This window comes from Molothrus ater, chromosome 10, assembly GCF_012460135.2.
Source record: "Molothrus ater isolate BHLD 08-10-18 breed brown headed cowbird chromosome 10, BPBGC_Mater_1.1, whole genome shotgun sequence".
Lineage (NCBI taxonomy): Eukaryota > Metazoa > Chordata > Aves > Passeriformes > Icteridae > Molothrus > Molothrus ater.
Window position 1 is genome coordinate 18,535,094 of NC_050487.2, and position 72,089 is coordinate 18,607,182.

At 40.5% G+C, this 72,089-nt stretch overlaps 2 protein-coding genes across 4 annotated transcripts; one reads left to right on the plus strand and one right to left on the minus strand.

The window, feature by feature from the left end:
• The first annotated feature begins 3,763 nt into the window (after window positions 1-3,763).
• On the plus strand, window positions 3,764-7,695 carry DNAJC19 (DnaJ heat shock protein family (Hsp40) member C19). Of its 2 annotated transcripts, XM_036388386.1 has the most exons (6): window positions 3,764-3,857; window positions 4,212-4,263; window positions 4,544-4,617; window positions 4,915-4,994; window positions 5,674-5,744; window positions 6,990-7,695. In XM_036388386.1, exons 1-6 carry the CDS (start codon window positions 3,855-3,857, stop codon window positions 7,058-7,060), a joined length of 351 nt encoding a protein of 116 aa, XP_036244279.1. In that variant the 5' UTR covers window positions 3,764-3,854; the 3' UTR covers window positions 7,061-7,695. The 2 variants fall into 2 exon arrangements, with proteins under 2 accessions (XP_036244279.1, XP_036244278.1); XM_036388385.2 differs by lacking the exon at window positions 3,764-3,857 and having other exon boundaries at window positions 3,868-4,263.
• A 1,206-nt stretch (window positions 7,696-8,901) lies between these two features.
• Window positions 8,902-40,896, minus strand: FXR1 (FMR1 autosomal homolog 1). Of its 2 annotated transcripts, XM_036388382.2 has the most exons (17): window positions 40,787-40,896; window positions 31,365-31,417; window positions 27,241-27,334; window positions 26,961-27,032; window positions 24,677-24,825; window positions 24,159-24,252; window positions 23,192-23,308; window positions 22,921-23,091; window positions 19,655-19,733; window positions 18,390-18,499; window positions 17,667-17,753; window positions 16,704-16,911; window positions 14,930-15,133; window positions 14,059-14,259; window positions 13,231-13,311; window positions 10,791-10,882; window positions 8,902-9,926 (listed from the first exon to the last, which is right to left on the minus strand). In XM_036388382.2, the coding sequence occupies exons 1-17, from the start codon at window positions 40,835-40,837 to the stop codon at window positions 9,756-9,758; spliced, it is 2,034 nt and encodes a 677-aa protein (XP_036244275.1). In that variant the 5' UTR covers window positions 40,838-40,896; the 3' UTR covers window positions 8,902-9,755. The 2 variants fall into 2 exon arrangements, with proteins under 2 accessions (XP_036244275.1, XP_036244276.1); XM_036388383.2 differs by lacking the exon at window positions 13,231-13,311 and having other exon boundaries at window positions 40,787-40,895.
• Between the last annotated feature and the right edge of the window lie 31,193 nt (window positions 40,897-72,089).

The window sequence follows — 72,089 nt, forward strand, 5'->3', positions numbered from 1 at the left end:
TTAGTGTCATCCACACTATGCTCTAATAGTTATGATTACCAGTGTAATGACAGAGTGATGCTACATACACCAAGGTCATTTAGCCACAGGTAAGAGAGTGTGGCAATGTACTCTGGTACAGATGCTGGGCACACAGAAAGAGAGCAGAATTTGAAAAGGGATGAATGAAAAGAAAAAGGAAAGAGATATGAAGATTATAAATGGCAGACTGACATAGCCAAAGGTGGAGTAGGAGGAAAAAACAGGAACAAATTTCACAGGGAAAAAGAAATCCCCAAGATATCCTATCTAAATTAAATTTTTATTATAAGTATCTTAAAATATTTTAAAAAATGTGTTAAAATGTCTTAGAAATCCTGTGTCTTGGTGCCCCAAGTAGAAGTTCTGCAAGTCTTTAACAGCTTGGTAGTCCAGTCACTGCACACAGAGGCACAAGCAGTGTAAGCTTTGGCCAGTTGTGCATTTGCCAACACAGAACTGGGATTTTGACTTAAACAAATGTTTAACAGCCTTGAAGGCATTTGACAGCTACACCACAAACCTCTGAGAGCACGGCTATCTATTTCACCTTCTGTTCAATTTGTGGAAGACACAGCTGAGATTTCTGCAGAAAGAGTCTGTTAAACAGTAAAGTTTCTTTATATATCATGTACCAGCTGCTTTGGATCATCCTGTAAGATAAAGCTTCCAATACCAATCTTCTATCATGAGGCATTTTAACCCCAGAGTGGAAACCTGAAGAAAGCAGTACAGTAAAACACTTGACAGAAGAAACTGCAAAAGCTTCAGGGTTTCTCTGGCTAATAGAAAGGGAACAGTTTAGGAACACAGGCAAAGTAAAAGGCTGTATACTCCAACTGAGAGTGTATTTCTCAAACACTGAATAATTCTGCCTCCCTCCTGATTTCAAATACAGACACTCTTCGGAGTGGATAAGAACTGTAGTGCACCTGTTTCACTTAAGCCCATTAGAAGTTATTAATTTTCCCCTGGGAATGACCTTCCCTACCCCACCACAAGGCTGAGCAATAGAAGATGCAGAGGAATAAAGTGCTGTAAAATGAACTCACCAGGCAAAGCAAAGAGAACTTTGATTTCACTCTCCATGATGTCCAAGCTGGGACACATCTAGCTCTCCTTTAGCTCTGAGAGGGAGGCACAACTGAGGGAAGAAACAAAGCTTGAGTTGTCTAAGTGTAAAAATATATACAGCATGCTTTAAAGGAATTATGGCATTTCATCTTGATATCTTGTATTGTTTCACCTAATAATAAAACTCAAATTATTCCACCCCTAGGCTGAGTCTTGTCCAGTTGCTGGTATATTACATGTACCAATAATGCAAATTCCTCCATCCCACCTCCACTCTTGCCAGCTCTTCCCACTAATTTTCCTTTCTCCTTAATAAAGACGAAATCTCTTAAGCAAGCACAGGCTTGCTTAAGATCCCAAGATCTCTCTTCTGGATTTTCTTTAAAGGGCTTTTACAGGAAAAGAATAAGGTATATTATCAGCCTCCTTCCCAGCACAGTTTGCACATTTCATTACATTTGTCCTTTCCCTCTAAAAATGAGAAATTTCACTACAGAAAGAACTCTACAGTACAGAAAGAACATCTTCAGAAAGAACATTGAAGTATAAATTTGCAAAAGCCCCTTTACCAGCAGAGCTACCAGTTCCTCTGAACAGGGACTGGGAAAAGAGAGAAAGGAAATAAAATAAAATTCCCTTTCAGATAATTTTCTCCTGAAGGTCACCAAGATTTGGATCTAGCAGGTTCTTTCAAGATGGAAGAATTAAACCTCATGCAAAAACCTTATTTGTTCAGATGATATGAAAAATTAAATCCTAGTCATACCCTAGTAAAGTCATTACCCTCTTTCTTCATTCTGGTGGTTTTGGGGTTTTTTGAATGGCCTTTTTTTTTAGAAAAGGGACAAAGAAGAAACCATCTTAAAACCAAATCCTCTTCTACATATTAGACCTGTACACCTTTACTTTAATTTAAGGGGCCTTTTTTTTCCCCAGAAAATCATCTAGTTGTTTTCTGCTTGCTGGCTCCCCTTTCCATATTTGAATATGTCTTACAGGCTGTCAGGGGCCTAGTGCTCTGCCATGAATGGATTCAAATAATTTTTCAAATACAAAAGTTTTCTTTAACTTCCACCTCAGGAAACACTTGTACAACAGGACAAGTACCTTGACCAAAACCTTTCTTCCATCCCTTTTAAAGCAGGTTATTTCCTTGCAGTGTTACTAGAATGACAGGGAAGGAAAGAGGCAGGGGGCACTGGCAAACATTACCTTAGGAGATATAAAATCAGGCACTTGAAGTTTTAGTGAGAAAAATAATTCAAAGTAAAATTAGGACACGTTCAAAGCGAACTCATTACTCACAGAAAAATAAACACCAAGGAAGGAAAATTCTGCCTTCCAATGCAAGAGCCAGCAAAATTACAAGTTTCTTAGCCAATGATCAGCTGTGACACCATACTGCTTGTGTGAGGGCTTGTGAATCCTGGACCTTAAGCAGCTGGCTTTGGCCACTGGGTCCTCTGGGAGTCCCCGAGGTCAGTGACAAGTCCTACAAGCACAAGGGATGGCAGAAAATCTTTCACTAAGGGTCAGGGGCTAGAGGTTGGCATGGTCTCCCTGCTGAGTTACTCAGTTTCCAAAACTGCACCTTCCAACCAGAGCCACAGACAGACACACAGACACGCGACTGCTGTGCCGCGTGCGACACTGTGCTGTTAACAGACCACACTATGTTGTTAATAACATTCAAACACGAGTGCCATGCCTGCAATGGCAGGCTGCTCATTCCGTGGCAATCCTCAGCAATGGCAGCCCGTGCCCAACCGTGCAGAGCCGTGCCAGCCAGGCCAGGCACCGTGGGCAGTGCATCAGCAGGGAGGAACGGGGACATGGGGCGGTCATCCCTGGCATAAAAAACGGGGAAAATGGGAGAACTACAGAATTGTCTCTGGAGATGATCCAGTCCAACCCCCCTAGCAAGGCAGGGTCACCTGGAGCAGGTGGTACAGGAACGTGTCCAGGTGAGAGGGAGAGCCATGACCTCCCAGGGCAGCCTGTCCCGCACTGTGCATCAGCTTTTCCTTGTGTCGAGGTGAAACTCCTTGTGTTTTAGCTTATGGCCATCGCTGGGAAACACTGAAAAGGCCTGGCACCATCCTCTTGGAGACATTTATATGAATTGATGAGATCCCCTGTCAGTCTTCTCCTGACTAACCAGGCCCAGTCCTGCAGTCTCTCCTCACAAGAGATGCTCCAGACCCCAAACCACCTTTGTGCCTCCGCTGGACCCTCTCCAATAACTCCTTATCTTTCTTGTACCGAGGAGCCCTGAACTGGCCACCAATATTCACCTCAGGAGGGACTGAAAACTACTTTTAGTTCAAGAAAAAGCGAAAAAGAGAATCTGGCGTGCGAGAAGCCTCTGGATCAGGGTCGAAATCGCTTGATTTCATTAACAGTGAGGTCTGTACTGTCACTTTTACAACGCCGTGACTCTGAGCTCTGAGCAGCCACCTCGTCCCCATCCTCTGTCCCTGTCCCCGCCCCTCAGGCTCTGTTCCCGCCCCTCAGACCGTGTCCCCGCCCCTCAGACCGTGTCCCCGCCCCTCAGACCGTGTCGCCGCCCCTCAGGCTCTGTCCCCGCCCCTCAGACCGTGCCCCGCCCCTCAGACCGTGTCCCCGCCCCGTTCCCTCAGGCCCCGCCCTTTACCGGGGCGGTTCCCGGCGCCGTTCCCGCCCCGCGCTTTACGGCAGCGGCCGCGGTTTGCGGCGGGCGGTCGGTGCGGGCCGGGCCGGGCTGCGCCGCGCTCGGGGGGGATATGGTGAGTGAGGGCTGCCCGTGCCCGGCCCGGCGGCTCCCGGGGGCCCGCGGGCTCGGCTCGGCTCGGCTCGGCTCGGTCGCGGAGCGAGGGCCCCGCAGAGCCCGCTGGCTCCGCTGTCGGCCCCGCGGTGAACGCGGCGCCGCCGGGCCGGGATACCCTCGTCCTGCACAGCTCGGGGGTCTCGCCCCGCTGCCCTCGCCGTGTCCCCGCGGGCGCCGTGCCCGCAGCTGGGCGTGTCACGCCCGCTGGGCCGTGCCGGGCTGGCGGCGGCGTGTCCGCCCCGCTGTGCCGGGGGCTGCTGCCCTGCCCTCCGGTAAACAAACGCCGTGTGTGTGTGTGTTCGTTCCCATGCAGGCCAGCACGATGGTGGCGGTCGGCCTGGCCATAGCGGCAGCCGGATTCGCAGGTGTGTGGGGGACGGGCGGGCACCGAGCGCCCAGCTGTGCCCGCACAGCCCGGGGTACCCAGCCGGGCCTCAGGGCTGCTCTCGAGGTAGTTTAATAGCTGCTCTTTTGGGAGAGCCTGTATTAATGGCTGTAATGACACAAAAGATTAAAGTTCTTACTATTGCATGTCCCTAAAATGTTTATTCCACACTCTACTCCACAAGTTCCCAGTTGCACTGAATTGGTGAATGTTTGTTCAAGGAGCTATATTTAACCTCAGTCAACGCTGATCTCTTTAAGGTCGCTATGCAGTAAAAGCTTTGAAGCACATGGAGCCACAGGTAAAACAAGCCCTTCACAACCTACCAAAGCCTGTAAGTTTTTTTATTTAAACATTACTTGGCGAAATAACTACAGACTGTTGTCTCTCTATAGCATTGGTGTATTTTCTCCTGTGTTTTGTCAGTAACAACAATTAATTGCAGCAATTCTGGTGGTGACTGGCTAATAGAGAACTTGTTTGGGCAAGGTTAAGTAATTTAAATAATGACGCTCTAATTCAACTGAATTTCCTATAACAAGTGAAGTTTTGCCATTTTTACAGACTAAAAGCTCAGTAGCTACTAAAGCAATAATGAGTTGTTCTTAAACTAATACATTTTCTCTTTCAGGCCTTCAGTGGTGGTTATTACAGAGGCGGATTTGAACCCAAAATGACTAAACGAGAAGCAGCTTTAATACTAGGAGTAAGGTAAAGGAAATTGATCAGAAGTGAAAGGTGAACAGAATTCCAAAGCCACTTGTGGTCCAAATAAGCCATTTCAGGGAGCCTTGGGTCTCACTTGGTGTGAGGATCACAATTCTGATGTAACCTTGTGGTTTCTGTCAGTGCTGAAGAGTTCCAGGTGGATGCAGTGTGAAGGTGCTGCAAACCCAAATTCTTGGATCTGGAATAAATTCATCACTTCTGGAACGTTGTAGATCTGTCCATGGTGGCAATCCCTGCTGAAGCACTTAAGGCCAAATACACAAATTATCAAATAACAACTTTCAACTGTGAATTTTTTTGGGGTTCTGGAGGTTTTTTTACCTTAATAAATCTAGCAAGTTTTTTTGTCTTACAGCCTTTAAGAAGTTTTCAAAAAAAAAAAAGTTACAGCATAATTCTGTTTCTTTTTAACTGTGTGGATGACCCCCACCCCATTAGACTGCTGTAGCATGTCTTTGTCAGCAAACAGTGCTTTGGAAAAGCCTTAGAAAGCCTCTCCAGGATTTAGACACTACAGATCAGTAGTAGGAAAAGATAAACGTACATGTTAGCTAGAGAATTTATGGGTAAGACAGAGTGCTCACTTGTTCTCAGACACCTTCTGATGATCTGGGGAATTTCATGAGGATCCCTTAAGTCCGTTTTTCTCTCTCGTTCAAAGCCCTACAGCCAACAGAAATAAAATCAGAGAGGCTCATAGACGGATCATGCTTCTGAATCATCCAGATAAAGGTAAGGAAATTGAGCCACTTTGATGAGTTAATACATGTTTTTAACACAGGAGAATAGAATTGTGTAGGGAGGAAGTCAGTGATACATAACCACGTCAACTACTAAAAAACCCACAGAAAACTGAGTGAAAACAAATCTTAGGGTGCCTTAATCCACGTGGGTCTAGAGCATATTTTGTGTGTGGATGTTCTAGAGCCAAGCAGACAGGTTCAGCAGGTCAGTTTGTTAGCTGCTCTATCTGTGAATACCACAGTAGAATATGATTTGTTAAAATTAGACTTAAAATCACCTTAAGTTTAGATGAAAACCCAGAGTACCCTTGTGTGTTTTATATGCCACTTGAAAGTTTGAGTTCATGGGAATGCCTCAGGGTTTCTCCATAAATGGCAAATACTGAGTCTTCCACAGCTGCTGGAGACATTAAATTATGAAATATTCCTGTTAGTGGTTCTCTGAAGGCTCAGAATCTACTTATGCTCAAAGCTAGTAACTCAGGGCATCTATACCTGTTCTCAGTTCTGTTCAGTGAGTCAGAATCATGTGTTGGTGTTTGACATTCAACTTCTTAATCATTGCTTAAAAGTAAAATGGCTTCCTTTAAAGTGACTGTTAAATTCCTTACTTCTATGCACCAAAATAATCCATGGGGATATGCCTTTCATAGGTATTATCAAGTGAAAGTTACCTTAAAAATTAACCTTACTGAACATATGCAGAGCCAAAAATAGCATTTGGTGTTGTACGTGACCTAAACACACTAATCTTCAAGTAAAACATTACAGTGTAATTAATGGTATATATGCTACCAACACAGTCATTGTCCCTTATGGCTTTACAGTGTTGGATTTCACTGTGGCTTCTGTCTTAGTCTCCCTGAGTAATTTTTTGCCTTGTTTGAAAACTGAGCTGGTCCCTTGGTACAGCAGCACTTTAGCTGGGCAGGGTTATCTGCAGACCTGTTCTGTGCCTCTGTACTCACCATAACTGTGCTAAGTCAGTGGTGACCAATTCATTCATGACTGCTAAAACTGGAGGGGAAAAACACTCCAGGAAAATAAAAGCAGCCTATCAGGAGTGAGTGGTCTGACACTGAACTCAGGTGCCTTCAGTCATCTCCAGTTTGTTCTACAACTGCCAGAAAACAGAAGACCACACTCTTTCTTCCTGTATCCTATGGCATTATTGGCAACACAGGAGACAAATGTTGGGTTTTTTTAATCTAATTTGAGGTTCTTTTTCTTCTAGGTGGATCTCCATATGTAGCAGCCAAAATCAATGAAGCTAAGGATCTACTAGAAGACCAAGCTAAAAAATGAATGAGAAAGAAAATCACTCATTCAGAGGGTTTGTCCCTGCAAATGATTATTTTTGATAAATGGCTTAAGAAAAGTTCTAATGTCAGTCTTTGACTTAATATACATGAAGCTGGAAATACAAATCCAGGGAGGTACTCCCCACTTGGTCACTTTTTTTTGGAAATATGTGAGGGAGTGAAGCTTAAAAATTTTTTTCATAGCTGTTCTTTATTAAACAGCAAAATCTGCCACTCAAATGTTTTCAGTGCTTGAGAGCAGTAACTTGGTGTGGCCAGTGTGTGTTACCAGGCACAGGTAGACTCATGTGCTGTCAGCTAATTTCTGATGAACTGGCCCTGCTTAAAGTTCACGCTGCTGCTCTTCCATCTGCTAAAATTAGCACACTGAACCTGTTTGGGAAGGGGGTGGAAAAACCAAGAGCATTTATTGGACAGGAGGAACTGGGCGAGATCTGTGGTTGTCTCTGCCTGGAGAAATAAAAGTACAGGAAACAATGTACTCCCTTGTCCTTGCCTTGTGAAAAACAAGGTTGGTTAAGTGTTACTGATGGATCTGGAACACCCCAGATTTTTTTAGTAACTTTTAGTTTTGACAGGTATTAATAGCATTTAATAAATTTCATATTTGTAATAGGAGTCCTGTAGTTTTATACATTATTGTACACTACAATAGAGCTCACACGGAGGTTTGTATTTATGATTATTAGGAAACAGGAACTCTTTACATCAGTTGTTGATACCTGAGCTGGATTTATGCTCTGTGGAGCTTTTCACACCCAACGGCTTGTGAGGATCTCATCTGGGGCCAGGGAGCTCTGTCATACTCCAAGAATCATCCCAGTGCTTCTCCCACTACAGCAAAACTCTGCACAGCAGCTCTGGGAGTTAATGCCCACCTGGGCATAAGCACAGTGGGCTGAAAGCTTCCACTGCCAGAACCTGGACTTGGGAGTGCTGCCTGCTGTGCCACAGCATTGCTGTGGATGAGTTCTGGGCTGTTCAGGAAGGATTACCACAGTAATCCTTAATATTACAACCTTCCCAGAAAGGCAGTAATTTTGCTCTGCTACAGAATTTAGAGCAGGGTGAAGGACAGCTGGAGCTCTGGAGTCAGCACAGGCCAAGCCATATGCAGAATGTTCTTGTACTTAAGTATTTCCCAGCCAAACACTACTGACTTATTACATAACTCCGTTTTTTTAATTTTCTCCACTCCTGTGCCTGCCCCATCAGCTGAGACTGTGCACACTTCAGTTACAGCTTTTAACTGGGTGTGTTGTCTCAGAGGGAATGCTGTTGCTGAGTGTCCAACACTGGAGTCCTATGACAAAGTGCACACACAGATCAGTGCTTGGGACAGCTTGGCTGTAGCTCTGTCAGGTAGAGCAGCTGGTTTAGAACTCTTGGTTTTGTCCTTCTGATGAAATCAGGCAAGACAATTTTTTCATTCAGTCAGTACAACTTAAACACTGCCCTTTGCTCTCACTTCTTACACCTCCTTGCTACCCAGATGCTTTTCCACAGCTGTTTTGTGCTTCCTTGCTCTGGCTCATGTACCTGAAAGATGTGGGGGCGTGCCATGCTTCAACTGATCAAACAGTACATCTGCATTAATAGCTATATATGTTAGTCAGGTTATGCAATTCTCCAAGGTAAGGAGTCTGATTTTAGACTTGTTAACTGGTGTTTGACACCACTGCCTTAACAAAAGATCAGCAGATTAGAAACTTATGAAAAAGAGGTCAAGGTTCAAGCTGCCTCACAAGTAGGTTTCCATTGTTAGTTAACAGCTTGAAAACTTTAAAAGTCAATAGTAATTTAAATTTCTGATAGAAACAGTCAACAGATGGAAGATCAAAGTTTATTTTCTTTTACTACCAGCATACAAAAAAAACATATTGCACATCAAACAACCAAAAACAAAAATAAAAATACTCTACTAAGGACTAACATATGTAGTTTATACAGAATAAACTTTCTGGAAATTGATCTTTTCAGTAGTTCAGGTTATGTCTTAATGGACATGACTAATTCAGCTTAGTGTTAACTAAAGCTATGTTTGATTTTTAAATACTGTACAGTTTAATAAATAAACCAAACAAAGCCTCAATGTAGAACAGTCACTGCCAATGTCACCCAGTATCCCTGCAGATTATGAGAATTTAACAAATGCATTCCAGTGGTCTGCAGATTTTTCCTCTACATACAGCATTTAAAAAACATGTATTAAAACAGACCAGTTTCCAGACTAAACTAATGGAGAAATTACATTTCAGTGCAAAATATTTTAGACTGCATTTCTTTCTAGTATTCCTCAGGTGAAGAAGTGGTTGCATATTATTAAAAATGTAACAAAAGCAGCTAATGCTTTCATAAAGAGTATTATGTTAGGGATCCCCCTCACATCTTTGCCGTATTTTGAAAACAAAATAACATTTCCTATAGCCAGCAATTTTGTTTATTTAAATGTTACATATACTATCTCAAGGCACATCTGATGATATATTTATAACACAGTAGGTGTCAAAGTATGTTTAACATATGATTTCTCCAGGATCCCTCCCCTTTCTGTATTCCAAAATGGAGGAACTGAAAGTGCGGTGTCAAGACTGGCGATCCATATTCTATCTTTGGCAAGCTTATACAAGCACTATTTTAAATGTAATGTAAAAGAACTGTAAACTAGGAACTTCAGTTTATGAAACACCATTCAGCACTGCTTCTTCCTGATTATTTCCATCCTCCTGAACAGTGACTTTCTTTTCATCAGGGCTGTGCTGTAGTTTAGAAGGCTCATCCCCAGAGGTGGTGGCAGGACCATTCACTGCCTTTTCAGAAGGGCTGTTCTCATCAATCGCATCTTTTGCCTGCAAAAACAAGAAGAGGGGAGTATTAAAAACATAACAGTGCAGAGTGTAATCTCAGTTTCCCTCTGGCTCACACAGCAGCTCTGCAAGAGGGAACATCTCTGTCTGTCTGTGCCTGTATCCTGTCACTTAAAGCATCTGATCACTCACCGTGTGGTTTATAGTGTATTTCTGCATCTGCCACTTTGAGGAAAACATGCCAATGTAACCCCAGCACTGCACACCCCCAGCACACCCAGAATGCTTATTTATTTCTATTTGTCTAAGCCCACGAAGGAGTTTACTGAAAAACTGAGCTTTACACCCCTTTTGAAGTCTATAGCAAGATGACATTTTGCTAATGGATCTTTCTTACATAACTTGTGGCAATACATTGGCATTTCAGAGGTAAAGAAATTCTGCTTTATTCAGTTCTGATTATTTTTCAGGATAATGTAATGCCACTCTGATCCTTTAAGGAAAAAGGATCAATACAATACAATCTTTGTAAAATTAATTCCTTCTAAAATAGTTTATACAAGTCACTAAAAATGCCACATGGTATCCTCTATCCCTAATGTGTTTTAAGGAATAGTTCTCAAGACTTACCATGGGCAATTTTCACATTTTATTACATAATGCAACATTGCTAAATATAATATTTTAAATGTGTACAGACTTAATTTGGTCCCTAAAATCTGCAACAACAGACAACAAATCATTGTCAGTTCTGTTTGCTCTGGGCCGTTTTTGCTTTTAATGATTTGTTCTTGAAATCAAATGCACTTGTAGTCAAATGAGGGTGAGCTAACTGAACCCTTCATGCCTTTACTGTTCTGCTGCAAGGGAGGAGAAAAAAGGAAATGCATATTAAAAAAATCTTACCGTTTCTTTCTTGGTTTTGGCTACTGTCTCCTTTGGAGGGTTTCTCTGTCTACTTTGAGATTCAGCTCGTGATATATAATCAGCTACTGTTACTGTTCAAGGAAAAAAATCACAGTGATGCTCACATCAGCAGTCAATTCAGCATGAACCTTCATATCTTTTCTGCACAAGTTATGCTCTAACTGGGAGACATCTCACAAAAGGCCTTCACACTTACAGGTTATCAACCATACAGCAAGGATCAATTTGTTTCTGTTTTTAAAAACAATTTTCACTAAAATCGGTGGTAACAATGATCTGAAGGTGGACTCTTAATAAAACCAATTTTGGTCCAATTCAGAATTTATTGGAGAAGGGCTTTCTCTACTAAGTTTGAAGAGATTTGGCTGCAGCTCTTTGAACTACAGACTGTGTGTGTGTCACTGGGGTTTTAATAGCTGAGTAGTGAAGAATTTCACTAATTAAATGAAATGAAGACACTGGGGTGGGTCAGAGCCTGAAATCACTTAAGATGATGTGGCATCAAATCTCTGGTACATCACAAAGTGACTGAGGAGGGAACTGGCCATACTAATAGTGCCACCAGCACTGTGCCATCAGCTCTGTGCCACCAGCTCTGTCCCTGGCTCGGGTGTGGCTGCTGTGGGGTGTGTGGACACAGGCAGTGCTGCCGGAGCCAGCCCAGCTGTGCCTGTGCCAGTACAGCTGCACTCACTGGGACAGCCAGGGCTTCTCTGACCTCTCCTCACCACCTCAACACACGTTCTGTAGCCTGGCTTTGTCTGATCCTGCCCTCCTGTAACCACACCAAGACTCAGTTCTACCCTTAGAATAAAGAGTACTGCAACTTTAAACATACACCTGCATCTCTGATGAGCTACAGCACATTAGGGTTGGCAAGCATTACCTATTGAACTGCACAGTCATTTGTATTTAGTGTAACAGGTATTTAGGTGAGCTATTTTTCTGGATTTAGGAATGACTGTGCACGAAATCCAAATTAGACTGGGAACTACAACAGATGAACTTTCTGTTACAGTAACTGGACTTCTTACAACTGGGTCCTTCCTGAACTGTGAAGGCCGAGATACTGCACAAGTACTTTTTCTTTAAAATGAGGTTTTGAACCCAATGCCTCTAATATTAGTAAACAGGAAGTGTGTTTCATGCACACAGTGCATTCTTAATATTCCTCTATGAATAAGGCACCATAACATACAGCAATGTAAATTAAATGATACAGCTAAGTGACTGAAATACAGTAGTTGGCATTGGGGGGGAAGGAGGGAAAAGTTCCTTCTGTCTAATTTCACTCACACTTACTCAGTATTTATGAAGACTTTAAATTATTAGAGCATTTTACCAAAGATATCAGAGAAATCTTGTTTGGGAATTTTTGTTATGTACTTAGAATACTTAAGATTTAAAAGAATTCCCATGGTTTTCTAGAAATGACTAACATTCCTTCAACACTGCTGGCTGAGATAAGTTTCTTAGAAGTAAAAGCTGAAATCCTTTTCACTTTTTCTGCCCCTTTACAAATCACTGCTATGAAAACTGGAATGTTGAGAAGAAATGTGTGGGTTTGAAATTTTTTAGGAGGGTGGGGTGTTTGATCTTTTCCTTCCCCCAAGTTTTAGCACAATAGAACAACTTTTTTCTTCTTAATCAAATGTTGCATGAGCACCACAGATACAAGTAGAAGACAAATATGGGTGAAATTTTGAACCTGTCAATCTAGAAGACCTTCTGTTACTACCCTGCGCCATGTATGTACAAGCATTTTCTAAACAGGGCATTGTATTCATCATTAGCCAGTTCACCTTTAACATTTCAAGTGTTAGTACACACAAAGGAAATGCAACAAGCCACAACAACAAAAAATTGGAAACATGCAATTTCACTTAAATTCCTCCTCCTTCCCACCCTCAATTTGCAGATGACTTAAACTATTCCCAACAGCCAAGGACTGAGAGCAGCAGTGTGATGCAGGTGTGGGGCTGGCAAACCCCACCTGAGTTCCCTCACTGAGCTCTGCCAGGACCCACATCCTGCCCCTCCAACACTGCTGCTCAGCCAGTGCTGAAAAGGTTGTGTCCCAGTCAGTGCAAGCGCACAGATGCAGTGAGTGCAGACCATGAACCTTCATGTTTGTCGTGATCCTGGACCACAGAACTCAACAGCCCTTTGGCCATTGACTTCAGTGAGAACTGGATCAGAAGCGTAACTCGTATGTCCAAGCAAAAAGTTAGACATCAATTAGTGTCATTAGACAGATTTTAGAAGTTTTCCTAGTAGAAGAAATGTCTTTCATCTTTATCTAGTAGTCTTATTAGTTATTGAGTAACCTTTTGATATTATGCAGCTCTATGTAAAACAGCAGACACAACATTCTCTCATGCTTTTGACCTGAGATTACCCACAGCTCCACTCGAATTACCTGGCTGTCTATCTTCTGCCTGACCCCTGAAGCGACGCCTGCGGCTACGATTGCGTCGCTGGGGTTTTTTGTCACTATCATCTGCAATTGCAAAGTTTATAATGAACTATTTCTGATCATGAAATAAATAAATTCTTCAGCAGTTTCAGCATGGGGCAATTAAAATGGCTTCTGTTAAAGACAGAGACTAAGTAAGACAGAAAAGCTAAAAGAAAATTTTATACTGAAAGCATACACAGTAACACAAAAGCTAGATTTTACTTTTTGTTCTTGGTTCATTAAAACATTTAGGCACGGGCTTAATGACCTCAGATTTCATTTATTAAGTAACCATATGTCAAATTTTAGCAACATAACCCAGAATTTTTTTTTCTACATTAAGCAACAATTGTATTCTCGTCCCAGTGAGTATCAAGAGAATTTACTGAAGGAAAGTTCTTAAGTAGAAGCTGGGTAGGGACAAATTAACAGCTACTTAAGGAGCTTTCCCACACCAAGACTGAGGTTACCAAGGACAAAACAGAACGTTGATCTGACAGTACTGTTTCTATCAAAGCAGCAGTGCAATGGGAAACAACAAGTCAAGTCTTTGGTGTCTCCATCAGACAGTTTTTACAAAAAAAGGCACATGAAAAGGCTAGTGGAGCTCAGTAAACAGAAGATTCCATGGCACTGCCACGGAGGGAGTCTTTCTTTAATCAGACAGCAACCTTGAACAGAACAACGATTTGTCACTTACAAAAACAAACAAGGGCTTCACTACACTTACAGGGACAACACATTTATTTCTTAGCTTGCTCTGGGACTACCATCCAACCATTTACATACCTAAACCATTCTCATTAACAGAAGCTGTATCAGACTCTGTCATCCCATCCATAAGAACAGCATCTTCATCCGTCCTTCGCCGGCGGGACCTCCTGCGGCGGTTGCTGCTGTGGTGGGACTCGCTGGCGTCCGTGTCCACGGTCTGGTCTGACTCCGTGTTATCCAGCAGGCTGTAGGGGTTGCTGTCCGGGTCTTTAAGCACTAAACAAACAGAAAGCGTCCACCTAAGATATTGTAGACATGTGTAACCATTTTCAGGCTGACTTACAGCTGTGGCTGAAAGTTTCGAACTACAAAGCAGCCTTAAGGCAAGGTGTAACACACAGAGCTGAAGTATTTGATCTCAAACTGGATCCTCTGACTCTAACCCAACAGTAACTGTTTGGGGCACAACAGCCCAATCTGCCCTTGCACTATTTAACCACAAAGGTGACATTTAGAGACCTTTTACTCAAAACTGCTAAGTACATAAAACACACCTTACACTTTGTGGTTGTGTGGTACTTCTGACACAGTGTTGTATTAGCACAGATTCTGATAAAACCTAATTTCCAATCATTGATTTCTTCTTTCATTCTGTATCTAAACATGAGCTTACCTCAGAAGGCAGCCATAGGCAACATGCCAAAGATTTACTGACTTTGCTAATAACATTATTATGTGTGAGCAGTAATGGAAGGAAATTAAGACCACTGTGAACTGTGAAAATAAGCAAAAATCTAAAACACTCTATGATACAGCTACCACACAACTGCATTGAAATCCCAAGGTGTTAAGATCGTAATGTAAAAATGGAGTATTTTAAAAGAGTATAAGGTTATACAGAAAATTGCCAGGAAGAAAATCTCAAAACCCATCTGGAACACGGTACCAGAGCTAATGGATGACTTTCCACCACGAGGTCCCCCGCGCCCACGACCTCCAGACACGCTACGTCCTCGTCCCCCAGGACGTCGCCTGTTGTCACGTTGGTGCCTGCTCTCCCTGTCATCTTCTCCTGCCAAGGACCAGTCACTAAGTTCATCTTTTCTCTCAGATTCTGTTTCAGAGGGATTAGAGAGCTCAGAGTTTGTACCTTGTATGAGAAGGAAAAGAAAACAGGAAATTAATATGAATTTGGGGATTATATTCTGGTTTCATGTCCTCACAGAACTATTCCAAGCCAGCATGGCTGGTTATATATGTATGTTATTTTAACAAACAATATAATGCATAAACACATATATATTAAAGTATGAATACACACACAGGTATACAATCATAGATATATTTTAGTATTTATATATACAATCATATATAAAAAGATATGAACACATAAAATATAGATCAGAAGTTACTTAAGGACGATTCTCAGTTTAAGTTTGTTTGTACTAACATGTGAAATAATGGCTGAAATTTCTGTAATTTCTGTACACAGATAAACCAAGGATTTAGCAGTGTTTCTCTCTTTGTCTACACACTGCAGGCATTTGGTGCAGTTTCTAGGCAACTTCTCTGAAATTCCCAAGGACAACTTTGCCACCTTATAGCCGATGGCTGTTGCTAAGCAACCCCTTCTGGATGCTGTAATGCTGCTTGAACAATTTCACTGTTTATATCACACAGCATCTCTAACACCATCGGTGTAGTACCAAGTACCCAAACCCAGATTTTTACTACCTGAAAACCCAACACCTACTCTTCGTTTTAGGTATCCAGGAAATCCCCCAACTACCCAGTCTAGAATATAAAGTTTTAGACCCATATGGCTTAAATGTGATTCTTGCCATTTTGGGAGGAAAAAAAATACTTTAAGTTTTCCAAATCACAGTGTGTGATCTGGAGTTCACAAAGTGAATAATTTTCCTTACAGTTCAGTTAGCTCACTGGGAAATAATAAAAAAATGAAGTTACAAACATCATCATCAGAAACAGCACAACTAACAATTGGCACGATCCAGGAAGGTATAGCCAGGGACAGACTGTAAAACTCAAAATGTGTCTAACTTTTTTAACAGAAATGAGCTACATGTAGATATCCAGAGTAATTTACTGTATTGAAAAAATAACATTGCTCTTCTTTGTGAAACATGTCTATATAGAAATGCAGTGTCTCCATTTGGACAAGCTGGGGATGTGCACACCTGTCAGGAACTGAACAGTGCTTTTTAATTGAGAAATGCATCAGAATACCTCACCTTAAAAGAAATCCAGTAAGTTCCTGACCAAATTAAAAAACCAACAGGATTTTGTGCTGTCTCCATTTTACATTATTTTGGTTCACTTTTCAGAAATATGCTGCTAAGATGGCCATGATCACAGACAAGCACTTTTTCTCCTTCTCAATCAAAACAGCTAATGCTTATTTCAGATTTTTAAAAAAAAATTTGTGTCTCCTGAAAAGCATCTCTAGCTCTCTTCCCAGCTTTTGTGATGTCACTTACTAAGTAACTAGCACACTAGGACAAGGTGTTTCCAGCACTCAGTTTGGTAATTTCTTCAGTTTTAAACTTAGCTTCAAGACTACAATACTAACGAGGAGTTTTGAGCTATGAACAAAATAAAACAGCAATTCTGAATTTCCAACCCTATCTTCACCCAAGTACACTGAACACAAAGAAATCCAGAGACAGTTCTGGGTTCCAAGGTTGCCCAAGGGCACTCACCGTAGCCAGAGGTGTAATTGGGGCCCCTGCGGCCCCGGCCCCGGCCGCTGTAGGACCTGGAGCCTTGCACAGAGGAGAGGGTGCTCTCGTCAGTGGTGTAACCCTTCTCCTTCTCGGGAACCCGAGCAGAGGAGGGCCTGAAGCCCATCCCGATCTGCCGCAGCTGTTCATCGATCTGGAGCCTTTCCAGTCTTAGTTGTTCTACCTCCTACGTACAAGGAAACAAAAACCATGGAAAGGAGTGCTGACAAATGTCCCTCACAAAACACCATCCCCACCCAGTCATATTGAAAATAATCATTCCTGTGAGAATTAATATTCCCGGGAGAATTAACACCACCTGGTGTGACTACATCTGGGAGGTGACTACAAATAATGAAATTGAAGATGAGTTATCTCTGAGTTTTGGAAGAGATCTAAAAACTTTCACCACTATGCAGGAAACTTGGCTTTAAGACTATTACTACCTTTCTCAATTGCAGTTCAGCACATTTTTCCAGTAAAATTTAGGAAAAATAAATAAGCAAACTGATGAGGGAACACAATTCACACTCATAAGCTCTATTAACATCACAAAGCAACTCAACCTAAATAGATAATTGTTCTAATACCACATTGTATTACTGTGTTCTATTAGAGATTCCCTCCTTCCCCAACAGAGCATTAACCTGAGAACAGCAGAATGCAAACACAGACAAAAAATTCTGTGTTAGTTCCCAAAAGTCCCTTAAAGCCCTGCTCTTTACAGTCTGATTCTTTGAACCCCAACAGCACTAAGTAACCATGACAAGGTGTTAACAGGCCCATGATACCCATGGGCAAGGGTGGGCTCAAGGCACCAAGCTTTAAATCCTGATATACAGAGGAACAGCTTAACAACTGCAAATCCCACCAGAGTTACTCAAAAGTACTTCAACCCAAGTTTCCTCTGAAGATTCTCTCTCCCAAAACACACTCACTCACCTTTAGATATGCGATGTGATATTCCAACAGAACTTGGACATTTCCAATGCTTTCTTTAGTACCAACAAATACAAATGGTACCATTCCCTACAGGAACAAAGTATCAAAGCTTTTTATCAGGGAGAACATTATCATTGAAATAATGCTTTCTGTTTAAATTATATAAAGAGATCTGTTTTAAATTACCAGAGTGAGCTAAACAAAGGCAGCAACTGAGCCTTTGGTTGCAAAGACATCTAGAAATAGCTCAGGCTGGGATGATAGCAATGGCTTCAGACTGTCCAGCTCTCCCAACAACCTGTTCTGGAGCTGAGGTAACCTCACATCCCGCGTTCATATTCATGCAACACGTGCTGGTGTGTTTAGCACAACAGGTGTATAGAAACATCCACACATTACCAAGAAGGTGGTTCATTAAACCAACTTTATAAGAACAAGCACCTTTACAAGATTTTTCCCTTTTATTCTTATCTATTTAAAGTATGTGAACACTTTTAATACTAACAATCCCAAATTAGTTATATAGCCCAAGTATCTGTAGGAGAAAGAGCAAAAAAAACACAACCTCTTACTTCAGCAGCAAAAACCTTCCTTGAATTACTTTATACACAATCTACTGCAAGATGCCAGTTTAGAACTAATGCTCTCTATATCCACAGGTTTTGAAATAAAACTGGGTTTGAAAATAAACCTAATCACAGCAGGAAAGAATGAAGTACTTACATCTTCACGGGGAAGCTTATTTTCATTGTCTCCTTCAATTCTCACCCTGACGACTCCAGACTTGTCTACAATCTCCTGAATCACTTTTCCATTTTTTCCAATAACTTTTCCTTCAGAGGGCAAGAATGGTTAATTTTGCACCCAAAGTCAAAGTATTTTAACATGTTTATTTGTACTTTATACATAAAATCCCTAAAGAATACCCCACGCTACGTCAGAAAAAATGGGTAAAAAATTTTAAAATTAAACTCTCTCTAAATGCAGAATGACAAGCAGTAATGAAGATCACCACTGCACACAGGTTTCCAACAGAACCAAACCAAGAGTAAAATGGCACAAGAGTTTCTGGTCAAGTTCTAAAACCTTGAAAGTCTAAGTTATGAGAGTTTGCAGATGAATTATTTAAATGACATTGTTTATAATATGCAGGCTCCAAGGCCCAAACCCCGCAGAACGTTAAAGCCTGGGTTATAACTTCTCTGGATAATCCAAGCTGTTCAATCAGGTAGAACAACTCCAACTTTAACACTGCCTCTATGCCCACACTGCCCACAAGCTGGGGGCATGGGGAGGAGGAAGCTGCCAGACTTGAGTATAAAGCAGGATAAAGGAAGGAGAATGAGGGAAGAGGAAAGAAGTTCCCTGTGAAGACCAGACTAGGGGAAGAGGTTTGTGTCTTCAAGTGGAACATAATTAACCTCACACCTTCAGGTGGTTTTCAGTACAGAACCTACTAGACTGTGCTACACCTTCATAAAGCTGCAACATGGAAAAATGTCAATTTTGAGACTGAGGCTGAGACCTATGAGCACGGCTGATTTATACAGGAGCTCACCAGCATCCAACCACCACCTGTGACAAACCTCACCCCAGGAGGGAGCAGTACAGAGAAACTATCTTCTGTCATTCTTGCAACCCAGATGAGTATTCCCAGATTAAACCTGGGACCTTTGCTTCAGCACTTTTAAGAAGCCAATTCAGTAGAGTGTGTTTTTTCACTAGAATCTAAACTTCAAATATTACCATTAAATTATGTGGTACAAGTCTGCAATCAAGTCAGCTTAAGTGCTAAAATCCTGACAAAGTATTATGCAGCAGAAATATATCCAATTTCGTAATTATTCAGATACATATAGTTTTAAAAGATTAATCACTTTCTACTTAAATGGAGAAATCAAATATTGTACTGGCACCTAAATCCTCTCTGCAAAGTTATGATTAGGCTCCCTTTTCCCAACTTTTCAAGTTTCAGCAGTATTACATACCAACAAGATTTCTGGGAACTTGAATAAAATCCTCCACAAATTCCAAGTAACTTCTGGCCTTTTTTACTGCATCAGCAGTCTGGAAATAAATTAAAAAAAAATGGAATTTATTTGTGAATACAGAATGTTAGGAACAAAACCTTGTAGCAACAGTTGCCAGTCTTCCAAATAAACTTATTTCCAGAAAGAAAAGAATAAAGACATAATTAATCTAGTTTTGAGCTAAATCATAAAGGAATAATTGAGTGAGATGGCCAGAGACAAAATTCAGTAGAAAAGCAAAGCATCAGTAAGGAATAAAACTTTTTTTTTATGTTATCTCAAGACATTTTGAGGTATCAAAATAGATCCCCCATCCTTGGAAGAGTTCAAAGGCCAGGCTGGATGGGGCTTTGAGCAAACACTGCAAGTGATTTCACAACCAGGGCACTCTCTTTCCAGAATGCTGGCTTCTGGCCACAGTTCATCTAAAATGCTTTCCAAGATAGGACAGCGGCTCTGGTTACTGGGGAGAACTCCTGTAAATGCTCTCTTGCAGCTTTATTATTAAATGATGAAAATCATTTAATTGAGAGTTAATTGAGATGCTGAAACAAGAAACAAGGCTTCAAATTAGGAACGGCAGAAATGTAGAATTAAGGAAAGAATATCAGCATCTAGTCAGTAACAACAGCTTAAGAGCACAATTTCCATTTTACACTAATGCCTCAGCCCTTTCATCTGTCATTTTTAGGCAACATGTGAAATGAGAGTACCACCAGCTCCTGCACCTTTTAATCAAATCAGGCAAATCCTAGAAGAAGATGTATAAACCTCGACTTCTGGCAGAGGTCAAAATGATGGCCAAAGAAACATGGCCAAATTGGATTTCAAGATAATGAAAGCATTGATCAAGCATGAGAAACAGATGAACAGGAAGCCACTGTGAAGAGCAGAGGTTATGCTGTATTTGCAGGGCAACGGCTCAAATGATACAAACTTAACACACAATGGCCAATTCTGCATCCTCAATAAATTCTGCAAAGAGTTCCTGCCTCAGGTATGTTTATCAATTCTTTCCCCAAAAAAGACAAAGGAACCATGAATGCATTCACAGAAGCAGAGTCAGGACAAGAAAATACACAACTGCCAGAGCTGCAGCTCTCCAGTGCACCCGTAAGCCTCTCTACACTTGTCATGGGCACTCAGGATTTTTACACAAGTACAACCTGTCTAACTCACTCACACCCCAACATGAGTGAGCACATAAAGCTGACTCAGACAAGGTATTCCCAGTTCCTTGTAGTAGAACATGGATTAAAGACCTCACAGGATTCCAGTCACTAGCAACTACCTTTGTTAACCCTGATTTACAGCCTACACAACCACTGATGCTCTCACTACTTGGCACAGCAGCCCAAACAATCAAGATATGTCCATGGCTGCCAAAGAGTGTAATAGAAAAATTAAATACAGGATATTTTTCTAAATTCAGCATTATACCTACCAGTGTTAAGAATCACACAAGAATTGACTGCAATTCCATTTTGACAGCAATGAAGATCGGAGAGGAACTTTTCTATTTCTGACACAGCTCTCCCTCTCTGGGAAGCACAAATTTCCATAAGTAGTCCAAGCTACGCTGTCCAAACAAGTTCACAGGCCTGTGACCTGTACAGGCATCACAATCAGAAGCTCAGGCAACCAGGAAAGGGTCTTGAAACCAAAATGGCCTTGACCAGACAGGGACAAATGCATAAACAACATGCCATACAGTTTAGATTCCTTCTATCCACAGAGGTTTCCAATAGTCTTTAAAACTTATCTTCATGTTTCTTCCCTCAGATAGCCTGGCCCTGAGCAGTGAACTTTTATTTGTATGCAAAACATGAGCTACGGGAAACCTTCAGACCATGACTGCTATGTCAACAACACTGGTTCACTACACCCACACATCTCAGCCTGAAATTGTCTGCCTGTGCATTCAGCCATTAGGGCCTGGCTGGTTGCCACTGCAGCTGAAGAGAGGCAAAAAGAATAGGCAAGTGTAGCCAGATGCTGAAAACCTTATCAAGTGGAATAGTTAAGCTGCCTGGCATTTTTAGAAGCACTTATCACTTCTACGAAGGACAAGGCTGGATGTGCCTAAAGGCATTTTTATTTAGGGGGCATCTGGTATTTATAATCATTGCTGTGACCCTCTGTAAGAGGCTGGTGACAGTCATAACCTTTCCACAAGTTCCAGCATCACATCATTCACATGCAGGAGATCAAAACTGGAATACACTGGACATTCCATTGCATTTAAACTTGTGCCATTCTTCCTCAGGAACTGAGATGCAATTTACTGGCAGTAGTAGATGAAAGAAGGATCTGCTGCCAACCTGATACCCTGGAAGCATTTAAGGTTTCCAAAAAAAGGACAATTTCAGAGATACTGCACGGTACAGAAGTTTGACCTCCTCTCCACAGGACCAACTTCATCTGAACCTTTGATCACAACCAGGTGCTACTCCTGACATAGATGGAGCAGAATTCAAGACCTCAGATTCCTGAAACAGGAGACAACCACAGATTTTCAGAACTGTTACCATCAAAAACTCAGTCACACCTGTAGTGTTAGGGACAAGGGATAAAAACCCTCAACATATTTTCTGACAGAGACCTGGTGAGAGAGGCATTTTTGTCACCAGCCTTCTGCTTCCTGAATGTATCCTTGTTTTGGCCCAAAGATCAACTATATTTCAAGGCAGTTGTTAAATTCAGAAGAGTCACACAAATGGAATCAACCTGGAGCAAATCATTATTCTTCCAAAGCCAACATTAAATAGCCAAAATGTAAGAGTTAGAAGCAATAGACAGAGGTTTTAACACACCTGGATAGGTGAGAGAAGCAGACACCACACAGTAAAATACACATGAAGTGAGGGGGGGGGAAGGAGGAAGAGAACCAGTAAGGTTCTGAGGGAGAAAAGAAACCCAATTAAACCCATGACCAAGGAAAATAGCAGGAAATGATAAAATGATACCTCTCTCAGGTTGACCCAGGATATACAGCAAAATTGAGTGATTAGGACAGAATACACCTTATGGAGGTCACCATTGCAACAAAGGCTTGTATTTCCAATAAATGCATGTGAAGCTGCCACAGTGTCAACACACACAATGACACTCACACAAAAACTCAGGAAGTGCTTTCTGTTCTTAATTCTGGGTACAGCTCTTGCCACTCTAAAAGCAGATACAGAGTGAAATGCTTCAAGGATTCATATGAAGTTCCCCCTTACCTCTCCATAGATTCTGAAAGTACCGGTATCCTCCTCAAGCTCAATGGTTGTAACTCCTGGAACCTTTCTGGCTTGTTGTATGTTACTGCCATGTGTTCCTATAGCAAGTCCCATTAAATCTTCTCTGACTACAAACTCCTCATGAAATGCTGCAGCAAGCTGCTTTGTGCACTGAAGGGAAAACAAAGGCAGACTCATCCACGTGCACTCACTGTAAGGCACTGCTCTGAGCTCAGTTTCAAGCAACAAGAGCCACAATCTGTGGCTTTACCTCCAAGTGTTTTGTAGCTTCCTCATTTCTCGACATCAGCATGAGCTTGGTGCGGATGCTGCGCAGGTGCATGTCACTGAGGATGTTCACTCTCTTCACTGTTGCTTCACTGGCAGACTACAGGAGAGAGGGAACCTAAGTTTTGGCTTTATAAGCAAATATACATTCAAAGGATAAATCAGGAACCTATTGAAACTAGAGTCATAAACATGACCTCAATGTCCAGAAGTTACATGAACATTGTTCTTCCTCAAAACAAAGCATGAGAAATTCATCACCACCACCAACTATTGGTTCTCACTCACAGCGTGTTTTATATTAAAGACATTTCTGCTGAATTACACAGTAACCTTTCCCCTTGATGTTGCCCAAACAAATCTTTCTACCATATACATACTTGTCACTGTGTGTGTGAATAAGAAGCTAAGGAAATAATCAAGGACAACAATCCTGCAGAGGGAGGTTCAAGTGGATAATACTGAGTAAATGGAGTTATGAAGAAAAACTAAAGCTGGGACAACCCTATGTAGTAAGAAAACCACCACAGAGGCATCTAAATGAGCAATTCCTTAATGGCTACACTGAGCTGGTGCAGCTCTCCACAGGGAAACACAGCTGTGGGTCAAACTGAGCAGTGTAATACAGCATGAGGGGAAAGCTACTGCTCCAGAGTGGAGGGAGATGACTGACCTCTGAGCCACCTGCTAAAATCAGTGAAACAGAACTCAGCTGAGAATGACAGAAGTCATACAAACAATTAAACTCAAAGCTGCTACGAAATTTAGGTTGTATGCATTGGAGGCCTTACCCCCAAAATTTAAATGCGTCTACTTATATTAAATCTCTCACAATTTACATAGCTTGACAAGTTAAACCATTTTCCATATACACACACAGCTGGCTATGTATTTCCTGTAAATAATATACTGGGAATTCACAGAACATTGAGACAGAAGCAATTACTTACCAGTATTATTAGTTGAGCAGTTTCAGCATGATAAAAAATTCGACATGCTCCAACAGCTTTCTTGAAATCTTTATGTGCATTTTCATTAGCACACCTAAGGAGACAAAATGATTGTTATTTCAACAAGCTGCAGCAAAACCAAACATGCAATAAGATGATCAGACCGAAGAACATTCAGTAGTTTATGGCAAGGACTGTTCAGAAACAGCAGAGTTTCCATTCTCCTCAACATGGTGCCAGTTTCCCTGTGGATTCTATGGAAAGCCTCAGTAACAGGCCCACTGTGAAGTGCATCACCTGTACAGGCACGAAGTCCCCACCTGAGAACCTGCCCTCTGTCCCCACCCTGACAGCTCAGCAGGGGTCCCAGTCAGCAGGTTCTAAATGAGCTTGTGCAGCCCTAACCATCCTTGAGGCTCCTCGTGGACCTGTCAATCAGTCTCTAAAACAGAAGCCAGGTGGGCTCTTCTCCCCTTCCCATAGAGCAAAAGCCTTCTTGAATTGTCAGAGCTACTCACGCATCTCTCAGGTCCTCAGGAACATCCACGGTGCACTTGAAGAAGGTGTTCTTCTTGACAGTTTTGTTCTGATTCACGGGTCGCAGTCGCTCGTAAGTGACAATTTCATTGTAAGTGGCATCACAAGCAGCGTATTCAATGACATAAAACTGAGTTTTTTTAAAAAATAAGAACTTCAGTAAGGAACAAAGACATAGTAACATTACCAGCACCAGCAAGGAAGCATAAAATATGACTATATATAAAACCCTAAAACAGTGAGACATTTCTACACAAATGAGCCTGGATATATTTCAGCATCCCTGTGTTCCCCCACTGAAATCAGGGCACTGTTATCAGCATAGTCTCAGTCCCCCAGAACATCATCTTGGATTGATTTTTCTCATGCCCATCTCTTTCAAATATTTTAATTAGTTCAGTTCAAGTTCCAAAACCCAAAATGTTTACTGGAGCTTTAATTCTAAAATGTATCAAAGAGAACACTTCTTCACAGAAATATCTACTCTGCAACACCAAAACAAACAAGGTGAATCCACTGATTCAGTGGGCAAACTACCTGGGAATCATGCAAGATCAAAATCAATACAGAAACTCCAGCTTTTTGACACACACCGCCAAATTTAGGAGGGCAAGAGAACTAAGAAGATTTAAGTTACCAATAATCTACTCCTACACTTCCACCCAACAGATGCAAGTTTAAAGGAGCTTGTGTGCACAGCATCCCTGCAGCCTGGCTCTGTGCTAGGGTTGCAGCCTCCTCCTCTCCTCCCTTCCACCTAGCTGCAATTTAGGGGTGCAGCAGTTCATTCACCTCTTCCTCCCTTCAAGTTGGGATCTGTTTGTCTCAACACAATTTAATATCCAGAAAAAGGAAATCACTCTGATAATCACACACTTTTTTCTAATTACAAATTTTAAGTTTAAGTATCATCCAAATTATACAAAGCTGTTTGAAATGTATCAATGTATCATTATTACCTTAAGTGATAATAAGGAACAATAAACACTAAACTACAACTAAATTTTAGAGAACTACCACTACATGCTCTAAAAACTTCTATAGTTAAAGGTAACTCTGGATATCAGAACAATCACAAAGCGACAAATTCTTGGACACATGGGTTGTTTGTGAATTTAATATTAACTCTACAGAAAAAATCTAAATACAGAACTGTGTTAAAGACTGTACAAAGAAGCCAACACAAACTGTGAGGTTCTTTCCAGGGACAATTCCCTAAAATAACTGATTTAACAATCCTACACTGTACATTGAGGGTGAAAAACTTTTTTTCTTGTAAAAAGTAGGAAATTAAAAATTGGAATAAAAAATTTTACTTCCATGACTTTTTATGAAAATAAGCAGCACAGCAAGCTAAATAATACCAAAATTTCAAATTTCTGTGACATTTAAGAAAAGCCTAATAGCTACAAATGACAAACTATCATTTAAATCAGTTTTTCTCATTTTATCTTGATTTCTTAATGAGCTCTTTATTCACATGGGTCAACACACAGAATCTTCCCCGGTAGGTCTTTACTACTACCTTGCCCTTACAGAGCTCAACAAAAGTTGGTATTTGTTGACAGTTTTTAAACAATACTAGAAATTGGATAATTATTATTTTTTAATACTGTTTCCTTTGCTTTTAGGAATCTGATACAGCAAAGCATCAAAACACAGGACTCTTTCCCCAATGAAGTTCAATTCTCTTGCTGCCATTTCACAAAATAAAGCTTTAATGAGACTGGGTCAAACACTGCCACACCTCTATACACTCAAGTGTCTGAATCTGCAAGTTAATTGGCAGCTGCAAACAACCATTTATTTATGGCAAAATAAAAACTTGACACAAGTAAAAACAAAACAAGCAGTGTCCTTCCACCACACTCAGTAAAAACATACACACAAAAACCAACCCACAGCCACCCACAGCAATAGCTTGGCCTAATTTACAGATGACAAACAGCTTTCAACCACAGGTACTTTACTTCATTTTCAGCACAGAGTTCAATCCACAAAACAGGTTTGTGAGAAATCCTGTCCTTGTGCATGCCTTCAGTCCTTCAAGCAATTAAACTACAGATAATGGAAGTCACTTGCTCAGCTCTGAGGGCACGACCCTCTGTTGTGCATGCAGCAAAGGTCATTCCAAAACAGTCACAACTTATAATTCTCTTTTGTCATGTTTATAGTACTTTATTCAGAGCTTTTCCATGACAAAGAACTTCTATTTACTCTATTTAACATGTAAGCATGAAATCAGTAAGTTTTAAAATAATTTACCTCTCCTTTCATCATTCGAACTTTTGCCAGCCACCAGCCACAAGGTTCTTGGTCATTTGCCCTAGAGTAAACCTGGAAATGAAAGCAGTAAGAACCACTGAAAGCACATACAAGCATAATTCACTTATGTGCATGTATAATGAAGAAAGAAGCACATCACTTTTGTATGGAGACCTGCTCCATTTTAAACCTTCACCTTGGGAATGCCCTTACACCCCTCACCACTGCCTGCAATGGACAATGAGCTCCAGACCAGCACAGCTCATGAGCATTCACTCACCTCCACCTCATCTCCTTCACCAATTTCTTTCTTGATATCAGGGGGTGGTGGTAATCTGACTTCATTGAAGGGCACCTGGCGCTCTGGTTGCCAACTGCAAGTTGAAGAAGCATTACACATTAATTCTCAAATTTTCCTATTGTTTTCTTTAATTTAGAATTCTATTTCATTAAAATTCTTTCTTTCCATATAATGAGTTCTGTTTTCTTATTGCTGAAAAGCAAATCTTGTAAGCAGAGGAACAACATAATCATGGCAAGGCAAAAGTAGTAGCTGGGAAGATATTTAACAACAAAATTTTTAAATTAACTGAAAAAATTAAGTAATGGATTTTATTCCTGAAAGATATTGTATGATGTAGTTAACATTCCTACTCAAGTCACAGAGCCCTTACACAGATTTAAGTTCAACTTTGCAATCCACTATGGGGTTCATCCATTTCTCCACCTCATATTTAACATTTCAACTGCTTACCACCAAAGTTTTATGCATTTCAGGAAAGTCTGACTCCCATATTTAACAAAACTTTCCACCTGCAAACTTGTTGATGTTCCCCAGTAACAGATTGAGATCAAAACATATCCTTATATCTGCTTCTCAATACCAACTATTTCTAGGCATACAAAATAAAGGTTTACTTCTTACACAGCAAGTCTATTTTTTTACTATAGTTGGCTGTACAAAAATATTTTATTTGTAGAAGTGTATGTTTCCAGTGCATTTTATGAAGACTATTGGAGCAATCAAATCCACTGTGTTCTCCTGAAATTCTTTCTCCTTCTACTCTGTGAATGTCACAGAATGCCATCAGCTGTTCCTCGCTCTTAGTCATATAATCTGACCAAAGACACTACAAAGGTTGAAATAAAACCAGGGGCAAGACCCTTCAAAAAACCCATATTAATTTAGAATATCTGAGGGACTTTTAATGGTATCTGTCAAAGCACTGCAACATCCATCCTTCCTGCCCATCTGATTCACATCAGACACCAAGAGAATCAGAACAAACCCTTGTAACAGTCAGGATTACTGCAAGCCATTTGCTTTGCTGACTTCTAATATCCTGCAGACAGAGCAGCCTGGATTAGTAGAACAAGGCTGAGCATGAGGAGCAAAGGGCACTTCTGCAACTTCCCAGAGGAGAAGATGGATACATTTACATGTTTGCTCTGAAACCACAGCTTACACTCAAGTACCTCACTTAACAAAGATGTTATGTATTATATAGTTTTAATCTAGACATTATAATAGACATTTTCTTTTAATTTTAGTTTGAAAAACAACAAAAATGCATGAAGATTATTACTGAGATGCTGGAACACATTCAAAAAGGACAAGGTGAGGAGTCTGCAGCATAGATCTGATGAAAAGCAGCTGAGGGAGCTGGGGGGGCTCGGCCTGGAGAAAAGGAGGCTCAGAGGGAACTGAGAAGAAACAGTGCCAAGCTGTGCTAGGGAGGTTTAGACTGATAGAAAGAAAAATTTCTTCACTAAAAGGGTGTCAGACATTAGCATGGGCTGCCCAGGGAGGTGGTGGAATCTCCATTCCAGAGGTGTTCCAAGGGCACATGGATGTGGCACTACCATAGTGGTGAACACCGTGGTGCAGGGCTCACAGCTGGACTTGATCTCAGAGGATCAAGTGTCAGCCTTTCCAGCCTTGAGGATTCTAGGACATGGATAGCTATTGTTTAGGTTGGAAGGTATTTTGGCCACAAAATGTTAGTTAAATCACATTTCATTTCTGAGAAATGGTGAAGGGGGCTGGAAAAAAAAAATCAGTTGCAATTAAATTGTCCTTGTTGCAAATATAACAGTTACTAATCTCATGGTTTGGGTTTTTCCTTCCCTTCCCTGCCAGTGGAGGAAGCACACAGTGGAAAGTGCACAGAAGGCTCAGCTCTCAGAATATGAGTCCAAGTCTTGGTGGCAAAACTTTCTAAGTCCAGAATTGGAGCACCTCACTGGTGAAATGCAAACCAAGGTGTTTTAAGAAATTACTTGTGATGGGATACAAACTACCTACTAAGACAATCTGACAGAACTGATGCCTAAGCTGCAGGGCACAAATCACCAAAAAAGGAGGTTCTTGCTCATAACACAGAAGCCTCTCCTGCAATACAGCTGCTTCAAACTGCAATGAGCCTCCATGAAACTGTACCTCAAGATCCAATTTTCCATCTAACAGCAGTAAAAGTTTCCAGGTCCTGAAGCTTCTGCATTCATTCCTTGCCTCCTTACCCTCAGAAAATGTCTCTAAAAGAGTTAAGGCTACCTGCCCAGAGACTAAGTGTTGCTATGGCCACAAAATCATCATTAGCAGTCTGTGCTGGTACACTTAACTTTGGGAACCTTACAATAGCTGTGGATAAGGATTGGCTAACAATAGCAGAAAATGCAAAGTGACAGTTTAGACTGCCTATTGTGGGGTAGATGTGTGTATTTGTTAGTGATTATCACTATCACAACACTGATGCTCTCAGCACAGGACACTCCTGCCAATTTGGGTTCCACTAAAGCCCTCACGAATTTAACTCTGTAAAAAGCACACCAATTGATCAGATTTACGTCACAGAACAATCTGACTGTGTAGACACTTCCTGATCAGATCTATTTTTAGTCAACAGAACACTCTACATATGCTGCAGCCCATCCTTTTTGAAACATGGCTGCTGCTGCCAGACTTTCTGTAGAACACATGGATGATAAGATACTAAACACCAGAAATGGTTTGCCAACAATCCAACTCCTGCTGTGAGCCCCTGGCACTTCCTTTAGCTTACTTAGTTTCTGACATCAAAGTATGTACATTAAATGCAAAGAGAACCAATTACTTTTCTTTAGAAAGTAATGTAGATGTTGAAGATGAAACTCATGATTTGTCACATGGACAGAATGAAGGATTTAAATTAGACCATGGACAGAATGAAGGATTTAAATTTTTTTGTGTTTGTTGGGTTTTGGGGTGAGGATATGAAAACCTAGGAGACAGTAATAGGTTCCATAACCACCTCAGTATTACTATAAATTATGGTTGCCACCTCATCTTCTAACTGTCTTCATAAATGAAGGACTAGAAAGCATAGGTTAGAAAGAAACAAACACTGGGTTTTGCAGGTAAACCCCAGGATTACTTATGTTAACCTCTAAGGACTTCTTCTCACACACATGTATATATCTGTACACACACATACACACCTGGGATTATGTCAGCAGGATTATAAATACTGTTTATGAAGACACACTTGCACACTCCCTAGCATTACCTTTATTACCCAGCAATCTTTCTTCAAGAAAGGCTCAAAGACTAATCTACAGGTTAGGGCTGGCAAAGGTTATAACAATTTTCAATTTTCACATCAAAGGTGACACATTTTATAGGATCTCCACCTAGTAACTGGAAGAGAAACAGGAAAGAGGATGTAGCTCAGAGAGTATCTGGAATTAGCACTGAAATCTCCCAGGTAATCCACAGTGTTATCAGTCAGACACTGAACAACAGGTACTCATTTGTACTTTACCAGCCCATGGATTATCCTTGGCTTGCCACTACAAGTTCCCAGCAGCACTGCTGTGTTTATATATTAAATTAAATGCACCTCATGGAGAATTCTTTTTCAAGATTTGCTAACAGATTTGTACTCTTTTCCTCTCAAAAACAATAGGTCTTCTGAGTGGCTATATATGTATATTTATCATCCTAATAGTTAAAAAAAAAATCACCATCAGGATAATTTTACTTTTCTCTGGTTGAGAATACTGGTCAGCATTCCAGACAGCAGACACAGAATTGCTCATTTGAGTACTTTGGTATTCTCCATCATTTCCTGCTTTTGTGTAAGAGTATCAAGCCTGTGCCACTGATTCCTATGTTAATGAAATTTGGCTGTCACATCTATGGGCATCACTAAAGATACCAAAGAATGTACAGGACTGAGGAACTGAGGTCTGATACAGATTCAAGAAGGCAGTTCATGGAAGCTGAACACAATAGTGAGCCTGTACTTCTAGAACTGTATCTAATAAAATCTCTTCCCTCTTAAAGGCAAACAATTAAACAAAAGAACCACCAAAAGCTGAAATAACCTAATATTCAAATAATTATTTTAAAGATAAAATACTTACTTGTTTTCAAATGCAACTGTGAGGGAGTCCTCATGAACATCTTTGATAAATCCCTAAAACAAAAATATTTTTGTTACAGGAATGCATGTGAAATCAAAAAGGTAGCAATTCCAATACAGCCTGAACCTGAGCTAAGACTACCACTAACAGTGAGGTTCCATTTTCAGAAAGCTCCAAAACACACTCCCACTCTTTGCAGGAGGTTGCTGATATTCTTAGCTGGCTATTCCAAGACGTGCAGAGCACAGGGACTGCTCCCAATGACTGCTCAAATCTGACCCGCTCATTTACAACTGAACTCACTATCAAGAGTTTCTTACTCTACCCACAGGTGTGCACAGGTGTTTTACAGGAACAGAATGAGAGACATCCAGGCAAGGCCAGTTATTCCAATGGCTGTGCACAGTACTACGTGCTTCACTGCTGTTCCTCCCAATACAAACTGAATCCTAAACAACTGCCCCCCCAACAGCCAGGCAGCCAGTTTGAATCACATTTGGCAGTAGAGGCTGCCACACAGCCAGTTATGGTATCATCTTTCAGGTACTAAATTGGGGACTGGATGAGGCCAAAAGCCTGCTGGACCTCCCAGGAAAACAAAGAGAATACAGTATTTCATGGATTTTTTGTGCTTACATTTAGGGGAGGGGACATTCATTATACCAAAAACTTAAAGATCAATCTCACAGAGCTATACCCAAGTATCCATGCAGAAATTAAGCTGCTACATTTCTTGATTAAGGAGGGCAGACATGCTGAAAAAAAATAAGTAAATTAAAACATAAACCCACTATTCCTGCCTTTGCTCCAGCCTGGTGTTTGCCCAAGCAGAGGTGGTCAAGGAGGACCCTGCAGCTCTAAAGGAGTAAGAAAGCTGCACAGCTATGTTCAGAGAAAGAAGTTCCAGGAAATCTGCTGAATAGATTATATCCATTAAAGAAACTGACAACTGAGGAGGACGAAGAACATAGCAGCTGTGCAAGCACCACTGAGGTATTATGTGTCAGCTCAGGGAAAGATAAATTTTGACACAGTCGATCCCTCCATGCAATGACGGACAGTAAAGGAGCCCACACTGACAGCTGGCTGCAAAGGGCCTATAAAAACCAATCTCCTTTACCTGAGCCCATATTCAGCCAATGCTCTGAAAGAATTTGCTCAAAACCTGCTTTTCTGCTCCCTGAGCTCCCCTCAAACCCATCTGTCAGCAACACAAAAGACTGGTTCTAGCAGAAAGCACCCTGGTAGCCCTCAACAAAGCAGGTCACCAGAAATCATCTTGTTGAACCACCTAGTGTGCTCCTAATAAAATAAACCCTCTCAAAGGCCATCCTGCCACTGCAAGGGAAGGCAGGCAAATCTCCTCCTTTGAAAGGTGAGCAAGTGAAACAGTTGAGAGTAAAATACACCCAGAGTCAGGGACTTTCGGTTTCAAGGAAACCGGATGGGAGTATAAAGTTATGTCTGTTTAAAGATGCAAAGAGCATATAAAACTTTACTGCCTGAAGCATGTGTAAGCCAGCAACAGAGATAAAGCAGAACTTCTACCAAATTTATGCTACCAGCAGTTCCCTTCAAATGTACCCCAGCACAGGGATAAATGAACATGGCACACAGTGCAGGAAATAGGAGTTTCTCTACTACAATTTATCCAAATTCTACACAGGGACAAAACACTGAAGCACTTCAAACCAACTTCACGCAGTCCAGCGTTCTGCTACATGACAACTTATCAACAGACAGGAGTATTTACAGGGAGAGATGAACTCCCTACTAGAGACAGCCATTTATCTGCATTCCAAGAGTCTGTGATCCAATACCAGTCTCTGCCTCCTTATGCTACTTTATTTTGTAGCTGAACCTGGTCTTCTATTCCTGTTGTGCTCTCACAGTACTCAGTGTGTTTTTAAGGTAAGCCTATAGTAGCTAAAAATTTATTCTGCAGAACTGAATTCAGTTCTTTCCTTTGCTGAAAAGCACAACTTCAGAATCAAGAGAGATTCCAAACCAGGTATCCTAAACCATCTGATTAACATTCAGAACTTAATGCTCTGCAGAGTTAAGAAAGTCATGAATCCACTGACTATAGGCTTCATTAATAAGACAAAAGAAGTGCAAAAAAAGAACCCAACTGCACTGACTTTTGAGGATTTAATTAGCCCATGACCAGGTAAATGTGGGTTTCTGTGTAAGGTACAGACACGTTTAATAGTCACAACCAATTTTCAAGCTAAGGTCCACTGAAGAATGCCAAAGCTGAAGTGGAACAGTATTGCAGAGCTACAGCTCTCAGCAGACAACAGCTGACACTGCACAAACATCAGCTGCACAGGGACAATTTTTAATAAAATCCAAAGTACAAATTCCAACAAAGAGTCTGTACATTTTACAACACCATGTGGGTTTCAGGAACTCCTTCACAAAAGGAAGTCTTTCAGTTCAAAGTGTGCACACTGCTCTTCCCTCCCACAGGAGAATGGAATGCAGACTCACTGCTGGCAGACACACAGGCTGCAATGCCTTGGAATTACCTGCACAGCTTTCTCACTTGGTATTCCCAAACTTTCACTCCCTAGTAAAATCAAGCACAATGCCTATCAAGTATGCACTTCGAGTCACAAATGCTGCACATGTGTAAAGTATCAAATGAAATTATATAACTATTAAATAATTTTATTGTTGTGAGGCCTGAAAAAAATCTGATTAGAGCCTAACTGTATACATTTACTTCTGATTATTATCAATTTCTCTACAGCTGTGGGATGAGATCACATTTACAGCAACTGAAGTACAGCAGTCTATGAGGTATTATGGACTGTATGGTCCATTTGTAATAAAACTAGAAATAATGAAAATTCAGTATGGCTTTCGAATAGTTTTCTAAGAAATTATTTCATTACCATCAAGAAGGATATCAAAAGTACCATTAGAACATTTTCTAAAAGCAAAACTTCCTGAGTACAACTTTGGTGTGGCATTCAACCCTGCCTATACATATTATCAGCTGTCACTTACAACTTCCAGATAAAACCAGAAAGAGATTTCATGCATGTCAGGATGAGATTTAGTGTAGTTTTAAAAGAAGTCTTCATAGAGTCTATGATAATTAAATTTAAAAATAAAGGTTTTACAACAAAACTTGTGGCATTAGGGTATTTTGGTATTTCACAATACAAAAAGGACTTTATAGTAAATGGTATAAATTCAAAAGGATTTTTCCAGAAGAGGGGTGATGAACATAAACCAGAAAACTAAATAACCTGGTTTTCAATTAGGGAGTTTTGAAGGAGCTCTTTATTCGTGAGACAACCTATATAAATAGATTTGCACTAATCATGCCTGATACTGTGTCAAAAGCATTCTCTACTAAATTAAGTAATGATCCATCACCCTAACTTTTGCTCTCATGAACAATGTACTCTGTTACTGAAATTTAACTTAGCAGTGTTGCCTAAGACAGATAATGCCAGTGTCTAAGTTTGAAGTGTTCTATGTTCCTAACATATCATTGCATGTACCTTGGGTGACAAGGCAGAGCTAACAGGAGACCACCAAACACATCATCAATAAACACAGTGGCATCAAAAAGAGTGAGGAATTGCAGTATCAGCAAGTGAGCTTACACATAACCTTTATGTGTGTTTTATCTTACACATAACCTTTATGTGTGTTTTATACCACACACAAATCTGCAGAGAGCAAGAGGGGGAAAAAAATGGTCATGACTTCATCTTGCCAGAGCTGGGATTCAGGCAGTGCAGATCCGAGTGTCAGTCACTCACTCAGGGCAGCCCATGTATGAGAGCAGCAGCCTGTACTGTACTACAGGCTATTCATGGCCTGCTGCCTCCCCAGGGCTCAGACCTGTCTCTGCCACTCACTTGGCACCAGCACCTGCACAGGGAGAGCACGGGAGAGCCAGGGGATCCAGCCTGGGGCTGGTCTGGGGGTGCAGGGTGAGCAACGGGGCAGGAAACTCTCAACCAACTCTGCACCAAAATCACTGCAGCTGAGACTTCCTCATTTCATAACAGACACCCACACACACTCTCTCCCTTTTACCTGGGTTTTGCTCATGGATTTAGGATTAGGATCTGCTGATAACATAAACGGATCAAGACTTACTGAAGTGCCCTTACAGTGAACTGTATGTCTGTGTGTGTATATGCACACACACTTTTTTAAATCCAATTCCAGGCAAAGTAACAAAATCTGTAAAACAGGTAGAGCAATCCAAGTTCCCTCCATATCCTACTCTCTGTAAGTTTATCTGACCTCCAAGTAGGGTGATCCAAGGTAAAAATGAGGTGCTGTTAGTTTAGCTGCAAACTTTGTTTCCAGGGACAGCCACTGTGTTGGCCTTTGAGTCACACATACCTGCACACTAAAACTGTATTAATATCACCTTACCCACTGCTGAGCCAACCCCTAACAGCAAACACTTCGGCATCTGGTACCACGGGCTGCTCCTGAACCACTGACATAAAGGTCAAGCAGCCTATATCCAATTACCAAGCCTTTCACTCCTTTTCACATGCAAGAACCCTTGGTATTTCTAACCAACACTGAAACACAACTGCTTCGTGTAACAAACACATGAAATAATCATTGCTAAAGATGTTTCTCATGCTGAGCCCCCCCCCAAAAAAGAAAGAAGATAAAGCAAACAAAAGAAACCTGTAAATACACAAACCACTTGACAAGAAAGACTGAATTTGGTATTACTTTCATTATAAGTGATCAGCTGCACCTGTTTATACAAGGAACTGATAGAAACAAGCAGCTGTGGCTTACTGCAAAACACAAACACTATAAGCAGGTATCAGGAAAGAAAAACATCCTGAACTATCACATCAGTTCTAGCAAGCACAGTTTAATTTATGACATTACTGCTTATTTCCATCCACAATCAAAATTACATGTCAATTCAAGGGTTGTTCTGACACTTGCACAAGAGCCTCAGCACTGAATTTGTCTCAATGACTCATTTCTTACACTGGGTTCTTCATATGCATCCTCCAAAAGGGCAAAACTTCTGGAAGACACCCTCCACTGACCATGTACCTCAAAAATCAATAACCACTCCCTCTGGCTTCTCCCTTCCATCAGCCTAAAAGGCTCAAGCAAACAGCTCACCAACAGCAACAACTACAGCTGCTTCTCGCAAGACTACACAACTTTCAACTGATCAGGAACAGCTTTAAAATGTCTAAAATTCCCCACCCATATCGATGTAGGGCTAGATGTAATAAAAAATGCTAACAATCATAACACAGTTAAGATCTTTAAAGAAAAAAACCAAAGGTCATTCCAGTCACAGTTTCCTGGTGTAGTAATTGGGTATGAACAGTGAGTAAGCTACACTCCTAATGACAATTTCTTACTTTAATAACCATCAGCTGAAAACCACTCAGAGCAACTCAAGTTGTTTGCAAAGCCACTAATTAAAAATTGTAAGAAAATTTTAAAAAATAATTGTATTTTCATTGATGCATAAACCTTCACTCCCACAGAGTTGCTCATCAAGCTTTGGCTCTACAAGTGAAGAAATGGTGTGTACTTGTCATTCATCATTTTTTCCCCTTAGTAATATTTTGGCTTGTGTCTGCCTTGAGGCCAATACCAACTCCTGCTACCAGCATTTTGCTTAGTCCTGTTAGCAGAACAACTGCTCCTCTTGAAAGAGGAACAGGCCAACAAGGAAACACTTCAGAACCTGCAAATTAAGGGGTGAGCTCCATTTTAATACATAGGGCTTTTTCCCATTGCATAAACAGCTACTACTGTAGGACTTAAAGAACACAAGGGCCTGCAGCACACCAGAGCCCATTTTCCAGCACAGCTAAGGCCCTACAAGGAAGAACACATTGGATCTTCCAGAGTTTTCAAATGCCACTGAAAGGCTCAGCCAGAGGAATTGATCTGATGTTCAATTTATGTACCTTGGTCTTACTGTAAGGCCCAATCTATTTCAGGGAAGCTGACATGGGAAATCATGAATAATGTGCATCAGCAGGGCTCTTGATCTGCATACAAGTGAGCACATACAAGTGAGCTGATGGAGATACTGAGTAAAACTGAAGGGTTTGTCTTGTTCTTCCAAGACCCTCCACAAGTGGCAGGTCCAGAGGAAATGGCACAAATGGGAATTTCTGTATCAACGTCAGAAACGTTTTTTTCTACTGTGAGAGTGACTAAGCAGAAGCACAGGTTGTTTGGGAGGCTGTAGAGTTTCCATCCTCAGAGATACTCCAAAGCCATCTGGACATGGGCACCTGGCTCTAGGTGGCCCCACCTGAGGAGAGGTGGGGACCAGGTGAACTCCCACAGTCTCTGCCAGCCTCAGGCACCTGTGATTCTGTCAATTACTTCATCACCTTAATGACAGTGACCCATCATCCTGAGAACGCTGCAGGCAGGCCAAGACAAGGCTGGGAGCACACAGCTTTCACTCTCTTCAACACATTCAGAAACCAAAGAAATCCAGGTATTTTTGACCATTCCATATATTAAAAAAAAGTCTATTCTAATGTCCCAAAGACAAAAACCTTCCTGCCATCTAGTCCTCACCTAGAAAGCATTAACTTTTCTATTCCCAGGAAGCCCTCATAGCACATTTAATATATGCAAACCCATAAGCAGTGGTCTTCAGCAAGCCTGCCAGTTCTCCCCTGTTCCACAGCACAAACCCCCCCATTTGTCAGAAGGCCATGACCATTTCAAGCCCCATCAGTGCCATCTCTTCTCCAAAGACAATGGGTGCTCAAAATTATGATCTGTGCAAAGTCTCCTAAGATGCAGGAAGTGGCTAAACACCGGCTCTGCTGTGTAATGGTTGAGAACCTGGCATAAAATATACAGTAAATGCTGTCCTGTTCTCCAGATTATATTACTTCTTTAAAGCAAATGGGAAAAAAAAAAAGAAACCACAAATTAGTTTGGTGACTTAGGTACACAATTTTAAAATTAGATCATAATATCCTCTTATAATTTTTTTTAAATCACCTTGGGATTTACCATAACTGCTCACTGCAACAGGAAAACTCAAAATGCTTTTCACGATGCATGAATTTTAATAGAGAATATTAATTTTCCATACTAATTTATTGCAACCACAGTGTATATATATCATGTATGGTCTTCCTGCACTCAGGAAGAATTCCCTGTTAAAACTGAAGAGCAATTATTAGAGGAACTAAAGAAACTTTACAATAAAGAGTTTCATTTACCATGGTCATACCTCTAGTAAGTACTGAAAACCCACTAGAATGCTCCAACAGATTGAACCACTACATTTGTTCTACTGCAGCTAAGTTGCAGATCATAGTAACAACTCCTTAAAAGAAAATCTCTCATGTTATTGTTTACATAATTATGGTTTTCTCTCTGTTGACATAGCAGGATCTTTCTGATCTCATTTACCTGGGGTTATGCTGTGCTAATTAATCCAAATTCAGACTGTTTTAAAGGCAAACCTCAAATCTTATTCCCTCTTAGAAATTCTGCTTTTTCTCTTCTGAAAACTTTTGCCACCTTCCATGGAGTGTCACACAGCTTAGAAAAGATGAGCCTCCTGTCATTATCTTGCAATGATCAATGCTACTGGTGCCCAAAATAGGACACTTCCTAAAGAGACTGACACACCTCTTTGCTTTAGGTCACTTTAAACAGCAAGTGACCTGGGAGTGCTACCTAGTTCCAAAATAAATGCAAAACCTCTGCCTTCCTCACGAGTAAGACTCAGAAAATGGAGTCACAGACACACACATGTCACTGCATTTAGCTCACAAGAATAATCTTTGAAGTTGTGTTTGTTTGAATGATTTGGTTTGGGTCTTTATTTATGGGGGTTATGTGGTTTTCTCCCCCCTCCGTATTAACAGTGGATTACTTTGAGTTGGGGCTTTGATCATGGTGCATCCAAATCATTCTAACCTGCCTTCCTCCACCATCTTCATCACTGGACATAATCCCCACTTCATTGATCTCAAGGCCATTATGCCATTTTTAATTAAAACTTCTGCTTTTTAAAGTCACTGTTCACAGGGCTAAAACACATGATGGTGCTAATCCAAGGCTGATAATTCTCACTGATTTAGGAGATGTCATCCTTGCAGATTTTAGAACAGGCTTATTGTACCAAATTCTGTGGAGACAGATCCCTTCAGTCCAAAAATTCAGCACATCTCATACTCCCATGTGTCTGACATTCCCCTTAAGGAGAAGAGCAACTGATTCATCATTTGGAAAGTTGTCCAAGATCACAAGGTATAAAATGGAAAGCTAAGAAAAGTGTTTCCAAATTCTGGCCTTCTTAATGCTCAGGAGGAAAAAAAAAATCAATTCTATTTAGGAGCATCCTGCTATGGAAGCAAATGATTCTGATGTGGGTTTCTGTGCGATACTTCAGGTTCAACAAAAAAATTATCCACTGTATAAAATTTATTATCTATTCCTTTTGGTAAAAAAATTCAGAGGGTTCCCTACTAGGGATGCAGTTTATCCCACAGCATTCCTTCCTCATAAGGGTATCTCCCATCTGTCTTGGCCAGTTGAAAAAACTAACTCCTGAAGTCAGCTGGTTACAATCCCTTACACCCAACTGCCTCTGCATACTGTACAGTCACCACATGATTCCCAAGCCAAATCCACAGCTGCACACAGGAAATTCTGAAGGGGGGAGGGGGCATCGAAAGGGCCAGCCCCACACCAAGTGTGGCATTGCCCGTGCAATGCCACACCGTGCATGTGCTTAGGCACAATAGCTAAAGAGAGTCCCGAGATTAAATCCTCCCAGAACACAGCCAGGCTGCGTGCTCACAATACTGGCTGGAATCAGCCCTTCTGGAGAGGAAGACAGGAGCCTACTGCCATAAAAAGAGCTGGGATTCTTAAACATCTGAAGCCAGGCTTAGGGGAAAATGACTGACAGGCAACAGCTGAGAGTATTCTGCATTGATCCTGTACCATCCTGACATTCCAGGGAGGGTGATGGTGAAGGAAGATTTCTGAAGGCATAAATAAACTCGAAATCTTAAAAAAATTATTTAAAATCTTTTAAAATCATTATTATCGCCTCGGTTCACCCCATCCCACCCAAAAGCTTCTGCATCTTCCAGCACCAATCCCCCCACACGCCCACCCACCCTTCCCGAACCGAAGGCTCAGGGAATCCCCGCGCCGCGCATCTGCTGCCCCCGGCCCCGGGGCGCTCTGCGTTCCCCACACACGAACCTCCCCTGCGCGCAGCCCTCAGCAGCCTCGTCACCGCCGCCCCCCCGCCGCCGCCGCCCCGCTCCGCTCCATCCCCGAGCCCCCGGCCCGCACCCCCCGCACCTTCCCCGCTCACCGTCCCCTCCCCCGCCGCCCTTCGGCTCCGGCCCCGCCGGGCGCGGAGCCGCCCGCCGCCCCGCCGCCGGTACCTTGTAGAAGGCCCCGTTGGAGCCGCGCACTTCCACCGTCAGCTCCTCCATGTTGGGGCCGCAAAGGACGCCGGGACGAGCTTCTAGAAACTGTCACCGCGGGGGGAGCGCACCGCGCCCGCCCCCTCCGCCCCCCGCCCGCCGGGCCGCGCCTCCGGCTCCTCCTGCTTCTCCGGAGTCGAGCGGAGCGGAGCGGAGCGGCGCTGCGGGGAGGGTTCCCCGCCGCCGGTGGAGCGGGGCGGGCCCTGCGCGAAAGGCTCCCGGGAAGTACTCCCCGCCGTTATCTCCCCGCCCGCCGGCGCGGGGCTGAGGGGGGAGCGCGGGGCGCGGGTGCGGCCGCGTGAGGGGCGCGGCGGGCGCTGCGTGCGGAGACAATGCGGTGCGGGCACGGCACGGTGCGGGGCGGGCCGCGCTGGGCGATGAACACCGCTTAAAAGGCCGCGCCGGAGGGGGCACCTTCGGCTCCCGAGCCGCTGCCCGGGGGGAATAAAGATGGTGCCTGACACCCGGCTCGGCTTTGTCCCTCACGGAGCGCCGGCCCCGGGGCGGCCGCCCTGCCCCGCCCTGCTCACACCCCGCCGGCTGCCCTGCCCTGCCCTGCCCTGCCCTGCCCTGCCGCTGTCCCCCTGTGATGCTGCCGACAGAAACAATAAAAAATAAACACTGCCTGTGATGTGCTGGCCCTCACAACACACTGGGGAGCGAATTGTGCTGTGAGCTGGATGCTCACATAAGCTTAGTCACGCAGAGCCTGATGAACGGCCTGTACCTGTGCCAAATCCATGAGTTTTTGCAATAGCTTTAAATACAGAACCATAGAATCATTTGGGTTGGAGGAGGCCTTTAAAATAATGAAATTCAACCATGAACCCAGCACTAGGACTGTGACCCCTTGACCACATCACCCAGTGCCAGATCCAAGGACCTCTTAAACACCTCCAGGGATGGTGAGCGCCACCTCCTTGGACCACTACTCCAATGCCTGACTATCCTAACCCTGACTTTTTTTTTCTGATATCTAATCTGAATCTCTCATCTCAGCCTAAGGCCATTTCAATAGCAATGCTTTCAAATGCTCATTCAGCTGATCTTTCCCATTCGGCATCAGGCCCAAATGGCCAGGAATCCATGATGATATTTTATCCATCAGATATTTTCATTTTCAGTTTCTTCATGTTAGTCTTGCTTTTGTGCTGCTTGTAACCAAATCTGTCAGATGGGTGAGGATTTTGGACAATAAAGGCCAAAAGGTTTTGAGGTACTGGGTAAGGAGGTGCAAATGCTCAAAAAGGTCAAAGACTGTGCAGTGGTGGCACTTGGGGACATGGTTTGGTGCTGAACAAGGCAGTGGTGCGTTGATGGCAGGACCTGATGATCTTGGAGGTCTTTTTCAAGCTCAGCATTTCTATGGTTCTGTGATCGTGATGTGCCATAACTGAAGGAAAGATATGAGTTCAACAGCATCAATGTTTTTACCCATGCTGTGTGCATGAATATTCCTAATCTTGAATAATCCACATAAATTTTGGCGGGTACCTTTTATTCTAAATTTTGTTTTAATTTTTAAAAATTACCCACAACTTATTCTGTTCATGGTGCCAAGGCCACACAAGGGCAAGAGAGCACTTCTTGAAGAAAGGTACCTCCTTTCCTCTTGGCAGAGTCCACTCAGGATTTTCCAGGATAAAGGAACCAGATAATATAAAGCAAACAAAAATTCTATGCCTAAAGTTTTCATCACCTCAAGATTGCATAGACTGAGGTTCTTTTATTCGGCTTCCAAGACACAGAGTCTCAATGTCAACTGCTAAAAAATGGTGTCTGGGGTTAAAAAAAACCAAACTACAAATAAACTGTGCATGAGCTGCTGACCTTAGAAATAAAAAAAAAGGATGTGGATAAAAAAAAAAAAAAATTACTCCAGAACTGTGTGAGGTGCCTGGGTGTCCACATTTGCAGAACTCGGGGACAGTTCTGGGCTTTAGTGATAATGAGGACTGGCTTGAGCAAATGCAATCTGCATCTGAATTTGCCTGATAACGTTTGTTTTTCTGGAAGTGTGAGGATGATGGTGGCTAAAGGGACAGGGTTGTTTACATGTTAATTTTGAGGCAGACTGCTAGCCTGCGTTAAATGGGGTAGAAAAAGGCTTTAGCAGGTTGTGGGCCATTGCAGCACATCAGCCAGATGATGAATCTGTTCTAAGTTTAGTTTTCACTGAATGTAAATTATGAGTAACTACTAAATTAAATTGCTTTAAACATTTACTGAAACAAGAAAAGGTTGGATCCAGATTCAAAAACTCAATAATTCCTTTGATAATAGCTACTTAATATTTTTTTTTTCACGAGACTTTTTAAGGTTTCATTTTCGTTTCACTTTTTGGTTTCATTTTGCAACACCCGCAGTGAAACTGCCACTTTCATTTCCTAGAGCTGATGTGGTCCAGGAAATACTTTGGGTAATGTGGTTGAACCATTCTCTGTCCTCTCTGAAACCTCCACAGCTCAGGAGACAGAGCAAGCTGCCTGAAGGACACTAAGTCAGAAGTTGCAAGATCCTGTATCCTGGGGACCTTGGTTGGAAAGAGCAGAAAAAGGATTCCCTAATTTGAGTGAGCGAAATGAAGGGTGAAGATTAAACACCAAAGCATTAGGATCCTTCAAATACATCAAGGCACACAGAGGGATAATGATCTATGAGAGACTGAGGCTGTAAAAGACCAAAAGGACTCCCCAAAATGTATAGACTGACCATTAATCAACTTAGTCTGGAAAGAAGTTTACAATGGGAGGTTGAAAAAATTTCAGGAACAGCCTTTCAGAATGAATTAATGAAAGTTAGTAACTCCTGCCTACTTTATTTCGGATGGAAAAAACATTTATGATGATGCTATAGCATGAGCAATATAAACCAAATTTTCAAGAGAGAAAACTTTGCAAGCATTGTTTTCAACAAGTAAACAACCAACCCACACCCCTATCCTTCCAAATGCCATTTTCTAAAATTCAGGAAGTATGTGGAATATTAGAGAGGGTCCAGGAAAAAGCCATGAAACCACTGAAAATGTAACTCACAGTGAAACAGTATCATAGCAGAGTTTTCATATTTTGAAATACTGACTTTTTCTCCAAAATCTGCTGTTATCCAGGTAGGAAAAATACACAGGCTTTTTTAGATTCCTATCACTATCAATTTTTAAATCAATATTGAGTATGCTCTAGTTCATACATGAATTAATGGAATCATCTGTGTAACTGAAGGGCACACTGGCATTGTCATTCAGGGACCTTCTGACATAAGACTGTTAATGTTTACCGCAGCCAAAAGCAGAAAAATTTTAGCTATTTTCAATGACTTGGGGAAGAATGAAATCAACACTGAAATCAACAACATAACTATTTAGAATAGTGGTTTCTTAAAGTAAGATTAGTTGTGAAAAAATGCACACATTGATATTCCTCTTATGCTACTAATAGCCTCAAAGTTTGTTTTAAAAAAATGTTGTAGTTTTAAACTATTGGTTATTTTCCTGCCAAATAACTTCAGTGTCTCTTCTGATACAGAACAGGGGTAATTTCTCTGTTTTTCTGAGCACATTTCCTACCTTTCAGTAAAATAAAAACCCAGAACCATCCTGTCTTCGTATATTTTGTTAAAAAAAATAGTCAAAACCTAAGGTCAACTAAATTCAGATGCTTATGCTCTCACTTACAATATAACAAACTGGGTCTTACATTCCATTCGGTGAAGGGAAGTGCTGACACTTAGCAACTCATGCCATAAAAATCAAAATAATGATAAAAAATTAATCTAGCTTCGCCTGTAAATGGGTAAAAACCTTTTTGGTTCCATTGCTCATTCTGAAGTTTTGGCAGAAGGCTGATGACTATGAGAGGCATCCATCCACAGACTTCCAGCCTTAGCAGAAGCTTAGGAAACAGGGAGCATGCTCTGTAAATTATTATGCATCATTAATTCTTAGTGGTGACAAACAACACAGGTTTGAAATATTAAGATCATGTTGGCCTCATGACAATAACAAATGACAAAACCACATTGCAACTCAGCAAAAGTCTTGGAGGAGTTCTTTTGAAAAATAACCTGCTTCCAAGTTTGCTCATTTATGTGTATCATTTCTTTGTTCTATGAATTGTACTTGGGTGGCAGAAGGAAGTAAAATTACTTCCAGTAAACCTGTGTGATTAGAGCAGAGGATCTGATCTCTTGTGGTAGGACAGTGGTATAGAGACAAATGGCCTCGATACAGATCATCCTGTTGGGCTCGATAAAGGGCCTGTACTTGTAGAAAACTCCTTTGGAAAGATTGTGGTTTGATTTTATTTGTTTTGTTTTATACTTCTCTGTGATTTTTGCCCTATTTGAATATTGAGCTGAAGAAGAGTCTCTACCATTTCTCATCAGCCTTTCACAACTGCATTCCTGACCTTTTCCAGTGAATGAATTTTTGTCTGGAGGTTTGCTGAACCCCCCATCCGTGTCCAGCCACATCTGCTGTAAGCAGACACCACTTCTGAAAATAGGACCCACAAAAGGTGTTGCTAAGTGAGTATATGTAAAAACATTTTTGTGCAGTTCAGTTTTAATACCTCTGTCTGGTATGGAAATCAGAGAAAGAATAAATCATAGGTGTTTCTATTATTGTAAATTAACTCTTGCAATCATTTACACCTCCCTTTAAAGGGAAAAAACCTCTGAAGCCAATTTATTTTTGTGTATTATAGCTGATGGCATTCACATTTATCTGTGGAGACCAAATGAACTTAAAATGATTTGCAGGTGTAGGGTTAAAAATTCTGTGTTTAGAAGGACAAAAGGTGTTAAGAATCCACAGAATGCAGTAGGTATTTGCTATTGTATTCTACTTCCTGTTACTGCAATCTAAAAAATAAAAAGTCACTCAGCTAATTAAACTATATAAAGAAGGGATCAGGAACCAGTATTTAAAATGGTTTTGATTACAGTCTGTTTTTATGCTGAAGTAATGATGAGCAATATCATTCAGGTTTCATTTGTTCAAAGTCCACAAGATAATGTGCATTTTCAGAAAAAGAAAAATATATACATCCAGGCAACAGACTACTATGTGAAAGTAATTTCACTCTGAATGACAACATATGAACCTTGTTTTTTCACACTGGTGAAAAAACAGTGTGAACTTCTGCCTTACCATTGCTTTACTGGTCTTCCCATTTTTGTCAGTAGCAGCACAGGAAAGTAAGGAAAATAAAATTAAAGTTTGATGTCATTCTAAAAGCAACAAGAAGCACTAGACAATGCTTGCTGTAAACTCAATATTCATCCTGGCACCGTGCAAAGAAACTGCAGAATCATTTCAATGAAATTTTAATGAACTCCAATGAGAACACTGCTCTTTAATGGACTTTGTGCAAGGAGTGGGAGCTCATCCACTCACAGTCCAACTTTTCATGGGGTTGGCTTGGTTTGCTAATTTTCATTATCACTTTGCATCTCCTCTTCTGAATGCTGGTGTGGATGCAGCTGGTCCAAGCTAACCTTGTGCCTGATTTTGTTCCAAGCCAGGAAATAAATGCAGTGAGCTCCAGAGGGACCTTGGTACTCCTCTGCACTTGTGGTGATGTAATGGTGTGGGAAGACCTGCCACAGAATTAACTTCAGGTGTCCAAGCACAAAAGTTCTTGTCTACAAGTGTTAGTTAGGAGTTATATCCTTCCTATCGCTCTTGACACCCACAAAAACCCAAATAATTTCTGTCTTCTGAATACTTTCAGTGGAAATCAGGAGAGGAAAGCTATGTTTTTCTTTATAACTGATCCACTTTTGGTCATTGTTTGGTTCTCAGGCAAGTCCAGACTACCTTTGTTTTGACTTGACACCTGGGTCAAGTTTTAGTGTCAGTGTCATGTAAAGAGATATTTGCATTTATTTCTACTGTGGGACTGGACCCAGAGCAGGGGTTCAGGTAATGTAAGTTTATGTGATATGAGTTGCAATCACCAAAATGTGCATGTTTAATCCCTGGTTCTCAGTATTTGTATTTCATTTCTTAAATTCAAGGCCCGCTCTAAAAAAGAGGCAATGAAGCCTTGAGCAAAATTTGTGAGAGAGGGTGGACAGTGGACATGTTCCTACCATAAATACATGATCTGAGGTAGAGAAATTTAGTGTTGCAGGGCACGAAAACATGAAACAACTGCACTTAAACAAAGGTGTACCTGAAGCAGCAAAGGGATGCACATCAATCCCAATGAAAAAATGCAGTTTGGAAGAGAGAGAACTTAGAGGTAGGAAGACGTTAACAATGCATCTGTGTGAAACTCAGCAACAACTGAAAAACATATATTTTCCTAGAGGACTACCTGATATAATCTAAAGCACAAAATAATTAATTTCAAAAGGAGATCAGTTGTTAGCAGAGGGCACTCTGCTGTTGAGAGTTCTGAAAGCAGGTTTCTGTCTTGACACACGCTACTTTTTGAAGGCTTTGGTACAGCAAAGTACTTAGACAGGTGTTTATTTATCATCTAAATGGAAGGGATATAAGAATGACTTAATAGTTGGCTTAATCTGTGCTCCTCTGGAAAGAAAGGAGTTGAGAAGAAAGTTTTCTTCAAATTTGTTGGCACAACAATAATGTAAAGCTTTCTGTGTACATGTATTTTCTGGTTTCTCTGAAAAGTCCTATCTGCAGAGCAACAGATATATATTATACATATACACATAAATTCCATATGTATGTATTTGTTGTATGCTTGTCATTATGTGCATATGTAAAGAAACTGTTGATAAATACAAAGCCTGGGTCCCCCAGGAGCAAAGATAAGCATTTTACAAACAAAGTAGTAGAATATTGATATGTCAGTGTTGGGATCTCAGCATCAGTTGTTCTCCCATATGGATTGCATTCAGCTCCCTCAAAAAAACAGGGAAACCTTTTCTATTACTTTGGTCATAGGCACTGATTTAAGAAATTAAATACTAACAGTCAGAGTAAGGGATTAAACATGCACATTTTGGTGATTGCAAGAAGTAGCTGGTAACTCACATCACACAAATCTAGGTTCCCTCAAGCCCATCTGTGCTGGTATAGACAGGGTGAGGCAGTATGGAACAGAGAGCAGCTCAGTGAAGGGAGTTATCAAGAAGTTCAAATGCTTCCTGTGGCTTCTGTAAATGCTCTTTCAACTGAGGTGACCTTCCTCTGGTACGTGTGCTGCAGTAGTATCACAGATGCCATTGAAGAGGGTGGGATGAAATCTGGACTCTTGCCTTTTTCTTTTTTCCATCTTTCTAAAAATACCATTCTATTAATAGCATAGTGTTTTCCCAGACTGCCTGTCTGTTGAGATGGAAAAGGGAACTCGTTAAGCTTCTTTAGTGATAAAATAGACAGTTCTGATAAATACAGCCAAACTGACCATTCTTTTGATCTAATCAGTAAAATTATTGCATGAGTGCTCAGGATTTCATGCCTTTGGCATGCTTCCACATCCTTTTTTCAGTTGTTTGATCCTCTGATGCCAAATGCTGTTGGCTGTCTGGCATATTAGACACTGCAGCACGTGATTTCACCAGTGATTTGTTGCCATAGGCTCATCAGCTGAGCCTGAAGAGCTGAGATTGCTTTGACCTGCTCTCACCACAGCTGTATGTGCCTGCTTGTTTTGTTCTGTCTCAGTGGAGTGATGTGTCCAGCCCTGGACTTTTCCTGCTGGATTTTGGAAGGGAATTCCTCTGTTCAACATTTAAAATGCTGCTTTAGACAGTGGAAAAGAAGTGGCTTATTGCAACTACATTAGATCTGTCAAATGGAGGGGCTGAGGAGGATTAGTGCAAATGGATGAAGTATGGATGAAAAGAAAAAGAAGGAGAAAAATGATTAAAAAATCAAGAATAGAGGAAAAGAACAACAGAAGAAAGAAAAGTTCAAATGACAGTGGAAGAAAAGTACCAAATTCAGGCTTTCATGAAAAAGTGTTTGATAAATAAAAAAGAAGAAGTAAGAGAGGTGGCTAGTTAAAATGAGTGATAGATGAGGGAAATCAAGAGAAAGAACAATTCTGGGGAATACATGAGAATACACAATGGTCACTTGTGATATTCACATGCTTTTTCTCACTAAAAAAGAATGGTAGAAGAGATGGTTGCAAACATCAACAATAGAGACCCATAAGATTAATTCATATCCAGCATAATGGTAACTGGTATTTTGAACATCCAAGTTAAAATCTACTTTTTGCTGCCCTGGGTCAGGAATTGGCCTTCAGTCTTTCACTCTCTGAACTATGTGCCCGTGTCTGTAGCTCCCAGTCAATGCCACATCCCATCAGGGCACTGCAATAAGCTGGAATGAAGTGATGTTTGCATGGGAAGAACCCATAATGTGGTGTTGCACCCAAGGTAAGATTCTCCACCTCCCAGTTGGGTTTTTCACCCCTGAGGGGCACCGAAGCACAGAGACAGTGTTTGACACCCTTTTGTGTCAGTGTAATAACAGCTTTTGCTGTTGAACCTGTTTCACTTCCCAGAAATACTTTAGTGCTCACAAAGGTACAGAGCATGTGACAACAACTATTTCAAAGTTGTTACATACTACTAATCACAAATCACAAATACAGTTCTTCTGGAATAAAATAAAAGTATGCTAATCCAAATCAGTTTACTGGAATAAAAGCTTCAAAAAAAATTTAAAATATCCACTTCTTGAAACCATTTTGAACAACTTCATATTCACATGACAAGGGTTTTGAGAATGTAGCATTTTCATCATTAAATGACATTTTATTTTAAATTAAAGTGACATATGTTTTCTAAATGTGTGACAATAAAACCTGATTTCTTAGCTACCCATACTTATTCCTCTGAGAAAATAAAGTCTCAAATACCCTAAATTCCACACTCCAGAGCAATTTAGATCTTCTTAGAGATCACAGTTTGAACTACAAATGCAATAAGGGCTGCATCCTGCTGTAACTGAAATCTTTCCTAAGTCTACTTCTGCTTTTCAATCTCTCTAATTTTTCGTTAGATCAAGAGTCACACATTTTTGTTGGCAGTAAAGCAATTCCAATTTGAACTGCCTTCTGTCTTCAATAGGAATTTTCCCAAAGTACAGAAATAAAAATGTAAAACTTTGCTGTGTTTCATTACTTTCATTCTTTTGAACATTGCTGCTCTGAAAGCTCTGTGTGAAATTATTAGAAGACGGGTTTTGAAATGCTTGTGAAAGTAGATGCATATATGGGACTCAAAGGGCCTTATTTAAAAAAGAAATTTGCCAGTTACCCAGATCTCTGGTTGGTTATGCCCATTCAAGGATACAGAATCCATCATTCCTATGATTATTTTTACATCTGAACTTTTTTTTTTTTATACTAGATAGACTTGAAACTTTCAGGGTCATTTGCCCAGCATGTAGTTGAATGTCCTGTGCTATAGATTCCAATTAGCAAGACCATGTTCAATGGTCCTACACCACCAATGCTGTCTAACTGCTTTCCACTTGGCTTTATATGTTTCTTCTTTGTTGCAGCTGCAACCAGGTCTATCTACCCTTTGATAGAAAAATTTCAATTACCCCAGGGAGAAGCTTTTAGCTTTATTAAGCATTGAAGTCTACACATTTGTTCTTCTGTTGAAGAGCAGTTCAAAAGGAGACTTTCTGAGGAAGTAATCTGATAAATTAGGATAAATCTTGTGGACTTTTACTGCTAATGTTTTTTCCTGTAGTCTGAGCCTAAGATTCTGCCAACTCAATGTACAGTTAAGCATTTCTTTAACACTTTCAGCCTCTGACAGATGTTTCTTATACTTCACAAGTAAATGGCTCTTCAGTGTTTTTTGAGACTGCTGTGCTCTCAGCATAAAATTGATGTCACAGAAGGCTGGAGAGCTGTGCTCCAGCCTTGAGAGACAGTGACAGAAAACTGTTCCCATCTGGTGGCTTTGTGTTGGCCTCTGAGTAAACGAATGGTTTCCTTTCTGAGATGATGGGTGTCAGCTGCCCTGTCCTGTGTCCAGGAGTGCCCTGGGTTATCTCAGGAGGAGGGAGCCTGCACACACCAGGGCTCTCATGTGCCCTTGCTTTGCTGCCTTGGCCTCTCAGGGGACTGGGGTAGCCAAGTGACGTGGAGGAAAGCTGGAATAACACTGATGTAAGGCACATCTCTCTGGAGATGAAAAAAGGAGCTGCTCTTCCTAACACTGTTGATCTTGTGTTTTGCCTCCTTGGTGGGCTCATTTACACAAGTAAATAAAGCTGTCATTTATGCTTTTTAGTGTTTGAGTATTCCACAAAAGTTTCACGTCTCTGGTCTGAAATCGAATCTCTTATTATTGTCTCTATCTTGCAAATTAATTTATTATTGCATTTGAAGTCCTAAATGCCTCATGAGAGAGCTGAACATACAGTCTAACAATCTGCCCATAAAGAGCAAACACGAGTTACACATTTAAAGAAGATAATCTTTCAGTTGTATGGAAATCCTGTCACTCTTGCTTTTCTGTTTAAGCTTTATATAATAAAGCCTTTCTTGCTGTTTTCAGAAAAGTTTTGGTTCTTGCTCACTCATCCCTGTTCTGTGAGGCAGAAGAAAATGACACATTAAATCAAGACTGCATAAAGGGGCACACAGCTAAATGAAATTTATATCACCAAATTAGGAGACTAGAGTTCTTGGAGGAAATACATTTTTCTAAAAATCCTGAAGAGAGAATAGGGAGGAAACAAATAAACATTGAGAGACTTCTTCAAACACACAATCCCACCTAAGACTGAAGCTACAATGTGCTTTTTGGAGCACCATTAAGTTACAGCCACTATCAGTTTCAAACACAGGTAGCACAATTTACATAAGCAAATCTCATCTGGCAACATACTACCCTATAAATATACATATTATAATCTGTTATTAATACACAAGATTATATTGTCATAATACATCAAAATATTACAATTGGGGATTTTTGGTAAATTATCACTCCTCAATTCTCTGCATCCATCATAAGGCCAATATGCCACCTACATCTACATTCCAAGACACACGCATCCTCTCTTGTCCCTCAGGACTTCTTTGTCAGCAACTCAACCAACACCAAATACTCCCACTGAAACCAAAACAAAATTGAATAAGAAAGAAAAGAAAATCCCCAAACTGTTTGCTCTCTCTTAGGAAAAGTGGTGCAATAAAGATATTAAGACTGGGGCAAAATAATTAAGATTACTGAAATTAATTCTATATCAAAGTCTACAGAAGGACTCCTGTTGACATCAAAGCTTTGTCTTCTCTTTGATAATGAGATTACACTTCATACTTGATTTTCTACATATTCTTCTGTATAGAGTAGATGTATTGTTGCTGTCTGTCAATGATTCTGCACAAAAAAAAAAGCAAAGGACATATTTTTTGTGCCACTGGGCTTGGAAAACCTGCAACCCAAGACCCGACACCATAACCTTGGAGCTGAAACTGTAGTTAGAACTTGTGTTTCCAGTGTTCCATCATGTGCATACATATTTTATGCATTTACTTCCAGTTAGTCAAGACTTCTCTGTTTCAAATTTCAGCTTGTATCATCTACCCAGTTTCATCAAATACATTTGTATACATGTATTGTATACATGAAATGTAGTATATAATTCTTTTGACAAGACAAAAAAAAGTGAAGAAAATGGTCTCTCATCTATTTGAGTCTGGAAAAACTAGCTGAACGTAAAATCCAATTCAAATGCCACAGATAAGACTGAACATAAAGGGTTAACTTTTTAATGAAAAAACCTAATCTGCCTATCCCCTTATCAAAGTAGAAATATCATAAACCAGAAAATTAATCATACTTTGATTGATCATACTCTTTCTGAAGGCTCTGGTGACATTTTGTCATGTAACCTTTGAGAGAAGACTTGGTAAGCTCCAAGGGAGTAGTGTCCTTTTGGAGCTGTGTAGGGCTCAGGTGCCAAGTCACTCTTCCAAAGTTCAAGGTATTTTCTGCTCAATCAGTCATTGGTGTTACTGATTTTTGCAGCATTAAGAGAGGAACTACTGGAGGAAAGTCTTGCACGTGCCAGACAGACACATGCCTATATTAAGACTTATGTTGAATTGTTAATTTTTAGTTATCAGCAAAACCAAACTGAGAATCTGCGCGTTCAGCTGAGAGTGTTATTGGTGCAGCTTGTTCATGTTGCAAAGATAACAGTTGATTTCAGTATGAAATGCTGAGACATTTTTTCTTCTCCTAGGTTTGAGCTCTTCAGTTCAAAGCATGAAGTTTTTGATGTTTACATGGACTGAAGAAGATCATCATCTCAGTCAGGTTACATCTGACTTGTAGTTGGAGAAGGCCAATTTCATTTTCCATGTGTGAAAGCACTGAGTGCATTGCAGCCCAGCACACAGCTCTTATGATACCAGTCCATAAGGTATCCCCACCACAGCTCCTGCCATTCACCTTCCCTGCCCACACCCTTTGCAGCTGCCTATGCATACAGAAAATGGGGTCTCTAGCAATGGGGCCTTTCAGGGGGAATGGAGCTGCCTGGTCAGCCGTGGGGAGAGTCTGGCTGCTCACACAGGGAGGTGATGGGGAACTCTCAGGAGATGAGCAAGGAGCTGCTGCAGGTGGAAGGGGATGCTCAGGCAGGGTAGACAGGGCAGGAGAGCTGTGCCAGGTGAGGTTTGAGTGCTGTGTGAAAGAGGAAGGAGCTGCTTGCTGGCAGAGGGGACAGCCTGCAGCTGGACAGGAGTAGGGGGATGTGGACAGGGCTTTGTAAAGCAGATCCAGCTCACAGCTCCTCACAGCCCAGCTCTGCATTATCTCACAACAGCAAAAAGCAGGTGAAGGGGATTTCAAAGGAGCAGAACAGTTCTGTCAGAAACATTATGCTGATCAATATGACAGATTATTTGTTTCAGCACAGTGCTTTCACCCAAATGGAACTTTATCTTCCTGATATAATTTAATCTGTGTTATCTTTATTTTATGGACTTCTAATGAAGGATCTCACCATGGTCATTTATACTGAGGATCAGTTTACATTACCTGCAGAAAAGTGCTCCTCACTACATAATCTTCACATGCTATTAAGCAAAGATCTCTTTTTTATTCAAATATTAGCTGGAGAATTTCCCTGCTCCCAGTGATATTCCCAAGGCACTAATTTTAGAGAAAGTCTGCCAGAGGCAGTCCAAGGAGCTGGTGAATCACCTTCTTTAGGATTTATGATGTAGCCCACACGGTGAGAGTATGCACTAGGGGAGGGACTATGTGCTAGAAATCACAGGAATGATCCCCATACTTGGGGAAAAATAACTTAAATGGTGGAGAATATTTCAAAGAAACCAGGTTCTGCTGCAAGGGTTCTGTGACAATCTCAGCCAGTGCTTCTCAGCATCTTCAGCCATTGTCTCATTTCAGTAAATTAAGACACCTCCACACCTGAGAATTGCAGGAGTTCACAAAGCAAGAGGTAGTTTAGGTCTGTGCCTGATGCTGGTGCCTCCCAGGCTGAGAGAGCACTTCAGTGAAGTGGCTTTGTGTCACTGAGACAGGCACTCATGCACATGCAGCAAATGTTTGTGTCCTAATGCATTTTCCTCTCCAGAGAAAACACACATTCTTCTTGTGTCATTCCTCCTCCTGCATTGCTCCACTCCAAGGCAGTGTTTCTAGAACAGGTCTTTGGTCCTTTCTCTGTGCAACTGCACAGTGGGTCAGACAGCAGGTACGTGCATTATGGCCTCAGGCACAGGAACTTCCTTTAAAGAAGTATTCAAAGTCATTGCAATAATGAGGAAATAAAACAATAAACCCTGCAGATTGGTCTCCTGCAGTATGTAGCTGCTATTCACCTGACAAATTAATAATAATGGGCAGAAAATAACACTACTATTACTGCATGTATTAATAATACTAAGGAGAAAGCAGCAGCTGTCTTTGCCCTCATCCCACCAACAAATTAGCTGGCACCATCCAATGGGATCTCTGCTGTCAAGAGTTGTCCAAGCCTTGAAGGGATCAACTCAAAGCAGAGAAGGGACAGAGAGCTTTGGCCCAGGTGGCAGATACACCCCCCTGTTTCACTGTGCCTTCTGATCCCACCCGTGGAACAGCTTTGTCTGGGAATCTGGCTACAGCAGATGTGCAAATACACATCTGGCCAAATTAATGCCACAGTGTTAAGTTCAACAGGACTCTAACAGGAACTACTATTTCCATGGAATTGCTGTCTCCTGGAACAGCCTCCCAGCAGGCGCTTGTCCCTACAGGACAGAGGCTAAGCTGTGCCTAATCCTCAGAAAACTCAGATCTCAAACACATCACTGGCTTGTGACCATGGAGTTATGCAGGGCTGCCAAGGACAGGGAGCTTGTCACACACCTCACAGTGCAGGTGGCACCTGGAATTCACCAGAAAATAGAAACCTCAGCACATCTACTGGCAGAGCTCCAGAGCAGCCCGAGCACCCCTGTGCATGGGCTCCTTTCTGGGCTGTGGAAAAAGCCCCGAGTGAGGGGCACAGTACCTGCACCACCTCTTGGCTCTGTGACTGCTTCACTTCTTCTTCCAAAAGACTACAGGAACAGAGGAGAGAGTTGAAAATTTTTGCAGTCTTCAGTATATGATTTTTCCTGTACTTGCTTTTATCCTTACCTTCCTTGGTGAGAGACATCCGAAATATTTTTAATTTAATTTTAGGATTTGAAAATGCAGGTCCGTTTATTAAAAGCTACTGGAGTTCAGCTGGGAAAAGTGCCAGAAAACTTTGCAATAAGTTTTAAGTAGCCTGAAACAATAGTTGGCTAGGCTTACTTTTGAGAAAAGGAAGGTGTTAGCCACTGCAGAGGAACTGAAAAGAGAACTCAATCTCTTTCTCAGAGATTGTTCAGGTACTAAAGGTTTTTTTCATTTCCCTATCAAAATATTAATGTAACTTCTGAGTTTCAGATTCACAGGATTAAATTCTTTAGGATTTATAATCAAAGAGTTCATAATGAACTAACTCATAGAGTTAGTTTATAGTCAGTCTTTGGAACTGATGATCTGATAATTTAATTCAGACCCGATTTACCAATAGCTTATAAATATATTTAGATAAAAAAATTCTTCAGGTTTGTATTCACTCAGTATGTGGACTGTCTTAACTTTTGCTTTAGCTTAATACTGATGATACCAGCCCAATTTTAGTTTCCCACTTTCATCTTTTTTTCCTAGACAGATATAACAATTTTTAACAAAATAATAATTTCATTAAAAATCCATTATTAAATTAAGCATCACAGAACAAGAACCTTTCCATATTGAGTGAATGTTAAGTGATCAAAGAACAAAGGAAAAACTCACTGGGCCCCCAGTTAGTGTTTGGGTCTCTCTCATAGTCCTACTCTTGGATCACACTGACAGATCCCAGTGAGACATCTCAGCAGAGATTTGTACCTTTGAACAAGGCAAAGGAACCCCCCCCATGGTGTGACCTTGCCATGGCACTGGGCAACTGGAGCAGGAGATAACCTTCTCCACCCTCCAGAGGCCTCTGAGTCTGATACAGCAGCCAGCTGGACAAAGTGAGCTCCCCAAAAGAATCTCTTCATTCACTGGATTTCCCTTAATATCCCATGTTCAGAGCTGGTGGTGCCTTACCTTGCTGGTCACAGTCTCTGCTGGGTACCTGCTGTTTTGGCCATAGCTCAGCATAATGACACAGGGGAAGTACCCACAGCAACCTGAAAAAACAGACTCAGATACTTAAATAATGCTCTGTAGAATTCTGTGTAACCTCCCCTGGCAGGTAATGGTTTGAATATGAAAGTATTACTGGACTGCTGGAGCTTTTCATCCAGCTGGGACCTTCTTTCCATCAGGAGAGAGAAAAGCAGCAGAGATGAGGTTTTGTGGTTCCATCTCCAGGCCCTCCTGCTGCTGGCCCCAGCTCAGCCTTCTGCTAAGCTGGCACCTATGATGCTTTCTAGTCAGACAATACTCAAAATGGGTTTTACCAAAACTCTGTATCTTCTAAAGCAAATGCCTTCTTTTCACGTCAGTCTTTTGACCCAGCCTTATGCACATGAAGCCCTTGTCAACTGATGTGTGCAAACACCTACCCTTGAAAGACAGAATACACAGCTATGGTTGCTGTTACTGCCTTCTCTGGCAAAGGCTGTAACTCTCCTGATTCACAAAAGCATGAGAGGTATGCACATGCACAGACTTTTTTAGGATCACTGTACTACACACACCTGCAGAGGTGCTGTCATTTATGTTTTCTGCACATCTGTTCTCCATTGGAAAACCCAGAATGGCAAAACCTCGCTTTGCTTCAGAAGTGATTTACCTGTAATTGTACATGATATTTAACAATCACTGTTAGGGCTTTTTTTCTTCTTTTGTGGTGGGAAATGCCTACAGGAAATCTGCATTTCAACCTCTCCAACTTTAACCTCCAAAAACTTGAAGGGGTTGCATTCTCAGACACAGCATGAATACAATTAATCTTAGTTTTCTGTATTTTGTGATGCTGCTGCCATCTAGAGTGTAAAAGTAACACTGTGTCAAGCAATAGCATCAACAGTATTTAATTAATGGATTTTGTATTAACAGGGAGCCAGTATAATCATAATCATACATTTTTCTCTATTTTGTTCCACTGCTGCCACCTAGAGTTATAAAACAAGTAGATTATTTTTCTAACTGCATCTGTTTAATTAGTGGCTATTTATATTTCTGGGTGATACCTTACTTTTCCACAATTTTATCATTGCTTTGGCTTGTCTCTTTGTCCTGGATGCCAGCATGGTCTGAGTATGGCATGGCATCATATTTTCTTTAAACAGAAATTAACAAAGTGATTAAGCCGAGTAATTAATTTATTGCAATTTTACATTTTTAAAAGTCATCTTTATATAAGAAATTATCTTAGGTCAATCTATCTGGTTTTTTTCCCGTTACAAGACATCATTCATTATAAAAATTTGACTTAACATTCATGTGAGACCCCCTAATTAGAATTAATAGGCAAAAAAATACGCTGCTATTGTCATTAACAAGGAGAGACAGCTGCTTGGTTTTTTGTGAAAAACCTCAAGATTTTACAGATTTTTTTTTTTTTTGTGGCACAGAAAGCAACACACAAGCCTTGGGGACTGTAAAACAATCAATAAAAGAAAATAATGAATAATAGGTTTCCAAATCTGCAGTCGCTAATGCATGTGACCTCCTTGTATATTTGAAGGTTCAAAAGAAGCCTCCTTTGATGCCTAGTAGGTAACTACAGAAATTCCTGGAAGAAATCCTAGGCATTCTTGTTCTTTTAGCCTATTTAATTTTTAGACAGCTTTGGATGACTGCACTGGAGGTAACAGCAACCCTCCAAGATCAAACATCCACCAACTCTTTACCTGGATTGTTCCTTCCTCTTTGCTGATGTAATCACTTTCATTATCCCTCCTCAGGTGGCCTGACTTTGTTGGGAATCCTTAGCTTGTCATGTCTCGTGGAAACAGTGGCACTTTCTATATCTTTGTTTGACAGCTCTATTACAGTGCCTCAAAACTCAGGAATTTAATACATAGGCCTCCTCAATATCTCTAATGGCAAATTTCATGAAAAAAAAAAAAAACCTTTTCTTGGACTTTGATTACAGAACTTTCTCTGGTTGGCTGTTCTTGGTTCCTAGTTCCTCTGGCTGTGCCCCTTGCCTTCTTTCACCCACACGTGAAGCAAAGCCAGTGTCCTGGTTTTGTCTTTTCAAACTATATGAAAACTCCTCTCAGCTCTTGGCACAATGGCCTCACCTTAATAGCAACATGAAAGTGACACATGCTTCTGTACATGCTCCAAATAGCTCACCCCAGGAAAGCTGCTGCAGATAACAGGGAGCCAAATGGAGCAGGGTTTTATTCTCAGGTTGGTGTCGTTTGGCTTTTAGGCTGTAACATGGAAACTTTTGAATAATACATCCAGTCAGCTCCACCATTTCTCAAAGACTGTCCTAGGCATAAATTCACAGGTATTTACAGATTTAAGCAGAATCAAATGAGAAAAAAAGCTAAACAGGGAATATATGAAGCTCAGATATTGAGCTGGCAGATCCAGAGGCTACAATAGGATCTGTAATTGCCCACAGATCAAAGCTATTAGCAGCATGCAGTGTGACAACAAAATATCTCATCTCTGCTTGGGCTCCCATTGTAGAAATAGAATTAATAATGGTGTGAAAGGAGTGTGGAGGGAAGAAGCCATGAAGGTCCAACATGTATAAAGTATGAAGAGTGAGGGGTGTGGGCATGGAAAGAGTCCCTGTGGGGCTGGAAGAATGACTCAGATCTGGGCATGTCCAGGCATTGGGAGGAAATCCACAGTGTCTGGCATGATGGAGGAAAGGGGAGCCTCAGGGCATTCCCAAGAATTTGTTTCTGTAACTTCCAAAAGGTCTTCTTCCCATGTCAGTTGTCCTGTCCCTAAGCTTCAGCCTGACAGGAGTGTGAAACCAGCAGCTGCCCAGGTACCTCAGCATGGAATGGCTCTTTTTAAAGGCTCACCCTCTGTGCAGCTTCCTTTTGGTGCTCTGATACATTTTCCAGTGAATACAACTTCTGTGTAGTTTGTTAATCCTTTCCTGGCATTTGGTCCCTGAGATGTGTAGTACAGGCTGTCTCTCAAACTATGAGACTGATAAGTTTTACTTCACAGAAGCAGTCCAGAGATAATCACTTCTTCTAATATTCAGATCAGGGCATTTTGATGGCTTTTAACAGCTGGACTTGTGTAAGGCCAAAGAGAAAAATAGGAAAAATATTTACTAAGAATGGATGTAACACTTTTAAGTTGGTTCTACTCAGAGTAATGCCTTTTTTTATTAGTTAAATAACATTTCTGCATTTCAAAATGCACTCAGTGTATCTGCCACTATCTTTGTGTCTTCTTTTTTTTTTTAACAGTGAGTTATTTTTACCTTAGGAGAAGTCTGAACTTATTCAGTAAGTTTGATTTTGACAGCTTAGCTTTCCCTTGGTGTTAACAGTTCAGCACAATGGAATTTATGTCAATGTGCTCTCTTTTGCTAAAAACACACAAAGAACTTTAGGAGTGCTTATGAGATTTAAGAAAAGCATTCAAATCCTGAACAGCAGAGAAGGTTTACCCAATGTTGATAGTTTGATTCTGCACCAGAGATTCCACCCAGATTCACACTGGATCCCTGTTTTTATCATTTCAAGTGCTATTTTCATCTCCTTATGATGTGATTCAAAGTGTTTCAGACATAAGGGTTCCCATTCTGTTCACATTATTAAACAATCGTACTCTTTGCTTTTGACACTGTGTTCAGACTCATAATGCCTCTAGTAATTATCTTTCACTGAACACCAATATTTATTTGGAAATTTAAAACAGTAACTAAATCAGGTACAAAATCCTGCTTTGAAAATGTATTCAGAGCCTCAGTGAGAACTGCTCCCATGTTATCACAGCTTTGTCCTCAAGCTGTTTGTTCAGATGTGCCTTTGCTCTTATACCTCAATAATTTTTCCTGTGTGATGCATGTTTGCATTATATAAGTAAATAATATAAAGTGAAGAAACGTGGTATAATTTACTAGAAAAAAAATGCTGTAAATGGGAAAGACCAGCTTTATAGTGTTTTTTGGTTTGAAATAAACAGCAAAACTGAAGCTGAGTTTTGATACAATTGTGCCAGCTTAGCTAGACACAGTACTGCACCTCGTTTCATGGAGAAGTTTTGAAATATTTTTGAGTTGCTCCATAGTTTTGAAAACCTATTTGTCATTCTTTTTACCTTTTTGTTTTCTGCAGTTGTGCCAAGGTGTACATTTCTCAGGACTGCAGTTCAAGTCTGTACCTGTTTGCTAATACCATCTTTTGTACAGAAGAATTCTTCAGTAGATCTCAAAATATTTGGTCAATTTACCGCAACAATTGCTTTGGCCTCGTTATTCTGTCTGCCATAAATATTTGGTCTGACCAACCTCACATTACACAAATTCATTAGTCATGTTCAAACCATAAGAATGCTCTTATTCAACAGTTTATTAAAGAGAAAAAATATTTTTCCCAAGTAAAAATGTTGATCAAAGGTGCCTTGAAATACATTTCCCTTTAAAACTACTGTACAGCAAACAAAACAGGTGCCACCTCCCATCCTGGGATTATTTCAGTGCTCTATCCTATGACTGATGGTTGAAGAAGACATTGTTGGCTGCAATGGCTGGAAATGACATAAAAATCACAATCTTGTTCTTTCTCTGACTCCAAAAAGGTCTAAACTGCAGCAGCCTGCAGAGAAGGAATCAGGCAGCACAATGCATAGGCTGATGTTCAGACAGGAACTTGGAGAATGTGAAATTGTGCACAGCTAAGGTACATCCACATCTCCAGCATCACACTGCAACTGCATGGAGCACCTGAGGACCTCTGAGGAAATCTGGGTAAGTCCCAGTTTAAAAACAAGCCCCTATGTAATCAAATTCTCTAAGAAATAAATTATAAATTCCATCTCAGATTTTTCATCAAACAAGAGCTTGTACCCCAGAGTTTACCAAAGTTGCACATCTTTGGTTTAACATGTGGAGAGAGGGAAGTAGGGGAGGGCACTCAGCATTCACAATTCTGTCAGTCCCCCAGAGAGGGCCTTTCATGGCTTATTAGAAAACTCAAAACTTTGGATTTTCAAATAAATACCTCAATTTTACTATAAAAGGTCTCACTGTGTGTGTAGGAAAAAGGCCTAGAGTTCCAGTAGTTTGTAAAAATTATTTTGAAAGCAAGACTGTAAGTCTCAGAGAATTTAGTTTTGTCTATCAAGGAAAAAAAAAATCAGTCAAATCCATCTCCAGAGAGGGGTAAACTCTTTAACTGATGCACAAGTCCAGTCAAAAACATTAGGTGCAGGAATATATCATTATTTTGACCTTCCTAAATGGTTCTGCAAAGATGAAACAGAAATTTGTACAACACTCCAAGAAAGTTCATAATTTACCCTGATATTTCAGAACAGCCCTATGGAGACCATGAATTGTCTGCATTTCCCAAATATCATCTATGCCAATTTTTATTCATTGGCAATTGTCTTACTTCTAAAGCAGGCCTTAACAGAGTCATGGTTTTCCAAGCAGGACTGTGTATTCCAGGAATAGCTAGGAATTCAGAATAACACTTTGGAAACTATGATTGGTAGATGTAGTGCAAGTTTCTTCCTCTGTTAACTCAGATAAAGCAACAATGCTACTGCAAAAGAAAAAAAAAATACACCTATTTAGGAAGTCAGATTCTGAAGTTTTGTGTAAACCAGATACTTGTCATTTAGATATTCCAGTAGATTTTCTGTCATAGGGAATTTTAGTCTAAAATAGTAATAATTTTATTTTAGAAAAATGATTGTTATCCAAACCAGAGAAATTATTTTAGAATAAAGTAATTTGTAATTAGAAAGGTGGCGAATTATTCCAGAGTGGGAAAAGTGAAGTGCTATTACCTGTGTTTACAATATCATTATCATCATTTAATCTTTGTTTACTTGAGTCCAGAGACTCAAATCAGGCCGCTCCACCAGGCTGTGCTCAAGCAGACTGGATGTGGAATTCCCTTCTCAAAGCAACCAGGGAAACCTTGTAAGAAACAGCAGAAAAGGAATAACTTCTAAAGGTGCTTGATGGGGAGTTACCCCAGGAAAGACAGAGGGTTTAGGCCTGAATTTAGAATCAAATTGCCCTTGTTCCTAAACAGCAGCTTTTCCCCTGTTGCCCATTTCTTTTGTTCTGCCTGATTCCATGAAGACATGAAGCTGAATTTGCAAACTCACAGCCATTCCCATGGCAACAGATGTGATGTTATGATGTCCTCTCCTGGAGCAAACAAAACAAGCAACTGCGCTGGACTAAGGAAGGAGTAGCAGTACCTTATAACCCTAAATATGCACTTCTAAAATAATTTTTAGCTGATACCATACCCATTCCATAGACATCAACTACCAATTCCCCCATAGCCCATGATTCTTTACAGAAGATAAGGCGTTAAAGGGCTGATCTAATAAAGCCAATGGAAAGTCTCTTGCTGTGTTTTGGGGAGCAGGATTGGACAGGAGACTGTGTCCTGTAGGTAAGTATTGTTATTCTGGTTTAAATGGGATAAAAAATAACTCAATGTCATGTGATTTATCTAGAATCGTGTACTAGAACTCAAAAAGATCTGTCATGGAATTGATAAATGACAGGATAAAATAAAATATATTAGGATTTCTTTTTAAAATAAATTATAATTAACATCAACATTCTACCGACCCTTCAGGTTTGCATCAGAAAATGGAATTAATTCTACTTAGAAACAGTGATCTTCTATTTTCTTTAGGAGAGACAATCCTTTTCTGTAGTGTGGTGTTAAATTTAAAATTTGATTTAAAGTTCAAGGTTAAACACACAGTGAAGTTCCAAAAAATTACTGGGGGGAGGGGAAATAAAAAGAGGGGAAAATGAACCATGATTCATTATATTAGGAACTTGCTTGACTATAACATTATTTGTAGAAATATAAATATTATATTTAAAGCTATGGAACTCAGTTCTGCTGCCATTGAAGCCAATGGAGATTTTGTTTTAATCATCCCCATTGTCAGGTTTATATTTTAAAAAATATTTTATTATAAAGAGCTATATATTTTAAAAGTGTCTCTTTGATAAATGGCAGCAGCAGAATGGAATCTTTGAATAAGCTCTTTGAAGCCTGCAGTTTTATGAGTTCAGTGCCTTCAGAAGCTTCTAAAGTAGTTATAGACAAATGGAGCCAGCCAAGGCTTTGCACGCCTACTTCAAACATGAGTGAGTGACTAACATAAAATTGTAGTGGCCATTAAAACTTCAAAGGAGAAGTGTGACCTGAATATTACTTGTCATCGTACAGGATTTCTAACTGGAAGATCTGATCAAGTTTTTATAATTATAGTATCTCCACCAAATGCCAAGATCATGACTTAGATATATTATTCTGCCTCAAATTGAATTTTATTCCTGAGATTTCTTTTGCAATACCAGTGGCAGCAAACACTGGCTGGAGAGTCACATGGCGCTGGCTCCCCCTCCTTTCTTCCAGCTAAATCTTGTCTCTGTCTTAGTAAAGCTGCATCCTTCCAACCTATTCTACCTCTTCCTACCACTCCTGTTGCCTTTGCCCAGAGATCCTTTCCTTCTGCTGCAGGCCATAAAACCTTTTTTCTTTCACCTTCCTCTTCACAACTCAACAGTATTTCTTGGGCTATGACCAAACTTCTCACCATCCTACAGACACAATCACACAAATGCTTATGATAATGAAGAAGATTAAGAGGTCACTGTCACCAGTTCCTCTGTTGGCTGTCTCCCTTCCAACTTAGTATATTCTACGATTGTATTATTCCTCCCATCAGAAATGTGGTAACTTTGTGTGTGATTTTATAATCTTTTGAATAAATAGAGTGATCTAGTAGTCTTTCATATATTTATCTTCCCTTAGACTGTAAGGTGTTCATATACAATGATTTCTGTAACTATATGTGCATGCACACAGTGATATGTAGTGGTGTTAACATCTCAGCAGTTATTCTTCTTTCCCTGGAAAACAATGAGAAACATCTGGAGACTTTGGATGATTGAGCTTTATTTATGGAAAAGCAAGATAATCTGTCCTTTTACTATTATTTGTTTTAATTGTAACTTTTTATGGATCCTATGTTTATGGGCAAAAAATTTTTTTCTTGTATTTTATCCTCTCTTTAGCTTTTCAGCCTCTGTAGGTTGAAAGAGGACAATTATTTGCATTCATAGATTTGAGTGATTGATAAGCAAAACTTAGGGTTACTCTGGGGCTGTGTTTGGGGTTTGTGCTGGAAACAGTGCTGGTAATACAGGGATAATTTAGCTTTGCACAGAGCCAAGGCCCTTCCTGCTCCTCACCCCCTACCAACAGCCAGGGGCTGGGGGGGCAGAAGAGATTGGGAAGGGACAAAACTGGGACAGCTGATCCCCACTGAGCCAAGGGATATCCCAGCCCATGTGGCATCATCATATCCTCCCCTCCTCACATAAAGCTGGGGGAGGAGAAGGAACAGGGGATGATCAGAGTGATGGCATTTGTCTCCCTGGATCACAGCTGATGGAGCCCTGCTCTCCTGGGGATGGCCGAACACCTGCCCATGGGAAGTGGAGAATTAATTCTTGTTTTGTTTTGCCTTAGAATGCAGCTTCTGGTTTAGCTTTTCACTTGTCTTTATCTCAACTGATGGGTTTATGTCAACTGTACCCTCTGATGCTCTCCCCCATCACACTGCAGGGGTGAGTGAGTGCCTGTGTGGGGCTGAGTTGCTGTTTGGGGTTAAACCACCACAGCTGCATGCACAGTTTAAAGGAATAGGTTAGGAAGCCAAAAGTACAGAATATGTAAGTGATTTTGAAGCAGTATGTAAGGCTTGTTATTGCAGACTTTGGTTCCATTATTGCAGGAAGTGTTCAAGGTCAGCAGAGGGCTTAGAAAAGTTTTGGAATCTGCAATCCCCAATTTAAAAAATATGTTGTCTTTAGAGCAAAATAGAACCCTTCTGTCTTCAAATGAATTTTAGTCCCTCCTATTAGCTGTAAGAAACCTTTTAGCTTGCCAGAATACCTGCAGGAATGTCAGTCATAGTTCTTCTGGGTACAAGCAATGATAAATGAACACATTTCTCTCATTGTTTTAGCAAGCAAGGTTCCCTATAATCAGGAGAATTCAAATGCAGGTGCAATGGCATGAGTCCCTAAAACTTATAAAGAATAGAGAAAAGTATTTTAGATGAAGCACTCAAAATACAAAGCTTTTCATCTATGTTATTGTTCTATGTGGATTGCAGTAGAAAGATGTAATGTGCATATTATATGATGCATGTATTAAAATAGTACTATAACTTTAAAATGTTGGTTAAAATTCTGCCAAGTGCAAATCATGATTATTACATTGATAATAAATAATCTTTAAAACTAAGCCATGAGTCTCATGTTCATTAGTCAAGAACATGAAACCAATCTCCAGGGAAACAGAAATAATACATAGTGGAGACCTGAGTCACTAAAATCTCATTCTAACCAGACTAAAATCAATCAAACAAACAAAGAGGAAAAAAATTTTAGAAAATAACCCAAATTCATGGTGGAATCTCAGGAGGCAAAGGGGGGATGCAAGTACAAGTAATCTCTGAAAAGAACTGTCATGGGGAAGCACAATAAAGCCAGTCCCTTTGGCTAAGTTGTTGGAAAGTTCCTCAGTGAGAAGAAGGAAAGGACTCCATGGTCAAGGAGGATGACCTCCCTGCAACTGTATTTTCAATTTGCAGTTTCAATTTGAAGTTCACCTTCTCCTTCACTGTAACTTCTGCATTACTTCCACAATTTGTTTTGCATAATGTCCGTAGTAAATTCAGATGAAACTGGCAATCCTGGAATACATCATTGTTTCTCTAGAAGAAACTCCAAATCTCTAAAAATTAATCAGAAGTGATCTTAATGACCTCTGTGTATTGTGCCAGGAGGCAGTTTCATGGCTCTTATTTTGAAGTATCATCTTTAATGGAAATCTGATATAGGGAATATAAATCAATGATCCAGTGAAAATAATGCAGACAGCAAATGGACCACAACTGACCTCTTCTAAGCTTCACAGGAGACAGTAAGGCATGGAAAGGAAAATTAGGAAAAAATATCCTAACATATTAGTAAGGATGAAAAGAATTTTGAAGGTAGTGGGAACTCTTTGATATTGTTCAAGTGAGTACTTTATCAAAGTACAGCTCTATATTATAAATTAGTTTATAGCCTTTACACCAGCCCCAAATTTGGGGCATCCTGCAGTGACTAATCCACCAGAGTGCCAAGAACGTAAGAATTGCCAGCCTGGACTGAATGAAAGGTCTCTTCTGTAGTTCTGTCTCCTGACTGTGGCCAACAGCAAAGGTTCAGGGAATAGTAAGGATAGACAAAGGCAAATTCCCTTTAGAAGGGCATTGGTGATATTTAAAAAAAAAAAAAAACAAAAACAGTTTGGGAACTGGAAGAAAAAGGAAATACACACTCCACTTATTCATCAAATATATGCTCAAAAGAGGCTACTTAAGTCCCTGCAATTGACTGATTACACAGTTACACTAAAGGTAGTAACATACCCATAATTAGCTCACAAAAATAAACCAACAGCCAGAAGATTTTGTAGAACAGGCCTACTATCAATTAGGCTTTGAACTTTTCCTCCCCCTCTGCCCTGCTCCAGCTACCTCTCAACACCTCCCAGCAGTGTGTTTACCTGAGGTCTGGGAACAGACACTTGGCCATGACTGGCTATCTCTCAGGAAGTAACTGCAGTGAAATTTTATGGAACAGGTAACTATTGTTAAAAAACCTGTTGTTAAAAACTGATAGTTTTCTAGAGAATCCCCAAGGAGAAGAATCAAGGGGCAATATCTGTACTCTGGGCCTCATATTAATCCAACTTGTGGCTCCTTACACCTCCTTCCTTCTCAATACAGGAATCCAAAAAGAGAAGAAATAGCACCACATTTCATTGGCAGTATGTCTTTATGAGAAAAAAGAAGTGTTGATCTTAGAAACATAATATATCCTAAAGTCAGTTAATTACTTGGCCATTTAGAATTAGCTATCAGTTCCAATAATCTACTGAGAGTTATTGCTGTAGAAACAAGCAAAACCTCATTTTGTTTTAAATTTAGGAAATAACTGTGTTATTTCAATCACTCACCACTTGATGCCCCTATTTACCTCCTTCTTCTCATGCCTAAAGAAAAACTACCTCCATAACCTCCATGATTAAAGGAATTTTTTGTGGAGATTTGTACTTTCTGCATACAGAAAGAACTCACTTCCTTTCTTCCATACTCTCAAACAATTCTGTAATCATCTAACAAGGCTACGTGCACATACCATGGGCATTTTATTTATATGTGTGTGCATATACAGCACACAAACTCATAGCAGTGGAAATGTACACGTATATAAATGTACAGAGATTGCCTGAGATATTGCTTGGGCCATCATGCACAGTAGCTTGTGTTGATGTATAATGAAGCACCACTAGACAGAACAGTCACTTGTGGCAGGTAGCTAAGAAATTTCAATAAAGTAAACTCTCAGTATTATCAAAATTATACATTTGGGGCTGTTAGCATGGCCTAGAAAAAGATGAGGACAGGCTCATCTCATTAAATGAGAAGAAATAGTGGAATTAGCTTGAATCTAATTACAAGCCACACTATCTAATGTAAAAACATGACTGTTTTTTCACTCCCATTCATTTTGGCTAGTAATTAGTTTTGGCCTCTAAAATGCCACCCTTTAATCATCCAAACACAGATGTGATTTGCCGTGCAATTTAATCTTGCTTTAATGAAGAACTAATGGACGCATCGCAAATTACTTTCCCTGTTGGAGAAAAATTCTATTTCCTGCTTTTCAAAAGATCAAGAGTATCTTGTGATAATAGCCCAAGCGGCCCTGGCAGCCTCGTTGCACAGAGCAAACAAGCTCTTTTACTCAACTCCCAATTCAATGGAGAAAAAGAGGCTACAATTAGCAACAAAGCAGGGGAAACGCGGCATTACAGCCGAATCACTTTCTGCAGCTCAACCCCCAGCAACCACTGCCTTGTTAGAGCCAGGTCTAAAGTGTCAGGAGCGAACAATGTGCTGTGATAAATTACTCTCTTCAAACAGCTGCACTGCTAATTTTCAATTATACACACAAATGGCTCTCAGATTGGAAGAAAATGGAGTGCATGGGGAGAACAGTAGTAGATTTCTATGTTTGTTTGGTGGTGAGTGTGGAGGCGGGAGAGTGACATCCTGAAAAGAAAGCTGTAGCATGTGGAGTCAGTATTTCAGCACCGGATGATGAGCCCTCCCAAATCTTATAGAACCTGGTGGCTTCCTTCTCACATCTCTGCTAGGCTGATGGAGGAAATGAAACATTAGATCTGACTAATGAGACTGGTTAGGTTAGACCCATTAGATCTGTTTTTACAGTAAAATCCTTGACCATTGGATGCATTAGAAGCCTTGGCAGGAGGTGCCAACTGAACACCTTGGAGACACAGGTTGAGAACCCAGAAGAGCTGATTCCCTTTCTCTGCTGTTCAATAGACAGGCAGTGGATTACATGTGCCTCTTCAATCAGGAGGTGTGCTGAAGTGTGTGAGCCCATGATTCTTATGGACTCTGAATATATGATGAATTTGGTGCTTGCACCAATTTCCCCATGATGAAGGCAAAACCCATTGCCATACAGTCATCTACTGTTGGATTCAGATGAAAAATTCTACAATTTATTTGGAAAAAGGTGATAGTGCAAATGATTAGGAGTTTTGCTTAACTCATGATACCTCTTTTTAAGCATTTGGAATGACAAAGGCAATATGGAGGTACAGTTAGGAATACTGGAAACAAGATGTAGCTCAGCTTCCAAAAATTACAAAGAACTGATAATGATTTTTTCCTTGCCTTCACAAATTTCCCATTGACCCAAAGAGCTATGCCTGAATTTGACCCAATATAATGAACTTATCACTGTTGTTTCCTAATGATTTCTTTTCTAAGAGATAAGAAACAATTAACAGAATTCTACAAAATCAAATAGGTTGCACCAAGGTAGAACAATCAGTTCAGTACAAGCATCACAAAAAAAAAATAAAAGGAGAGATGTAGCTGATTTTCCTTGCAATGTTTTACTTGACCTTAATTTTGATGAATGGCTGCACTGGGGATGGGAAGGATGACAGTGGTGGTTTGTAATCTTTTTTGCCTGCAAAAACTAAGATAACTTAAACCCATCCTTCTTTAAGATTTGATACTCAGAAATCATGATTTGATTGTTGCTATCAAATTTGATGTCCACAACATAAACATTTCAAATCCTTTCAAAAGCTTGGGCAATTTTCATATAGCTAGAGAGAGAAAAAGCAATCTTGGCTGATGGGAGTGGGTAATCTGGAATTTGAAAATGGCAGTATATTGTCTAAACCAATGACAAGGTTCCTGAAGTTCTGTACTTGCTGTAGAGCATCAGCCCTTGCCAGAAATGGCTGCTGAGCACAGCTCTCACAAAGGCACAGGAGAGAGGGGCCCAGGGTGTGCAGACAACAACCAAAGGGAGATTCCCAACAGCTCCAAGTTAATGCAGTTCCTTTGGCTGGATTTTGGAGCAACAGCACTCTGACTTACATTCTTTAAAGTTCTATAATGGTTTATAAAGTTCTTTGGTTTATAATGTTTTCTCTTTGCACACCTTACTGTTAACCCTGTGTTCAAAGCGAGTTTTGAAACAGATTTATGGTAATTGCAGTCCCCAGTATCCCTGAGACAGTCAAATATGACACATGTTATTAAAATGTTTATGGAAAGGGTTGGCAAACTCATCAGATATGTTTTATAAATAGCTATCATTTCAAATGAAATGGGCAAAAAAAATCTAGTTGATTTTAATACTTTTCAGCTGAGCTTTTTTTCTACTTCTAATAAATGCTAGCATTGTGTCTTCTAATTATAAAGCGCATTACCATACAAAAAGGATTATTTTTAAATTTAAAAATGCCAGTCACAATTTAAAATTACTTTTCTCAAATATGGCTCCTCAGAGAAGCTAAAGAGAGAAGAGAAAGTAAGGGGGGTTGGAATGAGAGGGGGAGAGAGAGAGGATGCAATATTGAATTGTAACAAGACACTTTTATTTTTTTGCTGAAGTGGGATTTCACTCCCTCTAGTTTATAATCGTTACAGAAATTTAAACCTCAAACCATTTCAGTCCAAGCTTATACTAAGCTTGTTAGTGGTTTCTGATGCTGCATATGATAGTGCTACAGCATTACCATAAATCAGCAGAATTAACTATGATCTTCAGAAGCATGCCTGAAAGTGGGTGACAGAAGTCTGCAATTTGGTGCTCTGAATATTATGATAACATTCTATATTAAATGTTTATAATCTACTTAGAGCTGAGCTTCAAGTATATTTTATATTTGTGCTTTACCCAATATTAGAAATCATGGGCTATTATGGCTTTCCATGTCTATGTTGTTTGCAATATCTAAAATTAAAGAAAATATAAAAACACAAGGTGAGCAGGTGTGTTTTCCTACCAATGCAATGCTATTAATATTAAGAAGTTAAAGTTTACCTACAGGTTTGAAAATTTAAATGCACCTTGCAATAAATATACTTCACCTTTTTCCATTCATTTATGAAATAATCTACAGCACTGACCGGATTTCAGAAACTCCATCCTAATACAATTTACAAACTCTCTGCTGGTGTTGGAGATACAGACTCAATTTTCCTTCCAGTCTTCGTAAAAGTAACATATCTAAATTATTCATCTAAGAGGAAATAATGATGACGATTTGTAGAGACTAAAATGACAAACTCAACAGTTTTGATAGCCATTACAAAAATCAAGGTTGTCACATTACACAAAGAAATGTTCTGATCCTAAGCAAGCAGGATCCAAAATCTAAAAAAAATAGTGCTGCCTGTGCTAGGTGCAGGATCCCATTTACTCCCTATTGCAGTTACTGTCATCTCCACTTAAAAAAAATAATTGGATTAATAAGTGTTTTCCTACTTACATATATAAATACAACTGACTGCAGGAGAGCAGGAGTGGAGGTGCTTTTATCAGAGTTCCTACTGAGGAATGCAATGGCCCTGCTTCATAAACGGTCTTGAGAGACAATGAACTATATCCTCACTAATACAAATCAATAGATCTCTGTGCACCCCAGCAAAAGGACGTTCAGTCTGCACCAGTCAATAATCTAACTTATTTAATTTTCAAGTAATTCTGAGCATGGGCTAGAAAACAATGTTGAGTTTAATGTTGAAGTTATGATTAAGAGCAGATTACTTCAGATTTATACTTCCAGAAATATGAACAAATTTGGTACATTTGCAAATTTTTTTCTGAAAGAACCATGTTTATACACACATCCACAGGCTGAACTTGCTGTGCTAGTTACCAGACATGGAAAGCGACACAAAAATACTTGATAAATTTTTGTTGTGTAACAAAATGAGTTAATTCTGATTTTAGAAAAGTTTTATCATTAATGGACAAGAAAAGCAGAAGCTAACGAGTCCTTTGCTGTTTGTGAAGGATCTTAGGCCCCAGATTGCCCACCATCAACAGAGATGGATGGCCAACAGGACTAAAATGCAATCTCTCAGGGCAGGTGGGTGGACCAAAGGGGATATGAGGAGTGTGACATGTTTGGGGATGGTCTAAAGGTTGCTCCTT

Coding starts and splice junctions, on each gene's coding strand:
- DNAJC19 (XM_036388385.2), top strand. CDS start 4,206: ATGCAGGCCAGCACGATGGTGGCGGTCGGCCTGGCCATAGCGGCAGCC. Junction 4,995..5,673: donor GCTTTAATACTAGGAGTAAG/GTAAAGGAAATT, acceptor TCTCGTTCAAAG/CCCTACAGCCAACAGAAATA. Junction 5,745..6,989: donor TCTGAATCATCCAGATAAAG/GTAAGGAAATTG, acceptor TTTTTCTTCTAG/GTGGATCTCCATATGTAGCA.
- FXR1 (XM_036388382.2), bottom strand. CDS start 40,837: ATGGAGGAGCTGACGGTGGAAGTGCGCGGCTCCAACGGGGCCTTCTAC. Junction 19,734..22,920: donor CTTTCAGAATCTATGGAGAG/GTAAGGGGGAAC, acceptor ATTTATTTCCAG/ACTGCTGATGCAGTAAAAAA. Junction 10,883..13,230: donor GGCAGAAGATAGACAGCCAG/GTAATTCGAGTG, acceptor TTCCTTGAACAG/TAACAGTAGCTGATTATATA.